General features: G+C 39.9%; 3 protein-coding genes and 1 non-coding gene across 4 annotated transcripts; 3 read left to right on the top strand and 1 right to left on the bottom strand.

The window, feature by feature from the left end:
* Window positions 1–1,782: 1,782 nt before the first annotated feature.
* On the bottom strand, window positions 1,783–3,435 carry LOC120741483 (migration and invasion enhancer 1-like). Its single transcript, XM_040044425.1, has 4 exons — window positions 3,299–3,435; window positions 2,999–3,096; window positions 2,741–2,817; window positions 1,783–2,642 (listed from the first exon to the last, which is right to left on the bottom strand). Exons 1-4 carry the CDS (start codon window positions 3,325–3,327, stop codon window positions 2,559–2,561), a joined length of 288 nt encoding a protein of 95 aa, XP_039900359.1. The 5' UTR covers window positions 3,328–3,435; the 3' UTR covers window positions 1,783–2,558.
* A 745-nt stretch (window positions 3,436–4,180) lies between these two features.
* LOC120739189 lies at window positions 4,181–10,327 on the top strand. Its single transcript, XM_040040890.1, has 5 exons — window positions 4,181–4,205; window positions 5,032–5,718; window positions 7,290–8,000; window positions 8,132–8,794; window positions 9,077–10,327. The coding sequence occupies exons 1-5, from the start codon at window positions 4,181–4,183 to the stop codon at window positions 9,784–9,786; spliced, it is 2,796 nt and encodes a 931-aa protein (XP_039896824.1). The 3' UTR covers window positions 9,787–10,327.
* A 15,694-nt stretch (window positions 10,328–26,021) lies between these two features.
* Window positions 26,022–26,095, top strand: trnai-aau. Its single transcript has one exon. It is a non-coding gene; the product is annotated as a tRNA-Ile (tRNA).
* A 6,569-nt stretch (window positions 26,096–32,664) lies between these two features.
* On the top strand, window positions 32,665–60,792 carry ngfra (nerve growth factor receptor a (TNFR superfamily, member 16)). The gene is made up of 6 exons (XM_040044412.1): window positions 32,665–33,090; window positions 35,795–35,957; window positions 42,767–43,126; window positions 49,258–49,498; window positions 51,436–51,650; window positions 57,073–60,792. Exons 1-6 carry the CDS (start codon window positions 33,052–33,054, stop codon window positions 57,123–57,125), a joined length of 1,071 nt encoding a protein of 356 aa, XP_039900346.1. The 5' UTR covers window positions 32,665–33,051; the 3' UTR covers window positions 57,126–60,792.
* The last annotated feature ends 11,297 nt before the right edge of the window (window positions 60,793–72,089 follow it).

Genomic DNA, 72,089 nt, shown 5'->3' with positions numbered 1-72,089 from the left:
GAGGGAAGTGGGCCCCAGCCAAAGACACTGTGGCACTGTTATCAGCAATTGTAGAAGCTATCTGCGGTGGCCATGTTTCTACGCATACAGTATACAGACACTCCCAGGCTTCATATAGCCTATTTGATTATGAATGTGTGTCCAAAAACACATTTTCATAAACATTTAGGGAACTTCAGGAAAATGTGACAGCAACATGAAAAACTTTCCATTTGTGGTGGCATAAAAATATGTGAAATAAAAGATTGTACAGACTTGGAGGAGAGCCTCATTATAGCAGTTTGAAAATCTATAACTCAAAGCAGACTTTTAGACTTCTTAATCTGAAAATGAAAGATAAAAGAGAAAGAAAAAAGAGAAGGGGAACGTTTGCTGAAACACATCACAAAATGTTGAAAAACCTGTTTGCAGTTATGTGTGAGTGAGCTGTCTTACAACATATTTATGTGTACAGTAAATATGAAAAATATTCATCTAGCGTGCCATCTGGTTTTTGTAGTCACATAATTGGTTAAATGGTGTCACCTGAGTCAAGACATCTGACTAAAGTATATGGAAGGTGACACTTAAATACTCTTTAGAGGCACTGCACATTTTCAGTGCCCTTATTGGAGCACTAAGGCAGCACAGATGAGCTCTATCAGGATTACAACAAGCAGGCTGATGGGAGTTATCATTGCAGGCCAGAGCCAAACACCAAAGACACACCTAGACAAACTATGCAACACTTGATTACACAGAACACCATTTCTTATTAAAAAGCAGTAAAATATTTCAATGCATTTCTTTTCAAAATAAAAGCCTAATCACATTTATGATTCAATTCATAATTACATTAGTGAGCTTTTAATATTTGCCTTCTAAAGTTTGCTAAATCTACCAATCCACAAATAATGAGGCCCAACATTAACTTTCAGCACATTTGTTAAGACTGTGTGAGTCTTCATAAGCTTATGAATGGACAGTGTCCTCAGTGCATACATACAACCTGAAAATGCATTCAGAGCCTTGGTTAATAGTATCGCCTTTTTATGTATAAAAACATAGTTTATAGCTAAAAAACAAAAAACCTCGAAGGTTGCGAGACTTTTTCGAAGCAGTTTCCTTATTTGAATTCTTTCTGCATTTGACTTCAGGGTGACACTCTTTGACAGAGGGTATGCTGGAGGCAAAATACTTGTGATGGTAGTCTTTGTTGAGTTTGGCGCCCCTTAGTGCAAAAAGTATGGCAAACAACTTTAGAACCAAGTTTTATTTATTTTTTGTCTCTAGCTCTGCTTCAGTATCTTTATGCCACATTTCTGTGTTAAATGTTGTGCCAAGAAACCCACCAATGGCAGGTTCCATCTGATCTGTTCGTTCGTGTTAAATAAGTAATTATTTCATTTTCCTATGGAGGTGAGAGAAAATAAAAAAAAACCCCAAAACAATTAGCATGCATAACAATAGGAAGTAGAAACCTGGAGAACGGGGTCAGTATTTATGTGAGGTACCCTTAACAAGTATGGCCCTACACCCATTTGTGTCAGAGGACAGAGACAAAACAGGAAAAGCCTGCTGAACTCGGCTGTAAAATAGTTGGCAGTTTGTGTGCGATCCTCCCTAGAGGTTGACAGCCTCGGCCCACAGAGGAAAAGCTGTTTTGCATGCAACGAAAAACACCTGGTTACCAGTTCCAAGACTAAATACGTGTGAGGACAACAATCACATGCAAGCATTTTAAGAAACCCTATTAAAGATAATAAGACACCTTTAATTGTGAAAAAGTGACACACGCAGTACTTAAAGAACAATTGCCTTTATTTCTTGCTCCAGTTTTAATATCAGAAAACAATGCAAAAGGATTTATGGAATATGAGCTAGCATCTAGTATGTGAGCTTCATAGACCAGCTGGTGACGGCCCTTAGAAACACACATTTCATGTGAAAGTACTTTACCGAAACAAATTAGAGCAGAAACTTGGCTAAGCTCAGGTGCTGCAGACAATAGCATCATTACGTCCAATCGTTTTAATGTTGTACTCCTTTCAAATTTGATATGGATTTAAAAAAGGTCAAGATTCCCTTTGCATCCACCAAGCCACAAATATGACAATGCAAATCTATTCAAAACCAGCAGAGTGAATTACTACTTTATGAAAATGATGAAATATCTTAAAAATGCTTTAGTGACAAATCATTATGCATAGTGTGGTGCAAAGATAATGTATTTCCATTTGTATTGTTCCAACAAAAAAACCAAACAAACCTACAGTGAGAAACAAAACACAACTAGTCAGGTAGAAAATGACAGGCAATAGGACAAAAAGGTGAATTCCCTCCATATCATCTGCAACATCATCTCCCTGTCTTTGCTCCTATGATGAGGGAACTCCAGGGACAGATACATCATACCATAACCTTTAATAGTTGAAGCAACGGTAATCATTAATACCCCGGAGGACCACTATGGGAACAGAGAGAGGAGCCATGAGGCAGAGCAGAGTTTGGTTTACTGCTAGTGCTTCTCTTCTGGGTGTGTAAACCACAGCTGCACGGTTGTGTAGCAGTAGGGAGGTTTACATGATGACGCATGGAGCGCGGCTTTTGGTGAGCTTCTGCAAAGGTTTGCCATCATAAGCATTTTGAATCGCGTTCATGACCTGTGCCAAGAAATACACAGTATAAGTGTACAATGACAATAAAGGGCTATTCATTTCTAATTGACATATGATAGGCAAATTGTATGCACAGTACTTACGTCATCCTCATAAGGGAATCCACCAGTTTCAAGCTTGGAGAAGACCAGCTGCCCATTGATTTCAATCTCAAAGCTACCTATAATACCAAGGGCAGCAGAAATAGGACGTGAGAATGGCGCTTTGATGATCTGAGCTCACAATAAAGGGAGGGGCGGAATTTAAGGCTGGAGCTATGAACTCGTGGTTTGTCTCATCTGATATGAAACAAACCATGAGTTCCAGCTCCAGCTTTATCTGCAGCGTCAACGATGACTTACCGGTTCTTCCCACGAAACCTGTCACGTCCGCATCGCTAAACTCACCCTTGACAACACGGGCGAGCTCACGATAGCGGGGTTCGTAACCTCATCCACCACTAAATTAAATAAAAACACAGGTGCGTAAGAAAATCATACAAGCAAAAGCAGAATCAGCGCTCCTTACTCTTGGCTCAGGCTGCTGCCTGCGCAGGCACCTAGCTTAGCTATGAGCTAGCCAAAAGTGAAACTGTTTAAACTGACAACAGACAAAAAGTTAACTGAAAATATAAAGAAAGTACGTAATATGAAAGAAAATACCAATATTCCACTCTGACTTTGACCCCCATCGTCGCCGATCCTCTAATGACCACAGAGCTCCGAACGTCTGCTTTGGTAACCACCGATTGTGTAAAACCAAACCGGAAGAGGGGCGGAGCTTATTTACCCCACAAACCAAGAAAAACCTGATCTGTCGAGAGAAGTCCGAGCACAGAGCTACACAAAACATTTCTTTCTTTAAAAAGAAATAAATGTTAAATTAATTTTTTAAAACATTAAACTTTAACTAATTAGGTTATTTTGAATGGCTTAACCGGAAGTACTGCATGTAAATATCATTGTTAAAGTGCAGAAAAAAAGAAAATAAAAAAAGTGCAACGTTAGTGTTACACATTAATTATTTGAAAGCTAATTAGAGTTTTAGCTATTGTTTCATGGTTTGGCGGCACATTTTATTTGATTTTATTCGCTCATCAGGCGAATAAAAGAATAAATAGAAGCAGGAAACAGGAAAACCTAAAATTTGCAGTTAATTTGAATAAAGGCATTTAGTTACATGGCGACACTACAGGATACCAAAAAATGAGTGTGATTATGGTGTTAGTTTTTTCTTTTCTTTTTTCTTTTTACAATGTAATGTCCCATGATTGCAAAATTACTTATTAAATGTTTTAACCCCCAAACCTCTCTGAGTATTATGTGGAGTATTATTGTTTGTGTGGAGTAAATGATAAATGGTTATTAGTGTTTATGGCAGGCGTGTCTCATTGCTGACTGCAGATGACCTTCAGACTCTACACACTACCATGACTCCTTCAGTGTCTGCATTTTTCACACAAAGGCTGGAAACATGGAGTAGACATGTGAGAAAATGATGATTGTTTTATACATTACAGGCTTATAGACAGCACAGATTTGGAGATGGCAACTAGCAATCTGTCAACATGTAAGTGTTAATATATGATTCTCCTTATTCACCACAAAACGTACACAATTATGTCTGAAACCCAAAGACTCTGTATTATTAGTGTCACGAAATGATTTCATAATGTTTCATTAACAAAGAAATTGGTCACAATGGATTGATTAGTCATGTTTCCACATTGTTTTGGTCATTTTTGTTCACTATAGTTTCATTGATAAGTAGCATGGAGTTTAATGCTGTTATGTAATACAGTGTTGAAATGTTTCTATTAATCCATGATGAAAAAAACCATAGTCAGCCACAAGGTATATAAGCTTTAATAAATCTTTCATGCTTCATATTTACTCATTTTTATACTTGCCTCATGTTCTAATAGCTGTTTCATTTATCCTTGGTTAATTTCTTTCTTTCTTTGTTTAGAAGAAGTATCTTTAAAGCGTCTTTTAGTGCAATGCTGAATCAGGGGAAACTGCACCCATCTGTGATTCAAAGTGGCCGCACCCATAATAAAGCATTGCTTTAAGGCCCTATCACAGAGAAAATGGATGCGTGATATCACAATTTACTCCCGCACAGTTATCAAGAAGGGGCTAATTAGTTGTAGAGTCTGAAATGATTTATCTTTATCAGGGTGAAAACATGTTTTGGGATCTGATATATACAAAAATACTTTTAAATCAGTCTGCCTTGTTCTTGTTGTTTGAGATACATGCATTTCTGATTTCAGTCTTTTTGATATTTTATGTCATGGATGGGAATTCATCAACAAGTAAAAAATAAGATTTTGGGATTAGCTTTTCATTCTTGCCTCTTTTCCTTAATGTGTATTTCTATTTTTCTTCTTTAGTGGATGGTTGGTGTACATCACAGTTAAAGATTGTCCTTCTTGGTGGCAGAGACTCTGGAAAGAATGCTGTAGGAAACTTAATCCTGGGTAAAGAAGAGTTTGGCACAGAAGAGAGGACTTTATGCTCCAGGAGGATTGGGAAAGTGTCCGAACTGCGGGTTACAGTTGTGAACACTCCTGGCTGGTGGTGTGACTCCAGTGCTCAGAACACACCTAAGCTGGTGAAGAGGGAGATCATAACCAGCGTTGCTCTCTGCTCGCCAGGCCCACATGTGTTCCTTATAATAATTAAGGCAACCTCTGTCTTGTCAGAAAAGCGTCGGAAGGCTTTGGAGGAACACGTGGCCCTGCTGGGTGACGCGGTGTGGAGTCACTGCATGGTTGTCTTCACCTGTGCTGAGAAGTACAAAGACACAAATTCAGAAGAGTATGTAGAAAGTGGGGGAAAGGCCCTCTGCTGGCTCAGTGAAAAGTGCAGCCAGAGGTGTCACAGTGTTGTCCCGAGTGATAACTCTCAACGCACAGTGCTGCTGGAAAAGATACAGAAACTTGTCACAGAAAATGGAAACAGTGTGTTTGAAATGCAGGAAAACATTTTATGGGTGAATGAAGAGGAAAAGAGAGAGATGGAGGAGAGGACTCGGCTGAGGTTAAAGAAAATGAAAAAACACAGATCTCTGATACAAAGTGAGTTGATGTGTATGTACGTATGTATGTATGTGTGAAAGTTATTAACACATTTGTTGAAATCTTAAAAGATGAAAAACAGAAAGTAAGAATAATCTTCAGTGAAAGAGGAAGTAATGAAAAGACAAAGTACTAACACAGAGACAAAAAGACCCATTAAACAAGATGACAGTGAAAAGGGAAGACACGAGAGAAAAGTAATTAATACTGAAACCAGATAATAAGGGGAACATTGCAGGTGTAGCAGAAGGGATAACAATGAAGTCAAAGTGGGAACTAAATTCTGAGACTAAAAGTCATCATGTAACAGAACATTAGGAAATGACAAAGAATAATAAAACAGAAGTGCAAAAAAAATAATCTTTAAACACTAGACTAAAAATAAAGACCAAACAGAAAAACAAAATTAAATATATTAAACAAGAATACAAAACTCAAAAACACAAAAGCTAGACCCTGACAGTAACATGCAATCCAGTTTACTGAAACTGTGTGTTTTGGAAAACCCTTCGGGCAGTTTTTGCCCTGACTCAACTGGCAGATGTCATGTAACCATTTTGCAAAACTCAAAACCACAAGAAGCAGAAGTTTAAAAAAAACCCAACAAAAAACAAAACCTCACCATGCACAGATGTCATTTCTCCAACTGAACAACTCCAAATTACCTCTATTTGTTTGTTAAATTGTGATACAACCTATATAACCCTCAAAATCTCATTCTCAACAAAACTGTTTGCCTGTGCTTAAAATCACACAACCAGCTAAAATCATAAGTGCTGAGGACTGATTACACACTAAAAAAAACAGAACACAGTGTCCACTACCCGTAACCGAGGTCTTTCCAAATTCGTGTGCTGTCTTGCGCTTGTACAAAAGTTACAACACACGAAATAAAAATTTCCCTACGGCAAATTTAGAATCATGAGTTAACTTTGCTGCATATTTTTTGTCTGTGGGAGGAAGCCATGATGACGGTGCAAGCTCCACACAGAAAGGCTCCAGCTGACCACCTGAAACCTATAACCCTGCTGTTCATTACTAACCATAGTTGGCATCAACCCTTAACTTCCCTTTTCTGGACTCACACTCAACTGTTAAGCTGTATTAGTAGCAAGTGTGAACATTTATTTTAGTGATAGTTGTGTTTCTCTTCTGCCTCACATTATGCATTGTGCATCACGAGTGAATCCCTTTGCCCAGTGTGTCATAGTGAGCTATTAGTGTACACAGGATTTGTAAGTGTTTTAGTAATTAGGAAAAAAACTGTAATAGTACCAGTAATCTTCCAAAACAGCTGAGCGCTTTAAGAAAGAGGTCCTTTATATATTCTGTGATGAAACTAGAAAGTTCAGAAAGCTCAATCCATAGCCGCTTACAGCAGAAAACAGTGTTGGCTACAAAGTATATGTCCAAGAAACTTCCACTTACTTTGACTGCTTCTTTGCTGACCATCGCCACCCCAAATGTCATCTGGAACATACACTTAAAATTGTGTCTGTGTAGGTGTGTTTATTGTGTCAATATAAACACAATCTACTTAACCAACCCTTGTTCTTCTTTACTTCTCTCAGATAAGTCAAAGGGAGTTACTAACATCAGGATTGTGCTCCTTGGAGCTAAGGGTTCTGGGAAGACTTCAGCACTCAACACAATCCTGGCAAGAGAGAACAACCCTAAACCCATTAGGACAGTTCGTTGCCAGGCTGGACAAGAAATGGTGCTTGGGAGACTGGTAACTGTGGTGGACACACCAGGGTGGTGGATGAACTACTTCTGTGATGAGAGCTCCAACTTTGATCGGTGGGAATTGGCGCTGAGTTCGTATTTTTGTCCTCCGGGACCTCACGTATTTCTGCTGGTGATCCGTGTGGACAGAGCATTCACAGAGACCTGCAGAAGAGCAGCACAGGAGCATCTAGATATGATCGGTGAACACATCTGGAGTCACGTTATCCTGCTGTTTAGTTTTGGGGACTGGCTCGGAGACACGCCTATTGAGCAGTACATTGAGAGTGAGGGAGAAGCTCTGCGGTGGATTGTTGAAAGGTGTGACAACAAGTATCATGTTCTGAACAGTAAAATGAAAGATAAGGAATTTCAAGTCAGGGAGTTGATTGCAAAGATTGAGAAAACCATCACTAGCAGTGACAACGGCTGCTATTATAAACTAGAGAGGAAAGTGTTGGAGCAGCTGGAGGGGACGATGCGAAGAGAGAAAGAGAGAGCCAGAGAAAGGCTAATGAAGAAGAAGAAACAAAGGCAGATGGCAAGAGCTCAGCTGGGTGAGTTGGATAATTAACAAAGTCAACAAGATCTTGTTTTACTCATTTTAACAATATTTAATTTAGCAGTGTGGTTGCTTTCTGTTTAGATTTTTAGAAATAAATAAATATATAACACTTCTGTTTGCCAGAGAACCTCGAACCTTTGACAGAGCTGAGAGTCGTGCTCATTGGTGGCCCAAAAATAGGCAAAAGCTCCTGTGGAAACACCATCCTCAGCAGAGACTGCTTTGACACGGCTGCTCAAACTACTTCCTGCATCGAAAGGAAGGGAAATATCTGTGGCAAGATGGTGGTGGTAGTAGACACACCAGGCTGCCTTTCTGTGACATCGGACTTCTTGAAGGCATCCTGTGCTATACTTCTGGTTGTCAATCTTAGCTCGTCGTTCAAAGATACCTGGAGGAAAACCTTGCAAAAAGACCTGGAGGCAGGTGGAGATCAGTTATGGAGCAGATGTATGGTCCTGTTCAGCTATGGTGACATGCTGGGTGACACAAGCATCGAGCAGCACATTGAAAGCGAAGGAGAGCCACTGCAATGGCTTGTTGAGAAGTGTGGGAACAGATATCATGTTTTAGACAATAAGAACTGGGGAGATGGAGCTCAGGTTAAAGAGCTAATTGATGTGATGGAGGAGATGCTGGTTGATGAGAGGCAGGCTCTTCTTCACAGAGGTGATCACATGTGGAAAAGTTTTGCTTCAGCTCAAGAGCAGCAGATAGGCACAGAGCCACTGTGCAAAAGGGGACCAGAGGATTTCATGCGCAGCAGACCTGAGCAGTCCAATAACTGTGAGTAAACTTAATGAAACGATTTCTTTTATATGTCTTTTGAATTTGCCAATGGGTTTAAAGACTATTAACAAAATGAAAATTAGACAGCATTATGAGCTAATTTAAATAGTGAAAGTAACAAAAAGGGCACATAATAAACATCACAGAGGAAAACACAAAGAAAGATTCATTTAGTATGTGGTCTATGTGTTTTATACTGTTAATAAATAATAGTCTTAATAGTGTAGACTTTTTGTTGCTCACAGGAAATCACATCAAGTGTTATTATTTCCTTCACAGTGCCTGAATCTCTCCTCTATCGATCACCAAAGCTCTCAGAAGATTGTTCTCAGTTAGTAGCGTTACCAGCAGGAAGAACCACAGAGTTGGCTGGATGCATCATTGTGGACCAATATCACTTCATGTCCTATATATTCTCTCCGCTTTCTGGCAAACAAGTACTGAGGTTGCCAAAAGTGACTCAGCATGTCCCATCTCCTGCTCCTCACAACCACCTGAGAGTGAACAGGGAGGGTCACATGGGTCCCATCCCACGCAGATTTGAAACAACGCATCTGGTTTCATCTCAGACACAGAACGAGGCATGTGTAGAACAAGATTTGATCAGTGTGCAATCACTCTGCCACCCTGCACTGATAGAGCGGACTCTTTGGAGGGTCTCTGAGTCTGGAGGCCTGCAGACATTCATTGATCAGTGGGGCAACAGCAGCCTGGAGGAACTGGAAGCCTTCGTTGACTTGCACTTTGAGATTGTGTGGGAAGAAGCCATGAGATCATGTCAGCCGCCTGAACCGAGCCACGCCGTGCCCGAGCAGGATAATGCTGTTGGGGAAGCTGGAGAGGAAGTGTTTACATCCTATTCACAGGAAACTTTCAAAGCTGGAGCTGCTCGAGGAGATAAAGAGGGATCTGGCAGAACAGAGAAAGCGCGTGGAGCAAATCTGGAGGATCATACAGCAACTTGCATACGAAATCAAACAGGGCCGTAATAATACACGCTAATAAAGGGGTCTCAGTAATAACAGAAACAAAGATCAATAATAAAAGCAGAGAATGGAAGAGAGAAATTGGTATTTTATCGAGTGAAATAAAAATTCAGAAGCAGTTTTTGGGAGGTTTATGTAAATAACAAGAAAAACTAAAGCAGATTTTCTGGTTTTTATCCACAAGATGGCGCTATTGTATAAGGGAAGGTTGGGTAAACTATGTTCCTCTCACTCATTTAACTTTTTTTCATGGAAAATATTAGAAATGGATTATACAAATAGTTTCTGTCATCATTCATTAAATCTGATGTAACACACTGATGACTACACCTCCAGAAAAAAAGATCAAAGGTTAAAAATTGTTAGAAAAACATTTAAAATTGTCATAAAATCAAGGAAAAATGAAGACGCTGTTTCTTAAGTATACCTTTACCTATGGCATACTTAAAACAATATTCCAACTTCTATATAATAAAGTGACAGTGTTTAGATTGTAGATTTACAACAGGCATCTTTAAAAATGTGTCTAGTAGACAATGCCACAAGTGAGCGCATTTTAAATAAATAATTATGAAAATTCTTGTTTAAATATGGAAAAAGACAGTTGAAGATCTTGATAATCACAACCTAATGTTGTCCAAATATCTTTCTCTTTTTATTATAATACTATAAGAGCGCAACTTAGGTAGGAATCTCTGTAGCGTTGTAGATGAAAGCAGAGAAGATTGTACGTCGAAATAAAGAATATAGCTTCTTGCAGAATCGTTAAAGCCTTCAAAGATTTAGATTTGCTGTGTTTGCTTATGCAGGTGTCTCCACGTCTACTTCACCCAGCTTTTATTCAAACACTCCAAAATCCAAGAATCTGACAATGGTTAACAAACAGGAAGTCAATCCTGCTTACTTTCTTTGCAGAGAAAATAGAGAAATTGCAAAGCTTACATTTAAAGTCTTTCCGCCCTCCAGTGTTTATCAAGGGCTTTCAAGTGAGTCACACACAGACAGAATGCAGAGGCTGATAGGGCTCTGGCAAAGTAATGCTGTGAAAGTCCACTGCTTTCAAGGCTAACTCTCAGATCTTTCCAAATATACACGTATGCCAACACCAGGAGGCGGGTAGCAATTTTTGATGTAGGTAAAAATTACTGATGTGTATTCTGAACCTAGATGCAAATATGAAACAGTGATACATCTGACATCTGAGGCCTCAAAAGTCTGGTGTGGTCATTCTTCCCAAGCAACATCACTGTGTTTCTCTTTATTAAACATGCATTATTCAACTTTGGAAATAGGTGTCTCCACATGGTAGTGAGAGATAAGACACCTGCTGCCTTCATGGCATGGTAATGCTTTATACTTATTGCCTTATTACAATGTTACTAGTGCGCAGAAAGCTATGTGATGCCAGGGCACGGATTCATGGATTTAGATGAGACATGGGATACAAATTTAAACCCCTACCTGTGGTCTCTTTGTGTGAACCTATTGTAAAAAGGATAAAAAACAAGTGATGAAAAATCAGTAAGGACAAAAGTGATCATGGTGACTCACTATCCTATTTTGAGTGACAAGAAAAAAAAAGTCCACAGCCATATCAGCTAGTCTGTGAATTCATATTAGTAACCTAAGGCTGGTGGGAAGAGCCCTAGTTTTGCTGCTATTTGATCATGAATTAGCAAAGTGTCGAAACAAACCAACATTTTGACTTGAATGTGAAACTAGACGATAAGCCACATGTAGGGATGTGATCATGTGGACCAAAGTTCAAATTCAATTACAGGACGGGATAGTATCCAATAACTTTTGAGGCATTTCACACTAACCGCACATGCTGACCCCACTGCGGCCCTAGAAGAAAAATTACAGGATCAGCAAAGAATTTGGGATTCATCCTTTGGGGATGGAAAATGTCTTCAGTTATTGAGATACCTCAGTCACGATGAAAGCAGTGGAATTATCAGCTGGCCTCCAGGCTAAAATGGACTGAAGCTGTGCACCCATGATTTGGCAACAGATGCTCCAACTCTGTAATCAGTGAAACTGGCTACTGAGAACGGGGCATAAGTGGCACATATATACTGGGAAAAACAAGCCTTATATCACAGTGGCTATGCTGAATGTGGGGCAAAATGTATCTCTTTAGTGGTTACACCTGCAGCACACTTTCTGTATTAGGACTGCACACACCTTATGTGAAAAAAAAGAAAAAGAGAAGACAGGTCTGTTTGAACTTTTGGCACATGCACACCTCTTATGAGTTGCTCTCGTGCCTGGATGGATCCACGGATGGTCGGCATATGCAGAGCATTCAGTGTAGCAACGGGGTCCAGACTACAGAATATTTATCATGACTGCATTTGAGAAAAAAGATTGATTTGAGAGACAATGCAGAATATATGTTGGTCTCCAGGAAGATGACAGGTATTAACCTCTGGATGCAAGGTTTTAAACACACTATGACCTGCACAGTTGTGTGTATGGTCATGGCCGTTTACTCACCTAAAGATTTTTGTGCATAAAGACACACAATTGTCGTGGAACTCATGTGTATTAAGTTTTTTCAGTGCTTGTTACTGGGCTTGTTCTCCGATTGCAGCATCACTCACTCTCCTATCATCCACAATTTTATTTTGTTATGGATTTTCCTCTGCCAGCCTCAGCTCTGCACTCAAACTTGTACTTATTATGATAGCTATGAAAAAAGACAAAGAAATCTAAATGTAGGGACAGGGATGGAGACTTTTCGAGGATGGAGTTACGGGAGGCATAATAGCAAAGAAGTGATTTGTCGGCAATCATGGTCTATTTATCTCTGTCAGTCTTCATCTTGGCATTTTCTCTCTTTGCATTATACCTTTTCGAATATCATTAGTCCTTCAATCCTCTCCCCCTCCTGTCTTATCATCTATCTTCCTCTGTTGTCAACATGTCATTCCTCTACTTTATTCTCCCGCTGCCCATTTTCTCTCAGCCTATTCTCCCTTTTCTATCTCTCCACATGTCTTTTCTCTCAGCCGTCCCATTCTCTCTGCAGGTCTCCATCTCATGGTCTCCCCTTCCTTCTCTCAAATCAAGTCGTGAGTGTTCAGCCCTCCCCTCTCATTAAGGGAGTTCTGTAGCCCAGGAGGAAGTGCAGTAGAAATGGATCCCCCCCCCTCTCTCTCTTCGTTGTGGAGGCTGTTCAGGAGACAATTCTGAGCCCACATCCATCTCCATTAGTGGGACAGCACAGCGACCGGCACGACCCCCCCCCAGCCGCTGCCCCGTGTCACGTTTCACTGCCTGCTATTTTTCCAGGTGGAGAGAGAAAGCCGGGCAGAGGGACGGCAGGGTAGATGCTGGGAACGGGTCTAGAGAAGAAGGAAGAGAGGAATGATTTAGACCTGGAGTAAAGAAATCATCCGTCCTCCACTTCTTTTCATGCTCTGATACACTGACTTCCCCTGGGGGTAATGTCTGGGACATGGCGCAGTGTCCACCAGTGCACCTCAGCGGGAGTACTGAAACTTTCTACCTTTTTAAAGAAAGTCTGCATGATGATCTCACAAGTGCTTTAGGCTTACATAGCTAGTACAGCACAGAAACAGCTGCTATTAGGCCAGGTCATGTTCGTGCGTGCTACAGCTAAATGGTGAGTTTAGCATTAATCCGACAGGATGACACTTAATTCTATCAAGGCTGTGATTAACAAAGGCTTTTCCACAGAGACATACAGGGTATTTAAGGGATTATTTTAAATAGTAACTTTCTCTTTCTGTTTTTTCTCTTTAAATTCCACAGTTATGCCACTAAATTATGTTTTTTTCTTTTCTTTTGGGGATGTTCACGGCAATTAAAAAAAATACTTTGGCTAATGTTAGATTTTAGTGTTAACCAGCAATGGTTGTGACTCATGATTTCTAGCACAGCACAGTCATAGACTTGCAGTAGTAACTTTCTGTGAATCCACATTCCATCCATCTGTTCTCTACCACCTATCCTTATCAGGCTAGAGTATCCCTGCTACCACAGGGCGAGAAGCAGGGTACACTGTGGACAGATGGCCAATCTGTTGCAAGAGTAACACAGAGAGACAGACAACCATTAACACATTAACACCTATGGCCGCGCATAGACTCAACCCACTAACTCTTTTGGACTGTTGGATGGAGCCAGAGAGAAGATGCAAACTCAACACAGAAAGGCCAGATGGTGGAGTGGAACTTGCTGTGAGGCAAAGCACATTCTATCCACGTTTTCGTGATCGATTTCATTTGCCACCAATCTTTTGGGAATTTTTAACGGAAAGATTTTATAACTTTTGACTGTAGTACCAAGAAATCCTAGACTGTGTATAAAAGACTGGTGTAGCCACTGTGATGTTACCTGTTTGTTAGTGAGGTCCTGTTGTTGGTAAACGTGAAACATTTTACTTTTTCTGCAACGGCAGAATCAAGTGAAATTGTTAATCTAATCTGCCAAAACAAATGACATTCCCATTATTCTCAGCAGTACTGCAGTTGAACCTGGTCCCAATCTTCAAAGCAACTATTCCAAAGACAAACAAGACTGCAAATTTATTGTTTATTGCAGTAATTCTGGTGTGGTCTCAAACCCCCATTTCCCCTCGTGTGACTGTAACATTATCGTGCCTGGAATCAGAATTTAGGTCAAAGTAAACTGGGCATAAGGAGGCATAAACAGCATGGTCATACACATGCATCAAGTGTCTGTAGTAAAGAGTCTTTTGTGACCACTTTCAGGTGTGCATTTGCAATTTGTGCCATGAAGCAGAAACACTGCCGGCTCTGTCTGTGGGGATCTTCGTATTGTGGATCATCACTTGTCATGAGAGCTACCACCAAGAGATCAAACAGAAGTCTTCATAGTGAAAGAGCCATTAGTCTCCAAGGCTGACCAAAGCACCTGCTGTCAGGAGCGTGGCCAGGAAAACGTCTTTTTTCCCCCTTCCTAACAGTCACAGGGTTACACATTGTAAATCTGCTCACTGGGGTCAGACTGTCAACGTGGAGTTGTAATGTGCTGAGGTGTGTGAAGAAGACCTTTCTGCTGCATAAATGACCCAAACTTTTGCTTTGTCAGTGTTGCCTAAATTACAATGCACTGAGGTTTTAGACCACACACACTATTTAATTTTTGTCTGTTCAACTTCTCTCTCTTTACCAAAATGAAATTCGAATAGCACTCTACGGTGGCCCTGAGAGGCCAAATGGACTGCAACTTAAGAAAACACCAGCAGTAACAAAAAACGCTGCAAAAGCAAACAGAACACAACGGAAATAGTAAACAAAGGAAACAGAAATAGAAAAAACAGATTTCCAAAAGCGCAAAGGAAGTGTTTCTGGGGAGACAATAACCTGACGGACCAGTTGCAGTAACTAAAATATGCTAAGAACCGCGCTGGGAGACGCTTAAAAGAAGTGAAGGGTCTATCCGTTTTGTGAATAAAGAAAAGATGAGAGGTAAGTGTGTTAGCCTAACTATTAGCCTCAGTATTATATGAATAATGAGATTAAAACACTTACCTAGCATGTTTTGGTTCCTCCAACTGGTCCGTCGGGTTATTGTCTCCCCAGAAACACTTCCCTTGCACTTTTGGAAATCTGTTTTTTCCTATTTCCGTTTTCGTTTTTCCCTATTTCCGTTGTGTTTTGTGTGCTTTTGCAGTGTTTTTCTTATTGCTGGTGTTTTCTTAAGTTGCAGTCCGTTTGGCCTCTCCCATGGCTACTGTAGGGCATTACCACTGGAAGAAATCCAGTACATATCAGAGCAGCACATGCGGTCAGAATGTGACTTTTGTAGAACCATCTAAAAATAATAGCAGCTGTGCTGGAAGCAGTGCAGCTCACAGAAATGACCTTGAAGGCAAGATCAACCAAACTCAAAGGTACAATTTCTGATTTTCATGGACAGGGTTATGGAATTGGATGATAACACCATCTTCAAGAATGACCATTCAGAACATCTACAGACACTGGACTGTGGATAGTTCATTTGACCCTTTGCTTGATTAAGTTGGATAGATAAAGTTCAAATTCTCTGTTTTTAGATTTGTCTGACAGGGCTTCAACTCTTTCATCTCCAACCTCTAGGAACTATTATATCTAAATATGCAGTTTGGTCTATACGTATTATAAGTAGTGTCGTGGCTCTGAATCCTCAACACATGTAGAATATATAAGGGAAATAAATACTGTCCTCTTTATTTTTTCTCATTACAAAGCTTAACAAATTTATTAGACCAACACCCAATTGACCTGCCCTAAATTAACATGATAATAAAAACGTTAATACCCCAGTACATGCAAGCTCTGTAATTGATATTTTAATGCCAAAATATAAAATGTAATGTTTTTTAAAGGCAGAAAGAAATACTAAATAACATTCATATTTTTAACTTACAGCACTCCTTTAGTTGTAATTCTGCTACTTCTGGTCAAAATCGATGATGCATTAAAATAGCATCACTGTTTACTGCTTTCCTGATACAGGATGCTTTAGAAGCTAAGAGCTTTGATGAAAAGGTTGTGACAGAGGCAGTGAGAGGAGTATTGGGTTGACTTGGGATGGAGAATAAAGGGATGCATGATAATCAAATACTGTCTTTGTTTTTGTTGCAGACACAGGGCAACATTTCTCAAAAGTCTTCAGCTGTTTCAAAACTAGTTTAACCAATGAAACACAGAACATTAATGTGGGAACCCCTGTGCTCATTAAGTCCTCTTTAAAATGTCATTTAGCTTGTGGGAATATCACTAAAAATGTTCAGGAGTACTATGAATATATCCAGGCTTCAAACATGGAGATGATGGAGGAGTTTGTGTCAGAAGTAAATGAGGTACTTTTGGCTTTGCTGCCACCTGGCCCAGACCAGAACAGCCGCATTTACACACTCACACCCAGGCCTCCCCATTCCATCTTCCTAAATTCATGTCTGTCATTTTGCCCCATCAGGATATGCCGGGTCAGGGAAAACCTCAAGGGCAAAGTTCAGGAAACAATTAAGGAAAATAACTGCACGCCAGTTGAGTAAATTCCCAATCCATTTTGAATTTGTGTCTGTTTCTCACAAAGTCTCACTCGTTAAATCATTAACCCCGTGACTGGAGACCAATAAAGTAACACAATTGTATGTTAAAAATTTAGAACTGCTTTGCAAGTGACTATTACAGGACCTATTACGGAGAGTGAAATGAGAGAATAGCTCCCCGTAAATCAATCAGCGGTGGCATACTGGGTTTGTGGTCTGACCCTGAAGTGGATTTCACCTTTAGACATTATCTTCCCACTCTGGCCAGGCAAAATGCTTCCCCAGCACTTTATTATTGGAACATGTCAGTAGCACTTAAATAAGATATATATCATGGATCTCTTATAACTTAACCACTATCTGTGTGCAGGATTGCAGTGTAACACTGGAGCTTGACTCCTATAGAAATGCAGTTTGGAGTCCAAATACATATGAAAACGTTTTTTATTTAATAGCTTTTGAGCATCATGTGTGTCTTTGGGCCAGTGTTTTTTAACTTGGAGACTCCACTGGATGATATGGTAATTTACCATGAAACTTTGTACAGACACTCACAGTTCACAGACAAAACACAGATAAAACACACTGCTGTAACTATCCATGAACTGTGAACTCTAATAACACTCGGGTGATCATTTTACTTTTTCTTCTGACGCCATCACCGGGTCAAAATTTCAGTTTACCCAAATTCTTTAATTTATGCCCAAATGTTAACCAGTGCCATTCCCATCACTCTCATCTTTAAGTATCAGCAACTCAAGATGCTGAAAATGTAAACATTACCCATCAAACACCAGAACATTACTGTTATCATCGTGATCATGTTAATGCAATTTAGCTCAAAGTACATCATGCCTAAAAGGATGTACATACAGGAAGAGGCTGGCACCAATGCAGTGAGCGGAGACCATGTAATGTAAATTCAATTTAGCTTAAGCTTACCTAACCATAAGCTACATCTTTCTCTTTGTCTTGCTACTTCAAGAAACGGTGTGCAAGAAGTCACAGCTTTAAATTATGAATCTCAACTTTAACCTATTTTAGGCTCATTTTTACTTTCAAAGACATGATGGTAGCGCCCTTTTGTTAACATATGTAGACACAGACTCACATGACAAAGAATACAGACTCTTTCTATATTTTAATGTTTTATCCATCAAAACATAATAAAAATCATCTTGTCTTTACCAGGTCCCGATACCAAGTTTAAGCTGGGAGAAACAACAACACTTGACGCACAGAGTTACTTTTTATATAGCAACAACTAAGGCAAAATGCAAAAGTGGTGGGTAAACAGCTAAAGAAACCCCGTGATTCAAAAGTTTGCAGAACCTCCTTTTGCAGCAATAAGTTGAGGAAATTATTCTCAGTATGAGTTGATCCATCTCTCTCATGTTTATGGAGAAGTTTTAGTCCACTTTTCTTTACAACACTGATTCAGTTTATTTACTTTTGACTCCAGAATTGACTTCAAATTGTTTGGACGTGGCCTTATAACCCTTCCCAGATTGATGAGGAAGACAATACTGAATTGTTTCTTCGTTAGCAGTGTGTTAACACACACCTGAATACAGAGGTATTCACACTTGTTGATAATCAACTAATCAAGTGTATGTGATTATTAGTACCTAGCTGCTACGTATCCTTTTAATTCCTAGTAGCACTTAGTCTTCCCTCCACAGCTTCAGCGTTTGGGCTTGGTTTTTGTTAGATAAATAATACCACGGTGTAATATGTCATATGCCGTTGTATTTACTTGGTAATTAACAGAAGATTAAAAAAAAATCCTGATATGTAAAACCTAGAAGAGGGTGTAGTTTCTTTTCTCCACTGCAGTTTTCATTAGTGACAACGTGTCTGAAGCACATTGTGTCCATGCTGTGAAAAACCTCTTGACCAGATTCTCCTGATATTTTTCAGATTTCATGAGTGAAAACAATCATTTTTTACTGGATGTTGATTTCTGATCTTTAATCTTTTTTTTTTTATGGTCTTGGAAAGAAACCATGTGGAAGTATTTCATTCAGAATAACTGCTGTGGTTGGTTTTGTGTAGCCTGGCCTGCAGCTATCCAGACTGCGTGTGGTTGTGAGTCATAATAAGTTACATCATATTTACATCATTTTGGGCGTCACAAGAAACATTTTTTAGAAACCATTTATCAAGAGCACAAATATACTGATGTGCTTATTTGCTGTGACACATGAACACATTAATAGGGGTTATTTTATAAATGGCAGGATCCATGGATTTAGTCTGGTTTTTAAACAGTATTTAATCATGTGCAGCTATTTGACAGTTCAGCCACTGGTCTTTTTTTTAGGCAATAAAAAGGTTGGCTGAGTGGAGAAAGCCTGAGGTGTATGGCTTGAATAACAAAAAAACATATAGGAAAGTGAGGAGGTTATTGTAATGTGTAATGTGCAAAGAGGGATACAGGGAAATGAAATAATGGAAAAAACAGGGACAGGAAAGAAAACCACGCCAATGAATACAGATTTAATGTTCAGAGCTGTGAATTATGACAAATGGACATATACATTACAGACGCACATGCATGCACGCGCGCGCACACACACACACGAGTTTATTTTGTCTCTGTGCCGAGGATTTCCAGCACATTAGCAACCAGCCATGTATGCCGTTTGAAGGAACACGACTTGAGAACACAAGGCCTTTGATCACTTCCAGTGAAACAGAAAGCATGATGGGGCTGAAATGCAAGGCTACCACACACCTAACACACACGAGCAGAGAAACACAAACGCCTCTATCAGCCTTGCTGCTGTTCTTGCATGCAGTGGTTGAATCATATTAGGACGTAAAAACAAAATGCACACCCAGATCCGCGCGCACAAAAACGGATTAAGTAATTAAAACTTTCGTTACTCAATATTATTTCATAGTATTGAGCTGCTGTGGAAGATCACATTCTAGATGTAAAGGATTGGAGGAAGGTAGAGGAAGAGGATCAGGTTTTGTATTATTGCTATTCAATATCTTCCACCCAGCTAATCACATTAGTCTCTTTTTGGTGCCCTGCTGTCAATGCACGTCCTTGGATTGCTCTCAGTCAACGAATCCCTTTTTGCCAACACATCTATCCTTCGCTTTGCTCCTAGCACTTCTTTTCAGATTTTCTTTTTCAGATTTCTCGACCGCTTCTGTCTCATTTCATATGACGTCTACTTTCTCCCAGATGCTTAAGAAATCAGAAGACCATCGGTGGCCTTTATGATCCCAGGTTGCGCATAAAGGCACACAAAAAGGACATCATCCTCCCTTATTCATAGACATCAATTTGTGCACCATGATAATAACATTTCTGATCGATTCAGAAGAAACGGCAGTCTTACGTACGGCGGTGTTCGATGCAATCTCAAGGTGCGGAGAAGGTTTAATAATGCCATCAATATTCCATCACCATCACCTTGAGTGAAACAGCTCATCCATTTGGAGGATAATAGTGGTTAGCTGAAGCGTCACCATGAAGCAATTGAGAAAAGCAGCCAGATAAGAACTACTACTCCTTTTACAGTGGATCAGAGAAAGATCTTATCTGAGACAATCTTTCACTTCCTACGAGGGAAGTGAAAGATTGAGAGAGTGACAAGTAAAGAATTTGTGCTAATACGAGCCATTCAAAAGTGTTTAAGAAAACTAGACTTTCATGTCATTTTCAGGACTAGCAAAATGATCAAAGCAGCATCTCATAAACAATAAAACATGACAATTAAATTTTAAGTACCCATGTGGAGTAATAAAAGGCAGGAGATGAGTATAATAAAATAGCATTACCCCTCTTATCCATGGCTAAATTCATCTCACTCTTCTTTTTCTCGCAGTCAAGTTTTACAGTGGTTAAAGCCCTAAACACAAAATCGTCATGCTAGATATTACAGTGAATTATTGGTGAAGAAGGGCAAATATTCAGTATGCAACCTAGTTTCCAGAAAAACACGAATGCAGGCTAAAAATTTAATGAAAGAAAATGATTGTATTTGTGATTTTTTTAAAGTCTATCTTTATTGTAAGACAGTAAAGATATTAAATGTTAAAAATGAAATAAATGTTTTGAATTATGTAAGCTTAGTTTGAATATTTATGCCACATTTATTAATGCAGGGCAGATTTAAAAAGACAGCAAGAGATGGTTTTTAATTAAAAGAGACAAATACATTTAGGTTAATTAGTAATGCCACTGGGTATGAAAAGAGCATGGCTATAGGTACATAGCTCCTAACTATACATCCTTCCATACATTTAATTTCACTTTTTCAAGTCAGGGTCACAGTTGGGCTGAAGCCTATCCCAGCTGTCATGAGGCAAGAGGCACTGTACACCCAGAAGAGCTTACTAGTCTGTCACAGGTCCCAACTGGTCAGCAGATTAAAACCCAGGACCCTCTGTGAGGCAAACACTGCACCACTGTACTGCTAGGGCTCGAAGATTAAAAAATTCATACTAAATGAGAGGAAATGACTCGTTAAGATGGCCGTCTTTGCACGGATGTGTTCGTTTTCTGAGCCTGTGATCCTGCGCTCGCAGCGTCTGGTTCCTGTTACACTGGGACCATTTGTACTTAGGGGTCACATGTTTTACAACTTGGTACTTTCATGCTACTGCCTCCCCACGCGATGACAGCAGGGGATCTGCAGGTGAATCTGAATGTGAACACAACCCGACCACCAGCCGTGTCAAGACAGAGGGCACAGACAGGCCACGTTTTATACGACCGCCCGGGAACGTCGCACCTGCTCAATAACACTATTCTCCGTACAGTTCGTCTCGGTGAGGTTTATCAAGTATGAAACGACTGGTATTTGGTGGCCGAGTGTGTGTTGGGTCACTGTAAATATGGTGAACCATCTCAGAAGCAATATGACACTCACTCAGATGTTTTACTACACCTCTGCTGCATCCTCCGGCTGCCTGGAAATCCATCCACTCTGTCACGAAATAGAGGCTTTCTGGCAAGATACGGTCATCCAGCACATGTGAATCAGACTTATAAGAAGGAGGGCACCATTGGGGCACTTTTTCTGGGAAATGTTAAAAATAGCAACATCCAGCCAAAAAGTTGTAGTCACTCATTCTAACTAATTAATGCTGATGATTTATTCAGTTGAACAGTGCTTATCCAGTAACCACAGGATTTCCTTCTGTTTTGGTTCAGACAATACATTTCCCTTGTTTTGCTCACTTCAGAACACCATCTTATCACACGCAGAAAAAGGGTTAACCTCTGGAGACCTGGGGTGCGGTTGTATTTGGGGTAAATACACCATGCAATCTTTTCCACATTAGTATTCTGGTTTAAAAAGAAAAACTTCTAATAAAGCAATTCTTTAGAAAACACATAAACATTGATCTATACTGTTTCTCATTAGAAGAGATTTTTTAATGAGGCAGACCAGGCCTGCAACACCAGTTTTATTGTATAAAGTTAGAAAAAAGGACACGGTCTTAATGTCCACACATGCAATGGATGAGGAAGACTTTTGTGTTTTTTATTAGCAATTTATGACACAGGACAAAAACAGCATGGTTACACTGTAATGCTAAAATAGATAAAAATAAAATAAAATTAAAAAAAAAAAAGACATAACCCGGCCCTCACCATGCACCTTCCAAATCTCTCATTAGGGGATCTGACCATTTCTGCAACCTTCTGTATACTACAATCTGACATTTACACCCACTTCATGGTGTGATTGTACAGCTGTGTGGAAGTGAGGGAAAAGCAAGGTTTTGACCTTCTCTCTCTACCTTTCTAACTTGTCATGTGGCTGTTTCTATAATCAGACCTGTGCACAATATAAATTCTTTCTCAGAGGTATTATCTAAAAATATGCTATGAGATATGTTGTCCCATGGCTTACAATACAGAAACCTCTCTAATATGAAAAGCTTTATGTGTTGTTGCTTTTCAGGTTTTCTGTTATCCACAGTTTATGTTTTGTTTGGTTGCATTTATGCACAAAGCTACTTGGGTGATCATAAAAAGGTTGGCTTGGGCTAAATCCATCCGTTTCATTGTTTGCCCTATTCTGCCCCATTCACAGGTGACAAAACAAGCTCACATTTCACATGTAACTCTTCACACGATCTGCAGGTCGCAAATCCAGCATGTACAAATTACACATAGTGCCATTTTGGCTGTAGATCAAAAGTTAAGGGATCAACAGTTCATCCTGAAGGGTGAACTGTCGAGTCAATGCCTGTATGAAACTTTATGCCAGTCCATTTATACCAACTCTTGCATGGCTAATTAGTTGGATGCACAACTACATTCATATGCACAAGTCATTATGAGAACAAAAGATTAGCTCAGATTTGCAGCTGATACTTGTTCAGAGTGTTTTGTAATTTGTCTTTGTGCAATTTAACAGTTAATCATCAACAAGTTAATCAGGAGCTACTTTGTTAATGAGCCTTTACGTCCTGCTTTATTTTTATGTGTTCCTTGGAAACTGTTCAGGAATTTGTCTAATTTATTGTAAACTTGTTTGCTGCTAAATCAACTTCAGCTTTCTTTTCATTTCTGCCTCCAACTTGGCATCCTGTGTGAGTCGCTGGCGGCAGGTCATCTTTCCTGTTCCTTCACTATGGAATGTATATGGCTGAAAACACGGCTTTGAACGTCCAAGCACGACAGATGAGCAGGAAACTCTACGATGAAAAGTCTTGAATTTTGACTCTCTGCTTTGATTTTGGGCAACACTGGTGTGTTTCCAATGAATTGGCCTTGAGATTAGAAAGAAAAATCTGGCTTTGTAAAAATTCACTGTAAACATGAGTCACTGAAGCACATTTCCCAGGGGGACAGTTTCTTTCACAAACATACACTCAGACAAAAAGGAAGCAACAGGAGAAAGTAGGATTCATCGTGCTCTGTGGATAAAAATGCAGCTGAAGTCATTAATCACACACTCACTGTAATTAGAAGAGGAGAAAATGTATGCCTAAGTAAATCACTTAGCACTGCTCAGAGGGAAAAAGAACTGTTAAAAACATCAGCCATGTGTCTTAAAATGCATAAAACAGCCTGTAAATGAGTGCAAGATCTGGTACTGCTGTTGTTTTGTTTTTTTCAAAATACATACAGTCACAGCAAAAAGAAATTACACCCTCTGTCAGTTTGAAGGTTTTAAATATCAGGACATAATAAGTTTTTTCAGGGCATTTGCTTATGCACAGGTCTCTTAAGGTTCTGGCACAGCATTTCAATCAGGTTGAGGTCTGGACTTTGACTGAGTCATTGCAAAAGGTTGATTCTTTTCTGTTTCAGCCATCCTGTTGGAGATTTGCTGCTGTGCTTGGGGTCACGGTTCTGTTGCATTACTTAAGCCAAGCTTTAGCTGTTGGACAGGTGGCCTCACATTTGGCTCTAGGATACTTTAGTATACAGAGGAGTTCGTGATCAATGTCTGCAATGTGCCCGAGTCCTGTGTCTGCAAAATAAGCCCAAATCAGCACCCCTCTATCCCCATGCTTGACAATTGGTATGAGCTGTTTGAGCTGATATGCTTTGTTTGGCTTTCACTAAATTTGGTGCCGAGTATTATGGCCAAAAATCTCCACTTTGGACTAAAGGACACTGTCCAAAAGTCTTGTGATTTGTTCAGAGAGACCCTTACAAACAAGACACCCATGTTCAGTCTTTTTTTAATTGTACCGTGGTAAACTTTGACATCCTCACAAAGGCCTGTAGAGCCCAAGATGTAGCTCTTGGATGTTTGCAGTTTCTCTGAAGATTGACTCAGTCTGACCTTGGGGTGAATTTTTTGGGGCGTGCACTCCTGCAAAGATTGGCAGCTGTCTTGAACATTTTCCACTTGTGAATAATCTTTCTTACTGCAGAATAATAGACTTTAAATTGGTTGGAAATTATGTTACAACCCTACAATCGTTAATGTCCCTCCACTTTGCCATTATATTAAGAAACATCTGAATGCTCCAGACCAGCAAACTGTGAAAACGTCCACTTTTATAGAAGTGGTCTCACTTGCTCATTATCAGTTAATTAATTGCGTTTGATTATAAACAGCTGGCTGCTACTTACCCTAATAATTCCTATGGAAGGAGTGAGGGTGTTATGGTTGTTACTTGATGTGTAAAACCTCAGAAGCGACATGGGCATACTTTCTTTTTACTAAGCTACTGGGAAGAAGAACCCTTATATTTAAAACATTTATTTCTGCTTGTAACAGACCACAAATTCTGAGATGAAATATCCAGTTGAAATTTACAGTATCTGTTTTACATAAATATATTTGAAATATGGGAACACTTTTGTAAGAAAACCTCTCTATTTCATGAAATAACACCACAGCATGGTGCGTTAAACGCTAAAGGATCCGTTTTTATTCTTTGCTTTGAACCTTTGATATTAAGTTAACTAGGGAGAAAGAAATACACACACACACACACACACACACACACACCATCTATATGACAGCCTAAAGACAGCCTGTCAGGAGGAAAGTGTATGCTCTCTTCCAGCTCTGGCTCAGCTCCAGTCTTCAGCGTGTACTTTTTGTGGTTTTATATTTGCAAACGATTTGTGAAGGGTGAAAGCACCTCCTCCTCTGTGTTGAATCTCATCTATAATTCTTGTTTTTAGATCTGTAACCAGTCACAGGTGATGTACTATCCCCTACTTGGCAGCCAGTTAAAAACATGTGGCGTCCACTCTCCCGACTCCGTATGGCTCCCCCGGCATGTTTCCCAATGCATGCTGAGACATAACTGTATACAGTGGGCCTCCAACTGTTACATCAGGCACAATGTGTCACCTCAACGGCAAACAGATAAGAAATCAGTGTGGTTAAACATCACACAGGGGTCATCCCGTCTTTAGACTCAACAGGAGAGGCTCTTGTCTCGACTAGACTTATCTTTGTCTAAACACCACAACATCTGTATTTTATATCCACACCAGTATGCAAGAAATCAAATCCATTCCCTCAGTTTACATCGTTCTTTCAGATCTTATGCCATGTTTTTGACAAAGCAGTATTAACCTTAACACTGCTTTCCCCACATTTCTGCAATCAGGTTGTGAACAAAAGGCAAGTATTGAATATGTGAATATTTTTTATTCTATTCATGGAAGGCAAAAAAAACCCATTTCCATTATGTTCACATTTAAATAGAATAAGTTAAGCACATATCAATATCCGGCAGAGAGGTGGTATGCAAGGTAGGCCAGTTAGCTCAGTTGGTTAGAGCGTGGTGCTAATAACGCCAAGGTCGTGGGTTCGATCCCCGTACGGGCCACAAGCTGTTTTGGGAGGGGAAAGCTCAAACCCCTGAGCAAGGTACCGTCCCTACACGCTGCTTCAGTGAATGAATGCAGAGTGTAAGTATATAGGAAAAAACAAGACTGAGTGAATCTGAGACCATTTCAAAAATAAAAGGGGATTGTTTAAGAATACATTTATAAATAAAGGTTAGCCACTGTGGCTACAAGTGTACAAAAATGGTGATTACACCCACGGATGTATTTTTCTGTGATTGGGTGAAGACCAAACAGTAGCATCTAGGGCACAAAATTGCCAACAAATCTCATTTCTTGGAAAAGAAAGTCAATCCACATATACAGTCCCAATCAAAAGTTTAAGACCACTTGAAAAATGGCAAAAATCATATTTTGCATGGTTGGATCTTAACAAGGTTCTAAGTCGAGATTCAACATGCAACAAGAAGAAATGGGAGTGAGACAAAATATTTCTGTGAGCATGCAATTTATTGAAAACAATGCTTAAACTGAAAGAGGCTGTTTTACAGCTGATCAAAAGTTTAGGACCACACCTCCAAAACACCCCGTAACCCCCCCCAAAAGAGAAATCAAAGGTCCAAACATGAACTCAGTAATGAGTAGTTCCACCCTTATTGTTGATCACTTCAAAAATTTGTTGTGGCATGCTTGGCATGCCTCGAAGGGCATCTATTGTCTGGAACTGTTGTCCATTTTTGTAAACTTTCCTTGCCATCTTTCCCCAATGGTTCTCAATTGGATTTAGATCAGGGGAACATGCAGGATGGTCCAAAAGACTGATGCTATTCTCCTGGGAGAAGTCCCTTGTCCTGCGGACACTGTGCACAATAGCATTGGCTCTTTGAAAAACCCTGTCCACATAGACGAGGACCCTCAGTCATGAGCAGTGTTGGGCAAGTTACTTTGAAAAAAAATCAGACAAAAAAACATAAAATCAGAGTAGAAAAAGTATTTTTTTTTACTGTAACAACCACAAACATGTTTAATGAATCATATTTCATAACTTTAAATGCAAATATAAATTGTCAATTTTAAAATCCTATGCACAAGTTTTGCAAACAACAAAGTTATTTGCAGCCATTTACCTTTTACCTTGATTTTTTTAATAACCATTTCAAACTATTTACAGAACAATCAGCTGTTCTGCATTCAATAAGATGCCACACAAATTATTTGTGCCACTCCAAAAAAAATTATTTCTGTCCACTATAAAGGAGAACATCACAGGCTGATACCTGCAGGTCTGACAGCAGCAGGTGTATCACTCCTGTTTCTACCTGGAGACAGCAGTCGCCTCATTGTTCTGACACACAACACAAAACTATCCACAACTCTACACACTAACTACACAAGAAAACACATTAACTACACACTCCAAACATGCTAAACGACACAAATCTCTCACATCTCAAAACTCGCTCTCTCTCTCTTTCTGCTGTCTCTCTCTCTGTCTCTCTGTCTCTCTGTATATATATCTATATATCTATATATCTATATATCTATATATATATAGATATATATATAGATATATATATATATATATGTTAAAATTTCTAACTGTAGAGGAGGAAAAAAAAGTGGTCCTTCGAGACAACTGTATAATTAATCTTTTATGTAACTAATCTATTTAATAATCAAGCATCAAAATATTTACAGTTTTGTCTGAATGCTTAAACCCTAACTGTGATTCCTGTAGCACAATCTCTAAAACTATTCAGACTTATAGCAAAACCACTCACTGAGTTTGCAAAACTAAAAGCACAAAAACTGCTTTGCTCTCAGTTTGCAATTTTGTAACACACACTTTGCAAAACTGTAGGCACAATTCACTGCACAACACTCAATTACCAAATTTCCAACACACTCCTAGCAAAAGTATACACATGTATGGGTATCATTAACACTAATTTGCCAACTGTCTGGCACGCTTTCACATGTGAAAACTTTTTTAGATAATTAGTTCACTTTGCAATCAGCCTAAGCACTATAATCCAGGTAAGCTGTGTGTGCGGAGTACAATGGAGGGAGCAGAAAGAGTGAGAAGTAGAGGAGGCCGAGGAAGAGGACGTGGAGGTGAAGAAGTAGGATGAAGAGGACGACAAGGACAAGGAGGAGCAAGAGGAAGATGAGGAGGGGGGGAGAGGAAGATGAGGAGGGGGGAGAGGAAGATGAGGAGGGGGGAGAGGAAGGGTAGGAAGAATAAGAAATGGAATTGCTGATGACATCAGAGCTACAATAGTGGACCATGTAATCAACCGTGGAATGACCCTGAGGGTAGCTGGCCAACGGGTCCAGCCTAACTCGAGCCGCTACACTGTAGCAAGCACCATAAGGACATCTTGAAATGAGAATCGGTTAGTACAGTCACTTCGCACAAAGATTTGTAGCACTGCCATATGCCAATGAGAAACACACCAATACCATTGATGTAAAAATACTGAAATTGTTACAGAATTGCTAGATGACCAGATGCTGGGGGCAGAGGAAGCATGTTCACTGCAGACCAAGTAACCCATATAGTCATTATGGCGATTGCAAATTATCCTATACTTGGAAATAAACACTTGTGTTTGTTTTGATGTGTTTGAATAAACACCAGTACTTGAAGTTTGGATCCCTCTATGCTTATGGATCTATGACAGAAGTATGAGCTCAAACTGACATAGCCTACCTTGTGCACAGAGAAAGCAAAAGCCAGATATGTTTTGTATTCATACCATCAGTGTGCAGTTGGCGCATTGTGTGCTTAGTAGATGATGGCTTGTGTGTACTGTTTGATACGGAAACACCATTTTTACGAAGGTGTGAAGAGTTAATCTAGCTGTGTTTGCTTTTGCAAGAGAACTACAATGTTTTGATGATTGGGTGACAGGTTTTCTTATTTGTGTGAAGAGTTTTGCAAAATTAGCCAATAGTTACAAAAAATGTGCTTAAGCAATCAGAAAAAACTGTAAGTCGTAGAACGGCCAAAAGTTATTCACAGTTAAGGGTGTGACTGTGACGGTTGGTGCTTTCAGTGAGAGTTGGGTACGGTTTTGTCTTGTTCAGCATTCAGTTATAGTAATGCTCAGCGAACTCCGCCGTTTTCTTTCACACAGGGATTCAGACAAGATGAAACCCTATGAAAATACGAGATGGAGAAAATGAGGTTCATCCTGTTCAGTAGTGGAAGTCATTAATCACTAACCCAATTAGGAGAGGAGCTAACTTAATAAATCACTTTGCACAGCTCGCAGTGAAAAGAATTGTCCAAAAAACCCAAACTTGGTTATGCGTTTGTGGCTTTTGTCAATGCTACGCAAACACCTGACTTTATTTGCACACACTGCACATCATAAAGCTTCTGCTCATTAACTCAAAGTTTCTTTCCAGCACAGTTCACAGTCCAGGACCAGCTTCGCTTGTCCACTTGTGTGTCAGCAATACAGGATGAGTGCTCCACCTCTCTTGTGGCTGAGGCCAAAACTACACCCAACCACTGCACTCTTTTAAATTGCATAAAACGGAAAATATGTAAAGCGTGGGTGGACTTCATGATTATATGTGAGCACAGTGTCATCATTGGAATGTTTTTATAGTCACTACTTGAAGACCAAGTGACATCCTTTGTCTGTGAAAGACAGAAAATTCTGTTCTTTGACTCGTAACTTGGTGCTTGCTGGGTCCACTGAAATTGAAAATTTTCTATCCTACAATCTCTCTCTCTCTCTCTCCCCCCCCTCTGCTTTTGTCCAGTTTTCCTCTTCAGTACAAATGAACTTTACTACTACTCACATATTTAAGCAGCATTAATTCTCAATGCACTAAAAGATACTCTTAGTATTCGGATGTTCAAGTATTTGGTATCAAGACTGGTTGCGACAAGCCAAAGTTTTTCTCACATAGGTAAAAACCAATAGGAAGGTATGAACGTGCATAAAAGGAAGGACATACACGTTGCTCATTATTGTCTTAATAACTGGATTTGTTTTGATAAAACATGCTTAATTTGGCCTCCAGCTGGGTTACAAAAACATCAAAATTATATGGCCAAAAATTGAGATGAGTCATTTTTGATCACCAGATGCAGATACTACCTGCTCTTCCAATTTGTAGTAAATAGGTCATTTGGTGCGAGGATGAAGGGAGTCTTAAACTGCTATTTGCGATGTTTAAATGCTCACTGTAGTATAATTTGTGGTTATTGTGCAGTTAAATTAAGTTTCCCTTGGTCAGGTTTTGACTAAAAGAAGAAGAGATAAATAAATTACATACAATTAAATACATAAATAAATAACACTGTGTTGCCGGGAATGTCAAGTGTTGCTGCCCTCAACTAACGCCTTTTACCATGCAGCAAGCCCTCTTCATCAAGATTATATTATAATTGTGACCTTGCCGGCTGACATAATGTTTCCTTTTGCCGACCAGCAATAAGACTGAAACGTGATACATGCAAAAAGAATGTATCCTACCAAAGGCCTTGTAAACATATATCAGTTACAGCACTAATAGAGTTCACATTCAGAGGGCATTTTTCTATTTATGGCTGTTTCCTCTGCGTGTTGTAGAACATCTATGTTACACTGTTAGAACAGTGATGACAGCATCAACAACAAGGTTGAAACAAGCTAATTATTAACATTTATTTAACATGTGCAGGAATGGCAGGACCCGTGGTAATTACTTGCACTTCTGTAGTGGCTCTACTGACACTGTAGTGATTAAAGGTTGTAAATCCTGGCTCGAGCACGATCATCATAGGAATGCAATATCAAAGACGCTAGTATTGATGGAGAAGAGCGCTGTCAAAGTCGTGAGAAGGGGGTTAGATAGAGATGATACAGGGGTGATCTTAAAGGAGGATGTAGGAAGTGGGAAAATTGATGTGTCCCGAGATCAATAACGAAGAGCATTCGGATCTCAACAGTGTAACTGAATCGCCTTGTGGCTGCTGCTGCTGTTTCAGGGACATCAGCCTCTGTGTCCCCTGAGCTGATGATCAGTGTGAAAAATGTAGAAATGCTAGTGTCAGGGAGATTGTAGAAGAAAAGGTTGGGAGAGGTTTGAAGCAGATAAAGCTGTCCAATTTTTGGTGACTCCAACTGGTTCGTTGCCACGTTTTCTTGGATCAATATCCATCAACACTGGTTTTCCTTAAATGTAAAGGCTAAGTACCTCAATGGGCATCAAACACAATTACAATCCTTAGACGTGCATTAGTGGTTTTGGAGTGGTCTCGCCAAATTTAGTATGATCTTGACAAAAAAAAAAAGATGAAGCAGATGGCACTTAATGGGATTAATGTGATCTAAACTTCAATAAACCTCAACGTGTCTGGCAGGTTTCCAAACAAGTGTTTCAAAATGCACTATTTCAAAATGCAGTCAAAGTCTGAAACTGCCAAATGCTGCACTAGAAAATGAGTCATGATTTAAAGAGACTTTTCAGCTTGGTAGATAAAATTCAGGACTAGACATCAAAAACACATTTATAGTCTAAACCCCTTTCAGGAGGCTCCTCTTCAAGTACGCACAGCACTAAATTGTGCCGTAGCATCAGCAACACACGAAACCAGAATTCAGTGAAAATCAATCCTTTTCACAGTGCACTTCTCGCTGTGAAGTGGGAGGAAGAAAAACCTCATCTTTCAGTCTTAAGCTCAAGATCATCACACAAGACTGAGCTGCTGCTGATGTGGCTCAGCTGAGTCGCCCTCTTGTGGTGCATGGCGACAATGCACCTTGAAGTCCATCATAGGACTATACTTTTTTTTTTTTTTTTTGCAAAAGATTCACAACACATTCAAAATAATAATGACAATAAAAAGATAAAGAAGTAAAATAAAACCACTATTGAATATAAAAGAAGGAATAGCTGCAGTGATTTTGTGGACTTGTTTTTCTGTTGACCTAATTTTAGAGGTAAGTTTGGAGACTACTGGAATCCGTGGTGCTCTTTCTTTCTGTTTCCAATATCGTGCCTCCTTCCTTCACCTTTAGAAACATTAGAAACACACTTTAGCATAATGCAATCCAGCTCAACAATGCCACAAGCTACAGCGAAGTCTTTGGCACACCAGCAGCCACTCCACCACAAAAAACACGATTAATTGAAGAACCAAACGCTACATTAGCATAAATATGTAGACACTCACGAATAACTGTCATTACTCGTAAACTGGCTGATACTCGGTGGTCGACTTAGCCCAGGTGTTAGAAAGAGGGTTTCCCCAAACCTCTCACTTGAGTCTTTCGTATAAGATATAAAGATACAGTATCATTAATTTTAGTAACGTGCGCGATGATATTAGATCAAAGGCAGGATAAAAGTGGCATGAAAGTGTTACTGTGGGGCCAAAAGAATGTAGACAGATGTGTCCACATACTTTTGGGTATATAGCAATAACAACAAAGACGTGTGTGGGGATTATTACTGAATGTGCAAAACATTAATGTCGGTCTTTAATAATAAATATGAATCATTTTCATTATTTGATATTTTTCAGCTAGTGAGACCTCACGTGAGACTAAAACGAGAGAGAGAGAGAGCGCGCGAGAGAGAGTGCGTGTGTGTGTGAGAGAGAGGGAGAGGAGCAGGTTGCACTGCAGGAGCATCAGGAGTAATAAAGTGGAGGGTGGACGTGGCCCTCTCCTCTTTTCGCCTGCCTCCTCCGCAGTGCACTTGCAGTACTCCGGACAGGACGGTCTCCTGCACCTCCTCCTCCGCCTCGTCTTCACTCTGTGTGCTGGTGCGTTAGTGTGTAAGTAGTGGCGCTGCTGAGGAGGTGCACCTACACTTGCAACTGACTCCGGTCCAGAGGTCCCGGACAGACGCGCGATGGTGCGGACTGATTGATAAAATCCGTGCCGCTGGAATTAAAATGAGCACTTCTGCTGAGCGGCTCTCCTCATACACATAGCTCTGCTTTCTCTGCACAACATCTCTTTTATGTGACTCCGGCTGACGAATCAGGATGACTTCTACCTTCTCGCTGGTCATTTCATGCGCTTTGGTAAGTAGTCTGTGCAGTAAGTGACTGCAGCAGTACCCTGCTTCTTTAATGCTGTCATTCTTTAAATGGAAGTTTCAGTGACCCGATGGACTTTTTCATTTCACTTTTTCATTTTTTTTAAGGATTTCCTTTCACTGTGACGTCTCAATAATGATTCCCTCAGTAACATGCCATCTGGAGCTGAAATTGTTTCCCACTTTGCAAATCTGTGCTGTTGCTGCTCCTGTTGGGACTTTCGTGGTGACTTTTTCTTGACCATTGTGTGGCATTTATAATCCGTTTTGAGAAATTTCTGTCATATCTTTGTAAATATGTATTTTATTGCTGTTGTGAGGCAAGCAGTAAGTCGTTTATCTGGTTAAACATGACACGCGGGTGCTGCATGTAGCTACATGTAAACTCATTTGATTATGACTTTGTGGACAGACCAGTTGATGTTCAGCTGTGCGCGCACCCACCTACCCACCCACCCACACACGCACGCACGCACGCAAGCACGCACACACGTTCCCCTAAATGCGCACTTGTACCTCCCTTTTGGTTTTCACGCATGGGAGAAAAAGTTCAGAAGCACTGCTGGAATTATGTTTATGGAAAATATCTTCGATATCTTCTTCACCCTGGGTCACATGCAGACACCAGAAGCTTCTGGTGGATGCTTTGACCTAGAGTTTAATACCTGTAATGAGTTTATAATAATGTTTTGTCAAAATGTTTACTTTTTAGGGTATTTTGGCCATATTTGGGGTGTTAAATGAAAACCAGAGAAAGATGCTTGAATGTTCATGCAAAAATGTGGATTTTTTTCTTTTTTTTGTTTTTGCTTAAAATCATATCATTCTTAAAATTAAAGTACTGATTATAGGAAAAAGGTTGATTATAGGAGATGGTGGTAATAAAGCCAGAAGCAGAGGTCACATCCTCCCAGCACTCTGTTAAGTGCACAGCAGCTGGTCTTATTGGGCTGTGTGGCTCAGTCATCATGTGAACAGCCCTGGATGTGAGCGGACACTCTGTTATGACAGCTGGTTTAAAGAGTGGTGACGGTCGGATGCACTTTGGTAGAATTAAATTTAGAAATAAACTCTCAAATTGACCATGAAATTGAAGTGGGAGCAAACCAAGCATATCATAGCTGTGTCACTGTACATTTTTATTAATATGTGTATGCATATTCCTGCTGCCCATTTCACTGTATTTGTCATTAATCTGTGTTTTAGCTGAGTGAAATTCCTGTGAGACGTAAAAGGAAGGGGAGAGCAGTTAGAGACATGAATCCATCCCCTGTAAGAAGGAATGTCTTTTATGGTTTTGGGATCCACCCAAGTTTCATTTTTGCAGACTCAAAGTCTGATAATGTACTCTTACAGATGCAGAAATTTGTGCAAAAACGTTGAGATAACAGGCTGTAAAGTCAGGAAAAATGATTAGGAAGAGGAATGCACCTTGAGAGCAAAAAGTGGAGTGACAGATAGGGGGAAATATTGAGCAAGAGAAGTGGGAATGAGAGAAAGAGAGAGAGCGTTGCTAGCTGCTCAGTACATCTGTTTCTGAATGAAAGCAGGAACAGTAGAGAAGGAGGGGGGGGGGGCAAGGAAGGATGACAGAGAGAAAGACAGAAAAAAGACTGAATTGATGTCTCAGCAAATGTGAATTAAGTGGAAATGAGCTTTTGCTCGTTACATAATAAAAGCCACAGGACATGAAAGTGACTCAGTATAACGCTTTTCTTTGTTCTCCAACGTCTGGGTATGAATTCTTTTCATTTCGCATTGTTGTACACACACCAGCGGAACAAGCCTCAGTTCTTTTGCGAGTAAAGCTGCATGGAATTTATATCAGAGAGGACTGAGGGAAATGCAACACAGAGGAGGTGATAATGGGGGAGGATGGGGCATTACCAGACAGGATATTAGTGACAAATAATTTGTGCATGCATGAAAGAAACACCATAAAAAGCATTTAGAGTGCAGAGACCACATGATTAAATGTGGTGCTTAAATATGCAAAGAAACAAGACTTTAGAATTAATTCATGACCTCAGCTGCTGACTCACACGAGTGAACTTTTTTTTTTTTTTTTAATCTGGGGCCTATCTCCCATTTATTGTTAAAAGTCTCCACAATGTAAACTTTCACCTTCAAACTTAATAAAAAAATGAACCTCCATCATGTAGACCAATTTGAGTAAAGGATGGATTTACACATGCATGTTATGGTTGAGGGAGGTTAGTGAGAGGAAATGCACTTTTACAATTTATAAAGTCCTCACAAGTGTAGAAATACAAGTGCTTGTGCGCATGTGCCAGAGGAGATCGGAAGCAGAGGCTGACATTCACAACAACTTTCACCTTTAGACAGTAATTAGGACAGGCATGTGTATAATGTCGTGCACCCATGATTTTATGCTTACTGCCCTGGCTGGAGCATGTCATAAGTTTACTATTAGAGCTGATGTGCCTTTAGGGGAGCTATTAGGACAGTTTAGACGACTGCCTTGTTTAAAGTGTGTCTAATGTAGGCGGAGACAACATGATTTATGATGAATCCCAATGGCAGTTAGAGTTAAGGAACAGGTTGGACACCTGGCAGTAATTTTCATCAATTTGCTTTGCCTTGCACGCCACAGCGGTCCTGCGCAGCACGTTTGTCTATGTGTGAAAGTTTGCTCTCCGATTTACTGTGCCGGTGTCCCGGTGTGCCAGGTGGCAGCGGTGCTGGCCTCCAAGACGGAGCGGGCTGTGCTTCTCTCCTGCGAATCTCGCCAGTTCACCAGGAATGGAGAATGCTGCATTGAGTGTCCACCTGGAGAGGGAGTGTTGAAGAAATGCGGCGTTACTCAGACCGTCTGCACTCAGTGTTTGGACAGTGAGTATTGTATTACTGTTATTATTATGGTGCATGCAATTAAAAATGAATAGAGTAATCAAATCAAAGTTACAAAGCAAGTTTCTCTGATGTTGGTTAATATATCATTATTTGGTGAAATGTTTGTTTTTTGCTTTAGGTTAAATCCTAGAATAGATGTGGAGAGTGAGGCTGCATATCCACTAATTAACAGTTTGTTAACATTTACAGCTTTCAACTTGATTAAATACTGTGCAAACGCTCTACCAATGGCTTGCTATTATTTATGGCTGCAAAACACACAAGAACCAAGGGGATTTTTTTTCTCATTTACATGAGCCAAAAGCATTTTTTTTCCTAACTGTAAAAATAGATTTTTTTTCATTTCCACTAGGAAAACACTTTTTTTTTTACTGATCAATAGGCAACAATGCATAAACCAAGCAAGTTTCAAAATATTGTATTAAAAGATAACACTTTTGAAACCATTTTGTGATATTTACGGAATTTTGTGTTGCTTTTCCTATTTGTGGCCCTGAAACGTTCCGCCTAAACAAAGCTCAACAACAATGAGTCTTACCGCAACCAAAGTACAACCACAAACCACACAAAGAGTTTTCATATAAGTGCAGAGTGGTTCTAATAAAGCAGGTCGAACATGTTTTTTTTTTTTTATCACGGGCATTAAGCAACCAACTCTTAAATCTTTGCATTATAGAACTTTAGGATGCAAAAAACTTGACTCTACTTCTTGTAAGGCTAATGTAAGAGGATTAAAATAAATCCAGAAACAAATCAAACACAGTATATACACATATAAACTCACACACAGCTGCAAAACTGAATGTGATTACCAACATAGACACATGTGATCAACACAAACTTTTAACAATTGCATCATCTTTATTTACACATGCCATTTATATTTGGGGGTCTCAAGATCCAAACTAAAAACAAAGATTTTCAAAGCCAGAAATACTATTATTGAACAATTTGTATAAACTGTATGATCTGTCTCTATCAAGTTACCCCCAAATAATGCAGGAGTTCATCAGTTTGATGCTTGTAAGTGGGTCCAAATGTGTTCATTTAAAGCTCGGCTGAGGCTGTAAACCATTAGGGGCTTGCTCTATGCTTTCCCAGAGTTGGGAAAGGTTCCAACTTCACAACAACACAAAGAAGAAAATAAGATTTTTGCATTTTGTCGTAGCAGTTCTCTTGTTCTGTAGCTCTGTCAGCATGCAAAGTAAAGGTCTCGAGTGTCACTGCGTAGTTCAACAAAAGCTGCAGAACTGTTTAACACTGACTTGTGGCGTGAATCCATTAAGGCAACATGTGCTGAAAAATCCTTTCATAAACAAGAAGTGCTGAGCAAAAGTCTTTTAACATCAAAATCGTCCCATGTGCTAAACAGAACCCTCCAAAATATCAACTGGATGCCATTACGAGGGAGATGATTAAATTGTGGAGGAATGATTACGGACTGGCAGGAATACTTTTTATCCACAGAGAATTCAAGTCTTGGACTTGTGAATTTGTTTGCATAACAAATTGCAAATCTCTGAGCCACATTATGTTATTTAAGCATCTCAAGTCGGTCTAATTTCAATCCTTTGAAGTTTTTTTGCCTTGGGTATCTCAAGAGCTGCAGTTGTTGGTGCAAGAACAGGGAGCCAGTTTTCTACATGTAGAGCAAAACAGTGCCACAGGCTGAAAAAACCCCGGGTAAGATACAATGAGTCAATTTCATATAAACCTACTGTGTCAAAGCAAAGGAAGAGGCATGAATTTGACAAAAATGGGCTGATGTGCAAAAGTAAAAGTGAAAATTTTTATGATTTTCCATCAGCGCTGTTGAAAATCCAGATTAAGAATTAATATTATAAATATTAGTTAACATTGAAAAACGCATCTGATAACTTGGAATGACTAAGTGGTGTCTGGAGTCTGAGGATAAGCGCGCTGCTATTTCATGGGCGTCTGGACTTTATCACTGCTTTGACGTCACGAGGACTTCGTCTTGCACACCATATTCCTTTTCATATTGCTACAGCAAACAGTGGCAGATGATGTGTAGATGCTAAACCGCAGCTCTACTTTCCTATAATGTGGGCTGGCTCTCTTGACTGTATTTCTGAATAGACGTTGTTTCATTCTCTCCCTCATCCCCAACTCCTCTACACCAGTTCTTGTCGTGTCTCCCTTCATCTCCTGTTCTCACTTTTCTCAGCCAGCATGCCGCCCCCCTCTCCCCTCCCCCTTCCTGTTGCTATGACTCATCGTCTGTATTAGCGGATAAAATGGTATTAGAGAGCCAGGCACCAAAGGGCACGATCTGCTCATTTATCATGCATACTGTTACATCAGTGCATCTTTACCAATTTGATCCAGCTAATTAAACCATATTGAAAAGCCTATTGTGCCTCTAACAGCGAACAATTATCTTGCTTTGCAATACAGGAACAGTATTCACCACTGATAAACACTCAACAATTAACCTCAAATACCCAGGAGGTTAAATTCAATTTCCGGTGCAAATGCATTTTTATACTTTTCTGCATTGTTTTTGTTTCAGCAATTTAAATATTAATGCACCTGAAACCCCCCAGGAGCACAGTCGCTAAAATAAGGCTGAGTGGCGTTTATATACAAGCAAAGGTTAGAGGCTAAAACAGCGACCTTACTCGAAAAACGAATGCTATAAATACATTTCCTAAAGTGCAGATATGAATAATTGAGGAGTAAAATCCAACACATCCATTTCCTGTTTCACGGTAAATAAGGGCAAATCTGTATTCACCTCAACCCCCTTTAATATCCCACTTCCTGTATCCCACTTCTACTCCTCCACCTACCAATGGTCTCCCTGGTCCCAGCTCGGGACGAGTGCCAGCATCAGCAGCAATAAAATATTTATCAGTCTCCTTCACTTTCACTGCTGTCATGGGAGATAAGACAACCAGACTTGCCTCACTTAGTAAGCCATTCAAAGGTGCTTGAATGCAATATGTGGGGGAAAACCCCAGGAGTCAATGTGGAAGAGCCCTGCTGGCCAACTGGACTGGGACTCACTGGAAATTAAAGGAAGAAGGAAATTCAAATCATGGAATGTCTGGGGACGGCTGAAGCAGAGCATCAAGTTTCTTTTAACTTTGGATAAAGAAAGGGAAAATGGAGATTTTCTCCTGGCAGGTCTTCTCTGGCTGTAGCAGATGTATCAGATGAAGCTAGTTCCCTACATAACACCCTAAAAAAAAGTGACATTAGTACGGGATGCAAGAGCGGACATTGATTGTTAAATTATATTTTGCCTAATTTGGTCTTCCTTTTAATAGCTCCGGTTAATAATATTCCCTCTATGTTTGAAACACCTGTTTTAAATCTCGGGGAAGCAAAGTGGTCCAAAGAAGCAGGGTGATAATTACAGACAGAAATGATTTGTGTTCAAAAAGCCAAATAAAGCCGTCACGCAACTTTCCAAATGTTGATAATTTATCCTCAGTCAGCAGAGGGTCAGCGTTTTGGGTAGCGTCTAAGCAGAAACACGGTACTTTCTGTGAAGGGTAGGAAATGTCCAGCATTGCTCATGCTCACACCTAAAGTGCTGATTGTGAACATCATCAAATAGCCTCAAGGCCATCGAGAACTACATTATTGATGACACTAATGGGGCTGAAACACATCAGCGTTAGATGAGGGGGGTGGTCCTCCTGGGCTGAAGTGGCACAATTTAAGTGCATCGCGCCCCCATTCACGACCACATTTCCCTTTACCCGCAACCACCTTTATAGCCAAACACGGTGACACTAAACGCTGATGTGTGCTCATCAGATCTCAGCTGGGGACAATTAGAAAGAAGGCCATATTTGATTAAAGAATGCACTCTCACCTGATGGCCTTTAACTTTCTTCCTTTCTTCTTTCCACATGAAAGCGCTGACGCATGCACCGCAGACACACGCCCACACACATCTCTTCTGACAGTTCCTGCTGAACACTCGCTGCATATGGTCACATTTAGGCATGTTTACGCACAAGAACTGCAAAGGGGACTCATGCATGCGAGTTAAAATTAGCGAGGAAGCCTGTTCGCAGCGGGATAATTGAAATGAATGAGGAGGGGAGGTTTACTGGTTGAGCCTGACTGAAATCAAAACAAAGGTTTCAACCTCACAAATTCAAATGATTATTTACTTTGGAGATCTGGTGCTTGTCTGTGTCTGGATCATTCAGTTAGTGTCACCCTCCTCTATCACTTCTGCCTGCAAACAGTAATAAGAGCAAAGGGTGATGACAGACTCACCCTTAAAGAAAAAGCACAGGATTTGATGCTGTCTAAAAGGAAACTGAATGCACTTACATCCCTGCTTGCCTCATTTCCCGTGACCCTTTCTCCTCCTACTTGTACACCAGCCCTTCCTCAACACTAGAATATGTTTTTTTGGGGGGGGTTTGGGACCACCCTCACAGACTGCTTATAGTTGTGCTGCGTCAAACAATCTAGAGAATCATTCGAGCGAATCAAGCGACTGCTCGCGCAGAGCTTGTTGATCATTCTACCTGTGTCTATATCATTACTTCCATCTGCTCCGCTCAGTCTGCTTGTATAATGTGACAGGTCTCATAGTCGGCCTCTTAGCAGCGCTGCTGTTTACAAGGTGTTTAGAGCTTCAATTGGTGCCAATGTTTACTTGACGGAGCCGCTTACAACGTAAAAGCAAGCGCTGGGACATTGCTGCAGGGTTTTTCACACTGACAATATGTTGTTTCTCAACACGACACCCGCTAAGCAATTCCTGTGAAAAACACATATTCCGAAGCATATGGATATGCAGATAAGAGCTCTGCAAGTCCCAGACATCCACACAGGCATGTGGCTTTATTTATAGTTCCGCCATTCCCAATGATTTATTTCCCTTCAAGACAAACAGCACGGAGACGGCGAGGAGATTTTGAAGAGTGTAAACTTGCTACGTGCTCCATTTTTGTGAAATTCATAGTAAAACGAGCAATGTCTGGTGTTAATTAAGCAGTTTATAAAGCTGCATTCTTGTCGCAAAATCTCATGTTGTGAAACCTTTATTCCAAACAGCGTTGTACCCATTGAATGTTGTGTACAACACAACAGTTTTTGTGTTGTTTTTGCAGCTCTCTCAAGGTGACCGCTCTTATATTATACACACACACACACACACACACAAAAAGGTATTTGAAAAACAGTGACACTGCCTCTGTAATGAATGTGAGCTTCAGTGTCGCCCCCCACCCCTGTCGGCCTTTCTACTATACTCTCAACTCATTCAACTGCTAAAGCACACTCATAGGGCACACAAACACTCTCGCTTTCACATTGTATGCATAATTCAGCAGGCATCCAATTATATCTGAAAATAAGTCTATATGAAAATGCAATATTAATAGATTACTTTGTGCCCCGAGGAACTCTCAGTGTAAGAATAAGCTAATTTGAGGTCATCATTTCCTCAGTCATGAACTCTCCCAAATCCTCCCGACTCCAAATAGCACAGAAGAACAAATCTGAAGAGCTTGGAGTAATTCAAAGGCAGCCAGTAATAAGTCACCACAGCTTTTACCTCATTTCTCTGATAACACTACTGTGGTCTGATATGTTTTTTTCTCCCTTTGCACACAACTCACAAGAAAAACTTATACAGTGAAATGTGCCTTAAACTCAAGGTTTTTTGCACACACACACATACCCTGTGAAGGTTTAGCAAACATATGACACAAACCAGAAATAACATGTGTTTTATATAGATGACGCTACTACTCAGTCCGCCAGTTTACACACTCTTACTTCAGGCAGATCAAAGAGTGAAGCTTAGCTAATATTAGCCTGTGTTAAACCTAAAGCTAAAACATCTGAAGCTATCCTACTGAACAGTATCTGCTTCTTTTGTTGTTTGGTACCTTGCAGTTAGACGTTTATGCCTATTATCAGCATTTGTGATGATGGTTATTATTTAGTCTTACTTCAGTTACAAAAAGCTTAAATAAAGGCGGGAGTTACATTGGATCATTAGTGTAACTCCTGGAAGTGTTTGCCAATTTACATTAAAAAAATCCAACCTTGGTAATAAAGTGATATTTTCTCTGGGTTGTCTTTATCTGTCTGAAGCAACTTGGTAAGAACTCAATGCGCCTTTTGCGATACATTACTGGGTAGTTCAAATAGAACAGTTTTTGACTGTAGCGCAATTCAAATTCCATATCTGTATTTCTCCCTCACCTCATGGTGTTATCCTTGAAATCAAGGAAGATCAGCAAGGAAAAGAAACAGGAGGTCAAGTTTTAAACATACGACTGCAGCCTTACATTATGTTATGATATATTCAATTATGATATGGCAATTAAAAATTCTATTTGTGCTTTTAGATCAGTTTATATCATGACCAGGTAACAAAAGTATCTTAATTTACTTAAGTCAGTGATGATGACTTTTAAAGACAGGCTTTCAGTGGAAGGATGTGGATGCACCTGCATTTCACTCCCCGCGTATGACTGAGATTAAAGCAGTTTACTCAGCGCAGCACAAACACTCTGGGATCGATATCATAATGAGCACAGCAGGCTTTTGACTCGCTCCCCAACAAGAGCACCTTTCTTGTCCCGAAGCACAAATCACTAAAGAGCCCAGTGGATCAATGTGTCCTTCCTTTTAATGAATGTGCAGTAAACATGATTAATGTCATTATACTCACTGTTTTTCTCCCTGTTTATCTCCTCACATTTCCTTCTCTCTTCATCTTCTAATCTCTTTTATTTTTTTACTCATCTCCATTCCTTTCAAACCTTTCCTCTAATGTGTAGGCGAGACCTTCTCTGAGAACTACAGTCATACAGAGGAGTGCAAGACATGCACTCAGTGCACCGGGTTGATGCGGATGGAGACGCCATGCACCGACTCCAACGATGCCAAATGCATTTGTAACTATAACTATTTCTTCAACACTGTAACTGGCCGTTGTGAGCAGTGTACGGTATGCCCTTTGGGACAGGGCGTGTACTCCCACTGTGATCACGATCACGACACGGTGTGTGAGGAATGTGTCGACGAAACCTTCTCTGACGAGGAAAACTCCCTCGAACCCTGCCTGCCCTGCACCATCTGTGATGAAAACGAAACACAACAAGCTAATTGCACGCCAACCAGTGACACTGTCTGCTACAGTAAGTCTGCACTGCACGCTCTGCACACTCACGTTGGTTTCATATAGTTGAATTTTTTTTAAAGGATATTTTTTCACCTTTGAACGAAACCAAGGTAAAAACGAACCAAGATGTTTTCTATGCCAAACATATCAGGGGGTAAAAGTCAGTTTAAAAAGTTAGCAGCTCCACACTAAAACTGCACAGTAGCTACAAGTAATTTTAAAACAGCATCATATATGTCTCAGTCACATTTTGCACAAATCAGCAGGGGTAACTTCCACATGTGTGGGAACAAACGTGGTCAGAGGTCATCCCTGGTCTGATTTTTAAACAGCAGGATGTTCAAAGTTTTAGCATTAAAAGGTCAAAGTTTGCTGCAGTGTCAACAAAGGGACAATGAATAATCGTCTCGACCACAAAACAGAAGCTCAGAATGTCAGAGCAAAGTCAAGCTCCTTGTACCAAAGGAAGCTATAAATTCGCTTGGGTTAGACAAGGCGTGAAATTGACCTCATCAGGGGGCCGCAAAGTTCAAATCTATGGGGTAAAATGTCTTCGCTGGTATTGCTCTCGATTTCCTGTATGAAAAAATGTTCTTCTGCATTATCTTATGGGAAAGCATGCTTGAACCAGTGAGGCAATTTTGGATAAATGCTTCAAAGAATGATCGTAATAGATGGAACACTGGCTAAAGGCCTACTAATCTCTTGTGCACATTATCAATTTATTGAAAAATGTTTATGTATAAATTTTGGTATTCAGCAAGGAGCTGTAATAATCCCCCTTTAAACGTTGAGAGGGTTGAGATTTCATGGCCTCAAACACTGGTGGTGGCAGGTGGATATACCAAGTTAATGAGCCTCAGAAATTTGTCAAGCCCATGTTGTAGTAGAGAGGATGACTTGAAGCTTCTTATAATAGATTCTAATGGCAAAAAAGACAATGGAGAAATGAACTGGAGGGAAAAAAAGCAGGAAAAATGACTCTAAACATACATAACAACTTTTACACGAGCGCCACATTTAGCATTTTATTATTAATTGATCAGTAAGATAATTTTTTACACCATTCAAATTATGGTCTATTTTTTATATTGTTTGCCACCATGATAAAATGATAAAGAAATCAGACAGATTAATTGCTATTTTCAAAACTAATTAATTAGAGTTTGAAAAACTACAATTTTTTAAAAATTTAAATTTAGACTTTAGTTTTAGTTGCCTGAATAATGCATTGGCTCATCTCAAAAATATTTATGGTCCAGGCATATAATCTACTTCCACTTGGAATTTCAAAGTAATGCCTACCATTAGCCTGGCCTGTCCAAAAATATCTGCTGTCCCGTAGGCCACAATGCAGCCTTTTGCTGCCCATTTAGCGCCCACCCAAGCAGATCAACTGTGACCCGCCTTGTCCTGAGTGATGGTACTGCAGCAGCAGTAACGGTGGGGACTGGAGATGGCATGATATGTGACTGTTTGAAAAATAATAGCACCAGTGGGCCTGTGGGTAATGGCTGCAGTCACATGCGGTCATGATGATGCTTGCTGACCTTACATGGTGGTCTTTGATACTGTGCATACAGTAAGCTTGGTATGACAAAGGAGAAAGTGCCTTACTGGTAATTTTTACAGGAGGAATTTTTATATTTTGTTCTTATCCCGCTGCCTTATTTTTATACAGTAAATAAGATGTGATTAAAGCATTTTAAAGTTCCCAGATCTTCATATCCAGCTGTCACTAAGTGTCAATTACATGATACAATGACAGAGTCAGAAAGAGAAAGAGAGGGCTGCCGCATATGTGCTGTGCTGGTATTCTATGCAGAGGGGTCGATATCAGTCCAGGGATTTCTTCTACTTGTGCTCAGGTTTCGCTGAGTGACCTCTATGAGCACCCACACTTGACTACAGTATGCACACACACACACACACACACACACACACGCATGCAAGCTTAGTCGTCTCCAACTTCAGACACACAAATGTTTTATATGAGCATCCCGAATCAATACAACTGATAGCAGGCTAACATGACGCGCGCACACTCTTCCCCTGCCAAGTGTGATTTTATTCCTACGTTTTTCATTAAAGACGCTGCACATGCGTGAACCTTTTTGATCCGAAGCTGTAAACACCTCCGCCACATTTTATCGAAGACCTTTGATCCTGTTGGCCTTGAGATAGCTTTTCCAAAAGGTGTTGTCCGGCCTCCAGTTGAGCAGGTTTGCATTAAACGTGAAATGCTGAGCATCTGTTTGACAGCTTTTCCAAGAGAAGGGGAGTGAAAGATTAAAAACACAGATAAAGCAGACTTCTTTGCTCTTTTTTACCCCACGCTCATCACCTTCTCTCCTCCCCCTCTTTCTATCTCTTCCCACAGTGGCCCTCAAGTGGCTCGGTAAGCGGAGTGGTGGAAGTTGGCCAGTGTGCATTCAGTGCCTCCACTGCTGCAGTATAATTACTCCTGCTAATCAGAGCACTTTACAGCAGCTCCTCTGTTCATCTGTACCCCCTCCTCCCTCTCTCCTAACACTCTGCCTCTCTGTCTATCCTCCCCTCTACTCTTCCTATTAACCCCCCCTCACAGAAGACAGAGCGCTCACTTGAATAGTTCGTAGTACGTGTGCGTATGATAGATGTGTGCACGGCAGGCAATTGAGATAGAAGCTGAGCTGAGACAGAGGGAGAGTGTTTGGTGGCTGATAAAGAGGTCATTGTGCGTGTTCTGCGCCTGATAGTTGCTCATCTCCACCCTGAACTGGCAGCAGTCAAGACATCAACCACTGCTCAAGACCCTGGGGTTAACTTCACCATAAAGACCTCAATGGCTCATAAAAATTCAATCTTTTTTTTTCTCCCCTCTTGGTCCACACCCCACTAATAAACACATCTCCCTGAACACACAGGCCCACGCTCATAAAATCCAGGGTTAGTTTTATTTAGCGTCACGATTGTTTTAAACCCTCTGCTCTGAAAATTAAATTGTTAAAGTTCCACTGCTGCCTTTAAGCTCCTGCTCTGTTCCAGTTAGTGTACGCAGCCTCTGCAGGCTTATATTTGTCCTTTGGTCCACAGCCAGAGTTTTTTTTCTTCAACCTATAGAAATGAGAGCATGAAGGAGTCACAATAAAGACGTAGCACACTGTACTTTATGTGTTGAGTCAGAGTTATGCAAAGGATGCTCCCAGGAGAGCTGTCGTCTTGGCTCGGAAAGAGATAAACGATTTACAGCAAATCCTAGGTGAGACTCGTACTGTAAGCATACATCTGCATGTAGGGAGCACTGATTGCACCAAAGCGTACTTACAGAAGAGTGACATGATTTAAAAGCCAGTGTGAAGACAAACGTGTAGGGATTGCAACTTATTTGACAAACTGTATATAAGCCTAGACCATCTGCACACTTTCACACCTTCCATTCAAAATGTGTTCTATTTGTGAGCTCAGGTTGCATTGCTAATACCATTAGCCATCCCTGCATTAGCCGGATGATGTATGGCAGAGCTTAGGAAACCTGACTACATCCCAGGAAAGGTCAAGAAATGCATGTAATACAAACACCCATGTTCCACTCCCTCCTTTTAGACAGATCCCAATCAATAGTGCCGCTTTAAATAGGTCTCCGCATTATTTCTGTTTCTAAGTATGGCTCTGTTGTGCTCTGTTTTTCTGTCCCACGAAATATTTTTTCTGCTTTTTCAGCAACCCAATACCCTTACGACAGAACTGCCCCGCAACAGTCATGCAGAAAGACAGACCAACGTGGACTCTTAATGACAAACAGAAAAAAAGTCCAGACAAATTGCCCATCAAGATGCAAATGAACTATTAAAAGAATCATCCGTATGTAATATATGCAACAAATCACCATGAAGAAACCTGAGTATTTGCTATATCAGAAGAAATAGGACAGCTATTGGCTGTCATGGTCCGCTGAATATCTTTTTCGTGTTGTTAACATCAGCGGTCACAGCAATCATGTGGTGTGGTTTTCCTTCCATTACTAGTCTTGTCTGGAAGATTGTTCCCTTACTCAATGTCCAACATTCATATAATACAGAATATAAATGACATGACACTGATACATTCGAACCATGCATTTAAAGTACGAGCTAGAGGGGAGGTGGGTTACAAAGTAGCTTGTAGATGTGTTAGCAGGAAAGTTGACCCTAGTTTTTTGGTGGAGCCTTCAAATGAGTGATTTGCCAAAGACGTGTGAAACAGAGTACCAGCTGACTGATGGTCACCTGTTGGAGTTTTTTTTTTCTTTTTAGGTTAAATATAACTATGCCATTAGAATAAATTCTATTTAGGGGGTGCTAGCGAGCCAGCAGTGGAGTAGGACGTGTTTCTGAAGGCTCCCGCTAACCGAGTTTCAGAATAAATTCTATTTAAATTTTAACTGAATTCTTTATATATAATTATTATTTAAAAAGGATGTTATATCTGATTTTAAATACACCATGTTTAAAGGTTATATTGTACTTATTGATAAAAGCTTAGAACACAGAAATATAATACGTGGAAACCAGATAGCAGCCCTAAAAAAATCATAACATCTGTAAAGAGGGGACACCGAAAGTATTTCGGATTGAGTGTCCCGGTGTTTGGCCATGAAGGAAACCCCAGGAGTCTTCACAGGGTTAATCCTGCAAGTGCAAGACAAAGCTAATGAGGCGCAGCCTGAGGTTCTGGTGGGAATTACTGGCTCACATCTGAACCAGGCTGCACAACTCCGTCCCCACTCTGCTGTTGTGCTCAGAGGGGTCTTAGATTTGCCTGGACAGACCTCTTACTTGGCCTGCTCGACCACACTTTGACAGAAGGCATAATCTGTAACCTTCTCTGCAGACCTTTTCTGTCATCTAACAGAATCGCTGCTTTGTAACTTGCAGAACTTTTCAAAACAAATGCATAATATGACAGGAGTGTTGGAGAGATATGATGGATGCATTGTTTTTTCAGAAGAAGCAATGCCACGGAGCTGCTGCAAAATGGAAAATTACATTGAAATAATTAATGGAGCTCACAACGAAAGAGGAAATAGGACAATTTATGAAAATTACTTCTTTACAGACATAGCTATGATAGAAACCAGACCCGTCCAGTAGCACAGTGCTCTTCTCGCTTCTCTGGCCTCAGCAGAGGCTAAACTCAATATGATGACCTCGCTAAAACCCCAGACTTTGTTCAGCTAGAAACCATATGGCCTCAATGTTGTGCAGTGCGCAAAGATCACACAGATGGAGATGTGGCGAGAGGAGACCTGGCATGCAAGGCCCAAACTTGGTGTGGGGAAAGCTGAGTGTGTAGTGGGTGGTGGATATTTACCCCCTTAGTTAAAGAGCATTCCTTCTTTCTGCACAGAGCAACTCAGGAAGAACCCATCTGTCTATCAGAAACAGCTGCTACATGAGTGCAGCACGCCAGACATCTGCTTGGGGACTTGGTGACTTGTTTGATTATGGTATATGCACGGGAATATACAATGAAATTAATACATTAAGGTGTTGATTTATACACAGGAAGTGAATAAAGTTTATATGTATATTATACTATATACTTCTATGACTTCTTGGTTCTCAGAGAACTATCTCTATTTTTGTAATGTTTGGATTTTTCCTTTTTTAGACAGTAATGGATGAATAAAAAGATTTTCCCAGAAGTTTTCATACAGTACTCCCCTTAACATTACAAGCAGGGCAAAATTTTCCAGTGCTTTGATTTATGATAAACTATATATAGCAACAACAAGTGGTGTTGCTGTGAAACTAAAATGGTGAACGCTGTACAGAAAGCTGGTAAAAGTCTCCATGCTGCCACTGGCACAGCCTCCTCAAAATATTGAGCTCAGAGTGCATCATGTTAACTTCTGAAAATCCTGTCAGCAATGATGCAGTGGAACCAACTTAAAACAAAAAGGCAGTTCTAGTGAGAAGTTTACCTACATTCATCACGGACATGAATGCCATGGTAATTTGGAGCTTCCATGCAGTACACAGTCAGAGACAGAAATAAATATTTTTTTTAGCCTGCAATGTGGACAGAATTTAAATGTGCTCTATTTCTATAGCTGTATATAAGCAGTTTAAATAACATGTTTCCTGTCTCATAAATGCTCCTGTCTCTCTGTTTTCTTCCTTATAGATCCTAGTTTACCTACCGATGTCATTCCTACCTCCGATTTGGATATATCTTCATCCTCCCTCCCTGATCCCTTCCTTCCTGATGCCTCCTACAGCCCACTGCCAGGAGGAGAAACGACTACGTCCAGCGCTGGTTCTCCTCGCTTCCTCGGTCACGGCCTCAATGAAAACCTCATACCTATCTACTGCTCTATCCTGGCTGCCATGGTGGTGGGTCTTGCCGCTTATCTCATCTTTAGGAGGTCAGTTTGTGAAGAGAAATAATTAAAAGCAACTCTATGGTCAAGGATATTGGCTCATTTGGGTTTTACAACTTATTCAAAAATATTGCCTGGTGTAGAATGAGTGAACAACGATGGTGGTCTGGATGTTGCTTGGAGCGACATCTGCCCCAGGCAACATCTGGTTGAAAAGTGGTAGTAAGGTGGCTGGTCGAATATTAATTCCAGTTGTGGTTGAAGAGGCTTTAAGCCATTTGTGCTAAAACACACCGTAACAAAAAAACCCAAACTCAGCTCTTAATACTTCAGAGAGCTGTCTCTCTCCCTTACTGTCTCTCTTTTGCTCTCTCTCTCTCTCTCTCTCACACACACACACACACACACACACACACACACACGCGCGCACACACACACACACGTTAGTGAGGACGTGCAACCACACATGCAAGCACTCAGACAGACAGATACAAACCCAGGCTATAACACATTTGAAGCAAGTAAACAAGCTCATTAAGGGCATTGATTGTTTGAAAAGTGCCGACCAGAGGAAATTTGAGTGCCAGATTTATCAGCACAGTCACGCACACATCTGGTTAATAACCTCATGTACTTGTTGACATGCATAGACAGACTGTAAATTACATGAATTTCTTTAACACCCAGTATTTTATAAGAAGAGGTGTTTACTGTACTGTACCACTAAATACCTCATGAATATTTAAATTACTTTATCTTCTACAAGAAGAACACTTTGTTGTATTTCTTTTTTATAGTATTTTGTATATTTATTTTATTTAGTGTTTCTTTTTCTTGTAGTTGTATTCATAACACTAATTATAATTCTGCTTTCTAAGATTCTAGTACAAAATATAACTATGCAGTTTACAGTGATAATGATGACCCATAGCATTTTCTGAAGAAATACAAGTGAAAGTTACTCCATTCTAGCAGCTGGCTGTTTAATTTGAAAGTGGAAGCGACAGCTGTGAATGGATTTCTATAAGGTGTTAGAAGCTGTAGCTAGTTAGCTAACTAATGCATTGCAACGAACTGATTTAAAATGCTGTCTCCATCTGGACTTTATAATGTCGATCACACTAAATGTTTGCGGCAAAATCTTTGTGTAATTCACAAATAAGAAACAGAAATAGATGGAAATGGAAATATTCTTTTTGCATAGGACTGTGGAGCTAGTTAGTCCATTAATTCTGAGGATGATGTAAAATATGAAATATAGTTTACTAATTTGTCATTTTAAAGTTTTTGATTTAGAATGATCTTAAATACTAAATGTGTTTAGCTAATATATCCAGTAAAGTGGGCAGAGCAGCTGGGATCTTAGGGTGATATTTTTAGGGTGTTAGCGTTGTCGTAGTTCTTTCAGCATAATAAGTAATGCTGTTGCAACTTTCATCATTGCAACTGACTAATCCTGCTAATGTGATGGTAGTGGGAGAAGTTTGAATGCAGTGCTTTCTGGGAGAAAAGGCTTCCAGACAGAAACACTTTAAGGCAGGAAGGCTTTCAAAGGCCAGGTGAGGTAATACAAAGAGTGGAGCAGGTTGTAATGGATCCGGTGGGTAAAACGTGTTTCATCATTTGCACTGAAGATTGTTAAATATGATGTTTTAGGAACAACACCAACGTTGGGACATCAGATCCCACACTGTAGATAGAGACTTGAAAGGGCCATTTGCAATGTAACACAATGTAGGTAGCTGATAATGTGGTGATAAGCCACCCTCTTAACCTCTTATTGACTTCTGTTTGTCTATTACAGAAGATAAGAACATAATTTTGTACATTCAATAGTTTTGTTTTTGTGTTTCTGGTTTTAGAAATGCTTAAAAAAAGCCAAAGAAAAGTGATACTTTAATGAAAGAAGATTTGTTTTAGTTTAAAACCATGACTGTATCTTTATCGCACTGGATCTTATCTGATGTGCTACTTTTCCACAGGTGGAATAGCTGCAAACAGAACAAACAGGCAGCTAATAACCGTGGAGCTACAAATAACCAGATGGTGACGCCGGAAGGAGAGAAGTTGCACAGTGACAGCGGGATCTCAGTGGACAGTCAGAGTCTGCAGGAGCAGCAGCAGCAGCAGCAACAGCAGCAGGCCCAGGCTGAAGTCCAGCCTCAGCCTTCGCACTCTCATACACAGGAACAGATAGGTAGGCTCAAACCCTAATCCCAGCTTTTCAGTCTTTCCGTGTGATAAATGGGTATTTAAATATCCAAAATGCTTTATCTTTCATCTTTCTGTCCTCTCTTGCTTATTGCAAATCAATTTCCCAGTTCCATGAAAGCATAAAGTGGAAATTGCGTGACCGTGTTCTAATAAAATGATAAGCCTGATGGGAGCTAAGGTGCTTCACTCCATGAAAACCTGGCCTCTCATCACAGAAACTTAGACTCATCCCAGACTGAATACATTTTTCCTTCACGTGGTATTACTTTCGGTGCCAAGGAAAGTCTACCTCGATTAAATCAAGATATTCTACTGAGATTTTATCAATGTGTGTAGTGGTGTTTTTTGAGCATTGTGCAAGCTTTTCTCTCAGAGGGAAGACACATTTCTGCGGGATTGAGATCAAAAGCAGTATATCACCTAACAGCAGGACTAAAATCTACATTTAGCTGCCAAAGGCAGGTAGGTGAGGCCAAGTCTTACAGGTATTCACGATGCATTAGACTCAAGGAATGCACAGAGTACGGCTCTGTAGGAAACCTGCCGTCAAAACAAGGTGAAAAATTTCAGTGTTGACAGAATTTTGACACAGATTCCATCTCAGTCAGTACATTGGAGGAATGTATAGACTGGGTATGTAACTGTATATGCATGATCTGTATTTGACTTTACCACTACTCCTCCATATATTTGTCTCTGGGGACTTGGGAAGTGTTTCTGGTGTAGGTCTTTAGGACAGATTGTGCAATGCAGACATGAAAGCCAGACAACATCTAAAAGGTTTGTTTGGAAGATGAACTCAATAAATGATGTCTGGCTTAGAACCAACATTATGCACTTTACTAATCTATTATAAAGCAATTTACCATGTCCTTAATTTACTTCTTGTAATGCAGTGCATTAAGATGGAGAAACGCAGAGATGAACTTTTTTGTGTGTGTGTTTTTGTTTGTCTGAGATATCTGCCATTACTGTTAATATAGATATATTAAGATAACTCCGAGTATACTTTTTTTTTTCTAGTGCTTTGCCATTTTTGTCTGCGAGCCAGAATTTCTGTGCTTCCTACTAAAGGCATAAATATTGTTAAAATATTTTGTTTTTTTTAAATAAAGAGCTGTGACATTTTCAAAATTAGCTGGGAACTTTAGATTGTAGGGAATGTTACTGGATCAGGAGAAATCTGTGCATTTTGGGGACTAACTTGCAGATTTATATATGTTAAAGCAGCATGAATGTGTATGTTGAAATGTGTTTTTGATTGTTGGGAACAGCAGTACTTTTTAGCAAATTCATTATCAAGCTTTGGATGTAAAGACAATGTTTTACAGGATCAATATGTTAGAGGGATTTGATCACAATAGCTAAACCCCCCCCCAAAAAAATAAAATAAAATGCCGGTATCATCCCTTAACCAGTACAAGAAATATAAATGCAAACATTGAATTATTACTATATTTGAGCCCAGTTATCTCAAATTATACCAGTCTTTTATGACCATCTAATTCTCCTTTTAAATCAATATAAGATCAGGTGATTTCATTCGCTGCGTAGCACTGAATATATAAACGCGAAGAATGAGGCTCGGTGAGAATTGTCACTGAATGTCTGGAAAAAAAGAGCCTTGGAGGATAAAAGTAAGTGCTCCAGGAATGTGAAGTGGCCTCTGCACAACACTGAGCCATCCATCGTCCTTCAATTCTCAAATAGCACTTACAAAATGAAACCAGCTTTTTTTAATTTGATTTATACATATAAGACTGAGTTTTTTCCTCTACTGAAGAGGTCTTAAGTTCACTCGTGATCTTGTTTTCAGTTGTTCTCGCTTGTCCTGTTCTTTCTCAGGGTTTTATTTTTCCCTTCCAAAGCATATTGTGTAAAGATTAAGAAATTGTTATAATAAGGATAATAGTATGCGAAGACAAACAACTGACAAATCCTTGCTTCTACAATCCGAACCACTGTGTCTGGTCTAGGATACCCATTACATTCTAATGAGGCCTGGAAAAAGCTCATTTTGTTCTTGTGTTTTGTTTGAGTACCTCTTTTCATTCTTCCACTCAACAAATGTGAAGCCCGCTGTATGTCGAAGAAAAGAAAGGAATTTCTTTTGGAGGCAAAGTTTGGCATTGGTTCATTGAGAGGATGACTGCCTGCTTAACACTGTCACCTCTTTAACGGACTGGCTCATTAGCAGGTGTTACGAGATGGGATCCAGGCCTGGGCTCCAAATCTGATGTAGTATCAGTGTTTAGCACGTGCTAATTGGCATTACCACCGTCTGTCGGTGCGGAAGCCATTAAAAAGGCAGCAAATGTGCTTGTGCAGGGGGTTGTGTGCTCTTACACAACCAACTGGGACTGTAAAAAAAGCAAAGGAGTGAGAATATGCGCCATAAATCCATGATAATCGCAGGGGGTTTCCTGTTTCCACTGAACCATAGTTAAATGGTAGCTAAAGTAATGGGAACAGCTTCAGTCAAAACAAGTCAAAGAGGCTTTTAAAACCAGAAACCGAGCACTGAAAATGTCCCCTCGCTTTGACTGACACACTCAATGAGGGTATTCCCTGCATGATTCACTGGTGAGGGGTGAGACCTCCAAGATGAAGGGTCCTCAGCCTCATTTCTGTCTGCTCATCTGAATTGAAAAGAACCATCTCATCTGTGCAGCGCCCCTCCCTGAACTCTCCCTCGCTTACTGCCTGCTTCCCCCTATGAATCGTGCAGATTGTATGTGTTTAAAATTTAAACGAGACCTCATTGCCCAACAAACTGAGTCAAAGCAGGTGTCAGTCAAAAAATATTTAAAGGATTGTCAGAGTCATTGGAAAAAACAAAAGACCTGATGATGAAAGGGTAGAAATTTTAATGTCAAAACTGACCTAAAATAACACTGTAGCAAATGTACAATCCCAGATTCATGCTGCTTAATCTTCCTATGAAAGCCACTGACAGAAGGTTTGCTGAAAACGCAGAGGGACGACAGTCTTTATTGCATCACTACAGTCCACCTCCATCATAGGGTTTACGTGTGGGATTGCGTTTGAGAGCCCACGGTACCTGCAGAATCTCAGCAGTACATTCTTTACTCTGTAACATTATACAGCTGAAAGTTACAGTAATAATGCAGCTGAGTCATGTTACAAATCACTAATGCAATTTCTGCAGTACAAGAGGGATGACTCATAACTGGTTGTCATCCTCCCACATTAGCAAGTTTGCAAAAACTTCTCTGGGTGGAAGTATTCTCACTGCTGTTGTTATCTGAATAATGAGCATAGAAGTAGGCAGCAGACACCCCGCGTGAAATAAGTATGTATTTGGTGCACAGTAGAGCTGCAATGAGTCGACTAACTGATTAAATTATTCTAAACTACTTTAATAATTGGTTAAGTGGTTTGATTACCCTGAAGATGTTGGTTTAACAAATCAACACACTTGATGGTATCAACAAGGATTTAGGCTGTTTTTTCCCCCAAAGCCAGAGTCTTATTATTTCATCTGTTTTTGTCAAATCCACAATCAAGGAGCAATTAGGTCTCGGAAATAAGTTCACAACTAAACTAAATATTCATCCTCTAATGTCCTGACTAATATTCAGCTTCCCTTTTTATCCCAGGATGTAGAAGCAAATTTCTGAAGTGCTGGGAACCTGGTGACTAGTTTTTTGAATTAGCCTCTGGGGACAACCACCAGCTGGGGCTTCCAGTGTAGAGAACAGGCATCTGGTGCAAGACTTGCTGCTCTGTAAACCAGTGATTCTTTACAAAGTCAGATACATTAAAAAGAAAAACTATAAAAATCTAAATTATGATCAGAGCCTAGCTTAAGGTTCAAGGTTGTATTTTGGCAAACGAGTTCACTCTATTGCTCCCACCATGCGCTGTTGTTGGCATTGTGCAAATGCACAATTGGGTACAAATATCTTGCCCCATGACACAAGTGCATAAGCAGATATTTGATATAAAAAAAAAAAGACTATGGAGATTCATCAGCTTGGTACATGCTATCACAAATGCCTGATGACAAATAAAAATACAAAAAAGAGGGACCAGGCAAATTTAGAAAATAGGTTTATAATTTAGGAAGAAAAGACTGTGTTCATGCAGGGTTTAGTTAATCAAGTAAACACAAAAATATGTAGTATCCTTTCAAGTGCCCTAAAAAATGAAAATGGATTTAAATGGAATAAAATGAGTTCTGAAATGAATATAAGTAGTGCTATTTGATAGTAAACTATCAAAAGAAAAACAGATATATATGTGAACATAGTAAAACACTGACTCTTAAACTTTTCCTTTGAGTTCTTGTGACAATCATGAAACCACAAATCACAATCACAATTGGCAAATTTCAAAGCTTAACAGTGGCTTTGGATCCAATCAGGATTCCCTGAGTGTTCTGATTGGAAAAAAAAAAGAGTCTGTAACAAGGCTTCGCTCTGATGGGGAGTTCACGTTTCAGAGTAGACCTGATTGAACTGGTTCAGTGAAAGACAGTTTGTATTGATTCTTGGAATGAGGTCGGACTTTATAAAACAGCCATGTGGCTATTATTATCAATGCTGCCTCTGAAATGAGGTGCATTGCCAGTTCAGAAACAGTTGGACTGAAGCAGAAGTGCAGGTGCAAGCCACTGTGTGTCTGTGTGCATGAACTTGTGCGTGATACAGATGGCTGGGCACTGGCCAGTGTCAGAGTCTTTCTGCTCTGTGTCACTGAGGATGCCTGTAGAGTGTCTGTTTAAGCAGAAGGAAGAGACGAGTGCTTTGGACTGCCGCTGGACATAATCAGAGTAGATGGAGAAAGGAAGCAGAAAAACTGGGTGTAGCGATCTTAGTGCTCTTAGTGCAGTATGATGTTTGGAAAAGGATTTTGTAGGAGGAGAGTGACACTATAGGTAGTCCCTTCTTCAAACTGTGTTGTACTGTAGTTCACTTTCACAAGGATGCATTGATAAGACACAGACTTTGGGGTTCTCTCAGAATTATGTCTTCATTCCCAAGGTGTTTCCATGGTTTCCCTCAATCAGCTTTGTTTCCCATCCTCATGGAGCTAATGATCCAGTTTAACAAGCTTGAATGAGTGGATGACACCATAGGGCCCTCTACAGGGTAGAGTGTGATTATCCAGAGTTTTAGAGGTTTTACATGACTTATAGTAAGTAGTTTATTTTTTGGTGAATGGATAGCTATAACATTCGGGTGATTTAACTAGAAACATTTCCTCGTGATTAAGAAACTTTTTGAAGAAGATAGAACAAGGATCTTTCCAGTGCGAGACACAAGAAACAGTGTTGGTATGAGTGAAATTTCAAGATAATAAAAGAAGAGCTCTACAACTAAAAAAACCCCCACCAGTGTCTTCTTTTCACAGCCTGACATATATCTTATCTTTTTCTGCAGTGGTTAGGGTGGATGGGGGTCCCCAGCCTGACTCGCCTCCCCCTGAAGTCTGAGGAGACGGAGGCCCAAGACAAGGAGAAGACAGTGGGGACTTAAACAGTGGACCAAAAGGAAGACAGGCGGCCACAGAATGTAAAAACTGACTCTGATTTATATCTGAAGCTGCCACAGAGCGACATTTCGACTGATAAGGACCTCCCAGCACCTTTGGGCCACACGCTGACTCTTCCTCCATGCACATACAGTGTGCCTGGACACAATCTCTTTGGCAATATCAACCAAAATCTGAACCCGTGTTACACAGATAGGTAGATATTTGCCAGTGCATCTTGTATTACCTGACTATTCCAGTATGACATGACATAATTCTCACTAGCTGCCAGTTTAGAACCTCCTATCCATCTCAAAGCTTTTCATTTACCTTTAAATTTTATGATCACTTGCAATGAAACATCTATGCCTGATAGGTAAATAGGTAGAAAGACACTTCATTATATTCCCTCTTTTTTCATGAGCATCGAAGAGACAAAGGGAGCTTGTCCGTCTCACATCTTGCTCTGTGGCGTCCCACTCTTGGATAATCCTCTGCCTCTCTCCACGAGATTCACTCTATTAGACCCCCACTGTCATCAGCGATACGAAAAGCAACAGGGGAGCCGTGAGTCACTCCCAACTTCTTCTGAAATTTCTTTCTCTTGTATCATTTAACCACAGATGCGTTTCATGTCATGTTGTCTTATAAAAAGTCTGCGTCATTGTTTGAGATTGGCTACGCCGACTGATGCGAGTGACTCATATTTGGAAAAAGAGGTTAACTGTTTTTTTTTTTTTTTTTGCCTCAGTGAGATGCTTCTTCCTGACTTTCTCTCACAAACTAACCTCCGTTACGGCACCTAAAAAGGATTGTGTTTCGGTAATTTCACGCTTTTAATTCAACATACGCAAATGTATATCTTCTGTTTATGGTGCGGTACTTTAATTTTGTGGCTTGAGCTACATGGCTGATTCAGCAGTGGTCCTCCACACTCCTCCGTGGAGCCTGGATGTGCAACATGAGAGGGAACGTCTCTGCATTGTGGAGCTCTGCTGACTCATTGCAATGAGTTAACATGCCTGATGGGAAGGGGAAGCCGTCTAATGAGCAACAAACTACGTCATCAGTGCTCATTAAACTGATGTTTAAATGAATCTGGGACACAAAATCAGCAACAAGGAATCCCATCTATAACAATTTACGCTTACTGAGTGGAAAATTGGGACAACCCTCAGAGGCACACTTTCATTTCATAATCTGCACAAGCAACTACATCTTCACATTCTCACTCTTGCAGTCTTTCATGCAGCTTTGTCTGAGTCTGATAAACAGTGTGGAGGTGCTAATGCTTTGCCGCTGGCACTCACATCAACACGGGACCCATTAGAGAGACATCCTGACAGGCAGGTAGTAATTACCTCAGGGTTTCAGCTTCATTTACCCTCTGCTCCACTCTCATTGGGATTAATGCTGTGGACAACAGAGGGGTGACTACGCCCTCGCTGAAGCCTCAACGCCACATTACAAATCCTTTATCCCACTCTGAGGCTGCTGACATTTACTATATTGGCTGGTGATATAAAAGCACTTAGTCCAGGCTCACATCTAAAGCTGGGTGACACCTTTTATCATGGAGGACCACTTTTATGCTGCCCCCCTCCTGTTGCCTAACGTAGCTGTAAAAGCAATTGACATAGATACCTTGCAAAAGATTGTAGCTGAGCTCACCTGCATTGCTTTAGCATTCATTCCGTCAGGGGCACGTATCATCTCAGGGTCCCTCTTAATGTGGTGTGGATAAAATGATAAAGAGATCTTCAGAAAATTAGTGTGAATCATCTGTAAGTTGTGTAATAGACCTGCTAAGTAGACAAGTAAAGTAGCTAGAAAGACACGGGTTGATATAGATTCAGGATATAGAAACAGAATCATTTAAAAGAATAGTTTGATTGCTTTTTTCACGAATATTTTGATGAGAAGATTGTTGCTAATGTCAGATCTGAACATTCAATATGATGCTCTCTGAGGCCGGTTAGCTTAGCTTAGAATTAATACTATAAAACGGGGGAAATGGTTGGCTCTGGTCAAAGGTACAAAATTCACCTACCTGTACCAAGTTCCCTAATAAACACATCACTTCACCTAGCTTCATACGAAACCTCACATGTAAGAGATGACACATGGCTTTTAAACGGGGATTATTTGTTATGCCATTACCTATGGACAAGTGGATGTGTTTACTTGTTAGCAGAACTTGTCGAATTTAATGACCACCAGATAGGAAATGTCACACAGTGAGAAGAAGACAGAGAAAGTGAGTCATTATATCCCACATGCATCAATCACCTGGTCACCAACAGCTCAAGACAATTAAACTTTCTCTTCACTTGTGATCCATGAATCACTGCAGCATAATGAATGGAAGCAAATAAAACTCTGCTGTCCTTTGCTCACACCTCCTCAGCTGATGCGGTGCAGACATGTGACCACACACACATACAGACAGTGTATGATTCACTCCTCTATTGTAAGAGCCGGTATGAGTCATCCCGATCCCAGCTCTGGCAGTGACATTAAAGCAGACTCTGCTACAGCATGAGCGACCAGAGTGTTGACTTAACAGGAAAGTAAAAAAAAAAACCCTTACTCCACGACTGCATCCCCCTGAGGCCCAATCAGCCCTCCAGCAGTGAACTCATATACCCTGAACTGACTTATTCTGTGTTACTCTAACAGCTTGTAAAGTGAGACACACTGTAGGAATCTACAACCTGAATATAAACAAAAATATATGCAAGACCAATTCAAGGATAAGGTTTGAGTAGCCCTAAGTTTTTGTTGTAAATTGATTTTTCTTTTTTGTCTTTACATTTTCCTGTTTGTTTGTATGAATGAACAATATTACACTTTTGGAATCCGTATTTTTTCTAACTGATGTTATTTTGTAGCACTTATTAGACATAATATGAATGCACTCAAAGAGTGTACCACAGTTCAAGTGCCTGTGTACAGTGTCCAGTATCTTTGAGTTCAGATGTATGGCTAGTTTTCTTTTGCAGTTTTCCACTTATTTTGTGTTTTTTGTGTATTTTTAAAAATATTTTCAGAGCTAATGAAGGTTTCTAGTAAATCGAAGTCAGCACTATAGATGAACCTTGGAGACGCAAGCAAACTGTATAAACTTGGCACCAGTATAAAGAGACTTACAGTACAAATAGGTTGCCAGTGAACACATACTATATGTTAACATGCTATAAATACTGGCAACTAACAGGGTCATGTAGCATTGCATAAACATGCCACCCAGGACTTCTACTCTTAAGCTCACACATACTATTTGTCAATAGAAATCAGCTCTACGGTACTGATTTTTTGCATGTACAGTAAGTTTTATCACATACCTCCATCACAGAGGCAACAAGATATGTAATCTACAGTAAAATGAAGTCTATGGGGAGGTTCACTGTGATACTCTGTGATATTATTACTTGATACAGATAGATCAGGACCTGGTCCCAGTAAAGCTGAATGTCATCTGCAGTAACCTACTAATGTAAAATGCATTATGTAAATGTGAATTTCTTAGCGTTGATACAATACAGAAAAATACCCTAGAAAATGTATAAAAACAAAAATATGTGCAAGTGTAATGGACATCCATATTAAAATAAACAGATGTCATTGCATTATTTGTCTACTCTGTCTTTGTAGCTACACTGAGATTGATTATATTCACACGAATTGATAAATATGGTGTTAATATTATTGGTTAAAGGAAGAGCTTGAGATCTTGGCAAACCTGCTTGCTAAAAAGCGATGTGTTTTGCAAATATGAAACCTGTGCCAGCTGTTGATTAGCTTAGAGTAGCTCAAAGAATACAAGGAGGAAAACTAATAAAGCTTCAGTGTTTAAGCATTAAGATATTAAAATAAAATGAACAATTGCCACATTTAATTTCAGTGTAATAACTTTTTGTCATCACCTTAAAAACATGAAAAATTATGCAACAGTTGTAGATGGGTGAAAGTATGGACTTAATAATCCGGTTTGGCATATATTATTGCCTGCTTGCAAATGCTTTTATTGTCTGGTAGAACGCTGCGTCTTAATAGTTTATGAATTGCAGATCATTTCAGGCTCGGAGATATTTTTAGGTTGTTTTCGTTGTACATTTCCATTTCCAGTGACGTTTGAATCGGTAGACTTTGAGGTCCACCCCCCAAAAACGCTGCAGCTTGCAGGTTTTTAATAAACTTGAAGCAGTTCATCAAGGATTTATGCTAATGAATCCACTCTCTGAAATCATCCTTCAGTTTAAGTTTCATAACTGACTGCATGACATGTACATCATTTACTTTAATATCCTGAAATGATTTCCTCTTTCCTTTGCCCATTTAAAGCGTTTTTTTTATGCATGGCTTGTATTTTCTTGGTTTCATATCAAAATCCGTGAAAACCAGGAGTACGTGGAATAGCAGTGTAGTGGTTAGCACTGTTCCTTGATGGCAAGAAGGTTTTGAGTGATGCTACGTTGGGGTACTTCTGTGCGAAGTTTAGATGTGTCTATGTGGGTTTCCATCCCCCCACAGTCCAAACTTGCTGGTTAGATTAATAAAGGGTTAAAAAAAATCACTTAAACTGCATATTATAATGTGCTGCATGAATGTATGTGATTTGTAGCCCAAGGGACTTATTGAGCTAAGTAAGACTAGAAGAGCAGTACAGTATAAATGTTCGTATATTTTCAGTCCATACAACATCATGCTGTAATCGATTAAATTTAGAAGCACTCGTAGACTGATTTGTTAGCTGCAGACACAGCCAGGCCAGCTACTGTATACTTGTGGTCAGCATGAGGAGAAAACACAATTGTGGTTAGAAGTTTACAAACAGTCATCATGGGCATGACCGTCATGGTAATTTGGGGCTTTTAATGATTTCTTTGAACTGTTCTTTGTCAGAGGGTAATGATTTTAGAGGAGACATATTTAATTTAAAATCCAATAAGGACCGGATGCACAAGTTTAAATTTATTTAGAGTTTTCTCTAATTCACAAGGGGGTCAAAAGTTTGCTGGCATGAAAAGAATACTCAGGACCAATACTCAGACCAATGGGTCCAAAGAACTGAAGGAGAATTGTAGATTTACATAAGCTGGGAAGACTTTATAAACAACTGAAGATTCCAATTTCATTAATTCAAACAATGTTAAGTATTTGCATGTGTCTTTGCAAGTATTTGCTAAAGCAGGGGTAGGCAACTCCAAGCCTCGAGTGCCGGTGTCCTGGAGGTTTTAGATGTGTCCATGATCCATCACAGCTGATTTAAAGGGCTAAATGACTCCTCAGCATTTTTTGAAGTTCTCCAGAGGCCTGGTAATGAACTAATCATTTGATTCAGGTGTGTTAACCCAGGGTGCGATCTAAAACCTGCAGGACACCGGCACTCGAGGCCTGGAGTTGCCCACCCCTGTGCTAAAGCCTGGAAGAAGACCCAGCTGTCATGCTCAGATGGGAGGAAATCAGTTAGGACAGGGCTGCCCAATCCCAGTCCTCGAGAGCTACTATCCTGCAGCTTTTAGATGCATCCCTACTCCAACACAGCTGAATCAAATGGTTTGATTACCTCTTCAGCATGCCATCATGTTTGGCAAAGGCCTGATAACAAGCCATTCATTTGATTCGGTGTGTGGGAACAAGGATGCATCTAAAAGCTGCAGGACGGTAGCTCTCGAGGACCGGGATTGGGCACCCCTGAGTTAGGATGTTCTGGACCAAGCCAGGAGCCACGGAGACTCAAAGCTCTCGTGAACTGGAAACTGCTGGAGCACCAGCATCACTGTCAACAGTGAAGCCAGTTTTACATTGCTTTGGGCCAAGAGGGTGCCAACCAAGAGAGAAGACCCACCTCCAAAATCGACACCTTTAATGCAGCTGCCCATATGGAGAAATCATTTATGGTCAGACGACACAAAGATTGAACTGTCTGGGCAGAATGACAAGAGGTCTGTTTTGAGGAATAAAGGGGAGGCTTTCAAACCTACAGTATGAATATTTTACCACCATGACAAACATGGTGATGGTAGCATCTTGCTTTGTGACTGTTTTGGTGTCATTGATTCTCGTACTTTGCACAAAGTGGAAAGAATAATGAAGGAGGACTCAAATCAACTGCCAGGTGGCTGAAACTTGGACACGATTGAACGCTCCAACAGGACAGTGATCCCAAACAAATATCAAAACATGTAGTTAGTGGAAGGACCTTCCCAATAAAAGTTTAAAGAAATCATTAAAAGCCCCAAATTACCGGGGAATTCATGACCATGATGAGTATATACAAACGTCTGACAACATCTGTATTTCTTCTTCATGCTAAGCTAAGCTAATGGGCAGCTTGATTGATTCCATTTTACAAACATGACAATGATGCTGAGCTTGGTGGGGTAATTTAAAGATTTCAATCAATTTCTTTCAGCAGTTGAAAGTAGCCTGGATACATGTATGACACATAATCTAAAGAGGGTGGGAAAAATCTCAGCAAGCTTTTTGTCATTGGGAAAATCATAAAAGATTATTTAAAATATTTCCAAAACGGAACACACAGGTGTCATAATCTCACAGAGCTATCAACATTTTAACATTTCCCACCCTCCTAGTTTTGATGATAGGCAATTTTTGTTGTTTTTTTCCCCCCTTTTCAAAAACACCCAAAAGCATTGTGAAAATGACCTCAAGCAAATGAAAATAAAATGCTTAAACCAGAAAGAATGGCGTGCTGGACTCACAGCCAAACCACAGTTTAAAACAAGACCATATGTGAAGGTCTACTGGACCCAGAGTGCGGTTCTCTACAGTCTTATCACCACTTAAACGTTTTGGATTCCAGATGAAATTTTTGTTCCTGCTACGTGTCAGAGACTAATCCTCAGCGATAAATCCTTCATCAACAACGAAATGACATAATAGCAAGAAAATGATCAAGAACGGTACTAACGTCTGTTCTGGTTCAATTTTTGTGAAATAGCACAACAGTTTTAAAAAAAATGAACTAAAGGAATACAACAGGAAAGTGATGAAATGTTTTTGTACAGCTCCCCCCTTCACTAGTTTCTACTGAATGCAACAAAGCAGAGCAAGATGGGGTTGACAGATAAATTTTAATTTGATCAGCTGGGAACATTTACATGGAAACACTAATCAACAGAAGTTTTTCCTTCTATCAAGATTAATCAGGACTCCAACTCAGCTGAAATGACAAAAAAGCCCATAAAGAGATGAAATGAAAGAGATACGCCAACTTGAAGCAAATGTGCGAACATGCTCGAGGCGATACAACTGAAACTTGTCTGTGTGACTAATTTAAAAAAGAAACAAGCACCTACAAGAAGAATGTCTCAGCTTGGCTCTCGTTTGTTGATGAATGCTTTATTTGTAAATTTAAATCAGCAGGTTATAGCTTTATTCATTCACATAGACACTTATTTATACACTTAGATAAATTCATCAGATTTTTGCTAACAGGGCTTACACACTCCATCAGCACTTAATGGGCTAAAATGTGCATGGTGATTAGTCATATCTGATGGATTCATGGCACAAAAACAGATGAGAAAGAAAAATTGATTTTTTTCTCAAAGAAACTGAAAAAAATATAATAATATAGTTATTTTAAATATCATGTGTTAAAAATAGAAAAGTCCAGTCATAAGGAACATATATAAAACAGATCTTTGTCATTATCTAAAAGATTTAATGATGACCAAAGGCAAAAATTTAATGTGGGCATTTCAATAAATATGCAGGAAATTTCTTAATAAAGCCAAAAGACATGAGACTTTCTTAACGTCTGAAAATGTGGTTGTCTGAAACTTCGGGGAATTTCAGCCAAACCCTGATATTATGAACCGGTCGCACTATTGGACTGACATGAGTGCAAAGTTGAGGTTCACAGTACTTTCACATGTGCTGCAGCAGGCAAGCATAAAAAGAACCAGTCACACCGATCATGTCAATACTTGGAATTAGGCGCTAAATAAATCCATCATTTTGTGAGACTGTGAGTGTGTTTTTTAGAAGAAGAACCTGTTGCACAAAAAAGATTTTGGGCCAACATCAAACTTGTAAAGAGAACTTAATGAGATTTGACTGATGATTCGACTCATGAGGTGTTTAATGTTCAGGTGACCACTGAAATAAAAGTGTTATGACCCAGACTTGATTTTGTATTCTGTGTTATTGTTTTCCCTCCTCCCTGCCTGAGGAGTGGTGTTCATTTTGTTCTATGCTTTCAGTTATGTAAGCTCTATGTGGCAGCTGACCATAGGTTGGTGACCGGAGGTGCCAGCTTTAAATTAGGACCTGATACGACTGGATTAGCTCTGTCTGTTTCCAGACTCCACACCAGCCTATGCTGTCTGTCATTGTAGTGTCGTTGAAGCTAGAAGAGCTAGATTACCATCTACTTACATGTTTAAAATGTAGTGCTGGTAGCTGTGAGGTTGTTTTAGCAACCTTCTCTAATGTTTATGTCTGGGAGTTTTTCTTTTTATCTCTATGGTGGAAGGTAAGATTTTTTTTTCTATTGTTTTGGTCGTGCCCACCATGGCGTGCTCTATCCAAAATATCTGGCTTGGACTACAAATTTCACCATGGAGCTAGTCCTTAATTGTGAGTAGGGGACAAGATGGCCATGTTTTTTTGTTGCACTCTGGTTTATGTTAAAAAGGATGTGAGAAATGTCTTGGCATTGTAAACCTGAAATTTACCACCTGGAGGAATTTCCAACGTGGCTCCTGAGTGGTAAAATTTGCCTCTCACTTTGGACAGAGGACTGTGGTCTATACAGTGAGTCACAGTCATGGCTGTGTTATGGATAAAGTGTCACTTAAAGAGGTTAACACATTTGATGAAATGATGAAAATGGATGGATGGATAATGACAGAGATTCAATTTTATTCCATTTCACCTTCAGTTCTTGTTTTTCCTTTCTCATTTGATAGTGGCAACAATCGCCACTTCCTCTGAGAGAGAAAAAACACGATTCAAGCCAAAATGTGGCTTTCGTGTTTTTTAAACATTGACTGCTACATGTCACACCTCTGACTCAGTTCCTCACTACAGCAGAGCAGGTTGGAGTGAAATCAAAATTCATCAAACACTGAAACACATCTGCTTGGAAACGTTTTGGACTGTTGCTTCAGTCGGTCAATCTACATCTGCAAACAATGTGAGCTGACATTATGAAGGAGGATATTTTTAGAGAGCAGTGTTTTTTTTTTTTTTTCACAAAGTGGAGGAAGGAGTAAATCTGTGAAGGTCTTCCAACAGGATCCCAGAGGTTGAACTCTGCACTCCTATGCTAAAACACCTGACAGATAAACATACAAGACATAAGAGCAAACAGCATGCACGCATAGCTTCAGAGAAAAGGAAACACGGGGCCATTTTTACCAGATTTTTGTGTTACGTTACTGTTTATGTTTCTGCTTTATCAGTGTTTTAATATATGTCTCTGTAGGGTGTGAAATCTATGTGGGAGAGCTGGCTTCAGGCCTGAATACCAGCTCCTTGTTATGTGTAGGGCACATAAGGAAACCATCCAGCCAAGCAACAGTTAACAAATAAACAAATCAATCCAACCCAGCCTCTCCCATTTTCTTGCATCCTACATAGAAATTAGCAGACCGCCCTGTTCCAACTCACTTAACTATAAAGACAGAAGAATTAAAAGAGAAAATGTTGGAAATGACTGACTTGGAGGTGGAAAATCGGGAATGAATAGACTTGATGACAACCAGCTGTAGGAGCGCCATCCTGTAACACCTCACTCTAGTGGATCCCAAAGTTAAACACTCCCCACTTTAGACCCTCAGCAGTCAGAATTATTTCAATTTATGGCATTGCACTTGTTGCTGTGGGGTTTCTAATGCATGTCATCTGGAAAGAAGAAAGATGAAATAAGAAAACTTTTTGCCTTTGTTCAGAAATTAAACGACTGTGTGCCTCGTACAGATCCTTAAACCAATTCCATATGTGTATGGACCCCTACTGTTTACACCTTTACAACAGAAAAGGTAAAGTTGTCCTCCTTTATTGATAGGTAATACCCAAATGAATGACTTCTTAAGTGATTATCTATGATGCTGCTCGCAGAGTTAACTTTATTTATGGAGTGACTAAGGAATCTAAAGTATGTCTTTTCTCATTTTTGATGCAGCAGCTCATTGGATTTTCACGCACGGATGCGGTTTGCTTAAATCCTGCTCTGCTACAAAGTAGCATGGACAACAAAGTTGACTAATGGAACGTTAGAGCGAGACTCACTGGGATTCAGTTTGCCCACATCCATAACTTGACTGTCACTTCATATCAAGATAGAGATGAATAATTTTAGGGCAGAGTTAGATTTGATTTTTCTTCCCTAAGTTGAGCCTCAGAGTGAGAAAAATGAAAGTGTGTGACCACCATTGTAATGCGTGCACCTTCAACGCCTGGTGCAATTCATCTTGTCGGATATGGAAGAATACTTTGTTACACACAGTTAACTGGGCAGAAAGTGAGAAAGATATTGGGTGATTCTAGCAGCACAAATAAAAAACAATAGGCCTCGGTGAACTGCAACAATTCAATACGTATCTGGAAATGCTACGAACTTGGTTACCCACTTGTGAAGGAAACACAGGGCAGTGACGCGACTGAGAATAACAAAAGGCACCTTTTGACAAAAGAAATATTGCATCAAAGAAAATGTGTATGACTAATTTTACCAGCAAAAACTGTATCTTATGAAAGATTGCAATTAAATTTGGAGGCTATTTTTTACACATAGAAAAGTTTGAATGCACATTTCTAATACGTTTCAAACTGTTTATCTAAGACATGCAGTTAGTGGGGATAGGTTAATTGGAAACTCTAAATTACCCATAGGTGTGAGTGCAAATGGTTGTCTGTGTGTTAGCCCTGCGACAGACTGGCGACCTGTGCAGGGTGTACCCTGCCTCTTGTTCTAAGACAGCTGGGATAGGCTCCTACACCCCCCCCCCCCCCCCCCCCCCCCCCGTGACCCTGAAAAAAGGGATAAGTGGCAGAGAATGGATGGATCGATGTTTATCTATTACAATATTTGCTCTTCATATCTGATTAAATCAATGAAGCATGTTTCATATGTTTTTCATGTTTTTTCTGGTTTAAAAAAAAATTGCATGAAACACAATGTGCATGCTGCATTAATGGACATTCAAAGATGTTTTATTGCCATAACATCCTTGGCTTAAGTTTTTCAATTTGTGTACCTTTCATGCCCTCTAATGACTTTCATACAACCTGTTTCCCTTTCAAATGTATTACGTACATCATTAACTAATACATTAATTATGAAAGTAATACAATTATTATTATATTATTATTGTTGTACATTTATAGGAGACAGGTAAATAATAAAGGCAACCTCTCCTTTGAATGCTAACAAATTTTACATTTAAAGAATATATTTCAAACTTGTAATATACCCGCGCCCACCCCCGTGTGTCCGGGGATGGGCGTCCAGGTACACACCGGCTCACTCCTTGGTGGCTGCTTGTCAGGGCCTGGAGCCTGGGGCTCGCTCGGGCCACTTCGGGGGTGGGGTGCCCTCGGCCTCTCGGCCTGGGGCTCGGTCACTCTGGCACAGCTGGCTGCCGGCGGAGCTCACGGGCGCGTCACTGCAACCCCCCCTGGCTTCTGCTCCGCGGCTGCTGAGTGACCCCTCATCTGGGACTCTCCTCAGCTCTTTCTGGGACTAGTGGCGCGGCTGCCCCTCTGTTGGTCTTCCTTGGTCTCTTGTGTTCTGGGGGCCTCTGGATGTCTGGAGTTTTGATCTCCTCCATACCTGCTTCATGCCCTGGTGGACGGGGCTGTGGCCCCCCCACACCCTCTAGCAGATCATTACATGAAGGAACCTTTTAAATACAAGCGCGTCCATGCTCACAGGTGTACACACGGGTGCTCACACACACACAAACGACACCCTTTTTGGCTCCTACCTCAAAGCACACTCTGCGCTGTTGATCTTACATGCTGCACAATAATGTTTAATATTTAGTATTTACTTTTATATTCCCATAGATCATCGTGATGTTGTTTATTATGTTGCTCTTTTTTTCTTCTGCTTGTTTTCTCTTTTTTCTTTCTCAACAGGTGATTGAAATATGTATTTTTTGTCTGTTTGTTTTGTTGGTTTTTATTTTTTGCCCTTTATCCCCATCCCTCTTCCCCACTATTTTTCTTTCCCTCTTTCTTTCTCCCCTTTCTTTTCCCCAGTCAAATCTGTCCCGTATTTAGCAAGTGAAAATAAATTAAAATAAACAATAAAAGGTGAATCAAATAGACCATTACGGCAAGGCTGGGATGGTCCATTTGGTAAAGTAAATCCGTTGGGCATCTTTCTTCGCCTTTAGACAATAATTCTGATGGCAAAAGAGCCAAACGGGACAGGCAAAAAAAATAAATAAAAAAAAGAATGTATATATTTCACAATGTATTTTTTCCAAGTACAGCGGGTGCCATTTGTGATCCAATCAACACTTAGATCAGAAACTATTTATTATAACAGAAAAAAAAGCTTCCTCAAACACTGAGGAAAATGTAAATAAAAAAGAGATGAAATGATATGCAAACCTCATAAACCCATATTTTTCACAATAGAACATATAAAACAGGAAATAACAATATAACATATCAAATGTTTAAACTGATAGAAAAAAATGGTGAAGGGGCATGTTTACCACTGTAAAAAAATCCTCTCTTCTTTCAGTGAGAAGTTTTTAAACATCCAGGACTTGAGGAGACCAGTTGTTGGGTTTTTGGGACAGAAATGTTGTTGCATTTTGGTTTAATATACGATTCTAGCTGCTCTACACATGCGGCTCTGAATGGCTGCTTTCTAGATGGTTGCTTTCCAGTTATGCATTTGCACTAATGCACCCTCATACCATCAGAGATGCATGCTTTTGAACAGATTGCTGATTTCAAGTCGGATGGCCCCTCTCCTCTTTAGTCCTGTGGACGGTGTGTGCATTTTATTCTATAAGGAATTTCAAAGTTTAGTGGAACAGTTTTCCACTTTGCCTTGGTCCATTTTAAACAATCTGTAGTCCAGAGGAGGTTTGTAGATTATATTCACTTATAGCTTCCTCTTTACCTGATAGACCTTTAACCTGCATTTCTGGATGGCACGGTGAACTCTGTTCACAGACACATTTCTGGATGTATCTTTGAGCCCATGCAATGATTTCCGTTACAGAATCATTCCTATTTCTGTGTGTCGCCTGAAGCCCTGAATATCACGGGCATCCGGTATTGATTTTCAGCCTTTCCCCTGTGCACAGTGATTTCTCCAGATTCTCTGCATCTTTTATTGTATTACGCAGTGTAGATGATGAGATATTCAAACATATAAAGATGAGCTATTCTTGGCAATTTTACAATGAAGAAAATTATTGTGGAATTGTTCCACATTGTGAAGACAGATTATTGAACTGTGGCTATATTTGCTTCTGAGAAAGTCTGCCTTTCTAAGATGCTCTTATTATACTACTGACCTTAGTAGCTGCAAAATTTTCCACTAGATGTTTCTCGAAGAACTTTTTTTTCCAGCATTTTGTTTGCCTGTCCCGACTATGAGATGTGTTTGTGCCTTTTTTTTTAAATTAAATAGTAAAATGCCTCCGTTAAAGCATTTGGTATTTTTCATTTTCTATTGTAAATCTGTGTTTAATTTGTGTTCTGTTGTAATTTACATTTTACACCTCATGCAGCTTTCTTAGAACTGGATTTGTCACTGATTATTTACCATGTTGTCTTCAGGGGCATGAAACACGTTATACCAAAGTCCTTCCTAGAAGCAAATCCCTTGGCAACACCTTTGGGCTCTTATTTTGGTAACTATTTTAAAACATTATCTAAAATAACTCATTTAAATATTACCTGGATATGATTTTTTTTATTTTATTTTATCTTTCTACGTTTGCCAGTGCTACTTGAATCACCATTTTAATGAGTTATTTTGGGGGGTTTGTAATTCTATCAATATTTACAACACCGTGTTTATTTTTTCTCTCTAATGTTTCAGGATTCTGAGTTGGGTTGGGTTTCTTTGCCATTGCTGAGCTTGTAAAATTCACTGACATGCTCTATACGATACTGAGAAAAACAAATAAACTTGACTTGACAACAGATGCATCTGCACTAAAAGTCTTTTTCCTAAAAAGTATTTACCTTCACCAGAACATTACTGTACCATATGTTTATCTGGACACCCACAGGTGGCACACCCCGAAATGGAACATACTGTAAAACCACAACATTTATAAATATTTATGAAACTCTAAGTGCCTAGGGTAAAATTTGGACACGGTTTGTTTTTCCCACTGTTCTCCGATACCACGAAGACCTAGACTGTGCTTGCATGGGACACCTGGTCTCATATTCTCTGGCTTAAATTCTAATAGCCAGCAGACGGAAAACACAGACTGGGTTAATTTTTGTGACACACCTTCTCCTCACTTTGATTGCAAGACAAGAAGTGATTTTTCCACTCTAATCATCTTGGCTTTTCGTCCTTGACTCCATGTATGACAAAAGGATAAACAGTTCATATATATATACAAACATGTATTTAAGCATTTCGTTGTACAAATGAAGTTTCTCTTCAACAAACAAACACTTCAATCGACCGCACTGATGAGTAAACTTCCTCCGGGTACTGAGGCTGATCAGAGGCATTACAGCATCCTTTTGCCATTCTCAGTGATACCTAGAAAAAGGGGCGAGGTAAAGCGATCTTAGATCATTACACTGAACTCTGCTTTACAGAACACTGTTGATATCCATTACATGCAGTGAAATGCTGCAAGATGCACGTTTTGCTTTCAAAACTTCCCTCAACAAAACAAGCACTGACTACAGGACATGGCATTGAAGTTAACCAAATCCAGCAATCAGGTTT

This window comes from Simochromis diagramma, unplaced genomic scaffold (assembly GCF_900408965.1).
Source record: "Simochromis diagramma unplaced genomic scaffold, fSimDia1.1 OVJJ01000321.1, whole genome shotgun sequence".
NCBI classification, from domain to species: Eukaryota; Metazoa; Chordata; class Actinopteri; order Cichliformes; family Cichlidae; genus Simochromis; species Simochromis diagramma.
This window is presented reverse-complemented; position numbering and strand designations above follow the sequence as displayed.

Excerpts from the sequence above, each read along its gene's own strand:
- ngfra (XM_040044412.1), top strand. The coding sequence starts at position 33,052 with ATGACTTCTACCTTCTCGCTGGTCATTTCATGCGCTTTG. Across the intron at positions 33,091-35,794 it reads TGGTCATTTCATGCGCTTTG|GTGGCAGCGGTGCTGGCCTC; the intron begins GTAAGTAGTCTG and ends CCGGTGTGCCAG. Across the intron at positions 51,651-57,072 it reads TCATACACAGGAACAGATAG|TGGTTAGGGTGGATGGGGGT; the intron begins GTAGGCTCAAAC and ends CTTTTTCTGCAG.
- LOC120739189 (XM_040040890.1), top strand. The coding sequence starts at position 4,181 with ATGGCAACTAGCAATCTGTCAACAT. Across the intron at positions 4,206-5,031 it reads AACTAGCAATCTGTCAACAT|TGGATGGTTGGTGTACATCA; the intron begins GTAAGTGTTAAT and ends TTTCTTCTTTAG. Across the intron at positions 5,719-7,289 it reads ACACAGATCTCTGATACAAA|ATAAGTCAAAGGGAGTTACT; the intron begins GTGAGTTGATGT and ends TACTTCTCTCAG.